This window comes from Papaver somniferum, unplaced genomic scaffold (assembly GCF_003573695.1).
Source record: "Papaver somniferum cultivar HN1 unplaced genomic scaffold, ASM357369v1 unplaced-scaffold_21, whole genome shotgun sequence".
Classification (NCBI taxonomy): Eukaryota; Viridiplantae; Streptophyta; class Magnoliopsida; order Ranunculales; family Papaveraceae; genus Papaver; species Papaver somniferum.
Window position 1 is genome coordinate 12,221,963 of NW_020631041.1, and position 72,089 is coordinate 12,294,051.

General features: G+C 38.4%; 4 protein-coding genes across 4 annotated transcripts in view; 2 read left to right on the plus strand and 2 right to left on the minus strand.

The window, feature by feature from the left end:
- Window positions 1–25,419: 25,419 nt before the first annotated feature.
- LOC113340347 lies at window positions 25,420–26,339 on the plus strand. The gene is made up of 3 exons (XM_026585554.1): window positions 25,420–25,680; window positions 25,805–25,929; window positions 26,042–26,339. Exons 1-3 carry the CDS (start codon window positions 25,522–25,524, stop codon window positions 26,172–26,174), a joined length of 417 nt encoding a protein of 138 aa, XP_026441339.1. The 5' UTR covers window positions 25,420–25,521; the 3' UTR covers window positions 26,175–26,339.
- Window positions 26,340–27,817: 1,478 nt separating this feature from the next.
- LOC113339609 (NDR1/HIN1-like protein 13) lies at window positions 27,818–28,333 on the plus strand. Its single transcript, XM_026584850.1, has one exon. It carries the CDS (start codon window positions 27,818–27,820, stop codon window positions 28,331–28,333), a length of 516 nt encoding a protein of 171 aa, XP_026440635.1.
- A 312-nt stretch (window positions 28,334–28,645) lies between these two features.
- LOC113339961 (1-phosphatidylinositol-3-phosphate 5-kinase FAB1B-like) lies at window positions 28,646–36,431 on the minus strand. Its single transcript, XM_026585176.1, has 11 exons — window positions 35,253–36,431; window positions 34,282–35,019; window positions 33,967–34,120; window positions 33,458–33,802; window positions 32,457–33,362; window positions 32,036–32,364; window positions 31,822–31,945; window positions 31,594–31,728; window positions 29,843–31,423; window positions 29,362–29,628; window positions 28,646–29,272 (listed from the first exon to the last, which is right to left on the minus strand). Exons 1-11 carry the CDS (start codon window positions 35,867–35,869, stop codon window positions 28,952–28,954), a joined length of 5,517 nt encoding a protein of 1,838 aa, XP_026440961.1. The 5' UTR covers window positions 35,870–36,431; the 3' UTR covers window positions 28,646–28,951.
- Window positions 36,432–69,181: 32,750 nt separating this feature from the next.
- Window positions 69,182–72,089, minus strand: part of LOC113339610 — a 3,546-nt gene continuing 638 nt past the window's right edge. Inside the window, exons 2-8 of the mRNA XM_026584851.1 lie at window positions 71,670–72,041; window positions 71,182–71,567; window positions 70,688–70,905; window positions 70,436–70,519; window positions 70,055–70,378; window positions 69,866–69,965; window positions 69,182–69,784 (exon numbers count right to left, since the gene is read on the minus strand). Of these exons, the coding sequence (XP_026440636.1) occupies window positions 69,182–69,784; window positions 69,866–69,965; window positions 70,055–70,378; window positions 70,436–70,519; window positions 70,688–70,905; window positions 71,182–71,567; window positions 71,670–72,041 (2,087 nt within the window). The remainder of the gene's footprint in view (window positions 69,785–69,865; window positions 69,966–70,054; window positions 70,379–70,435; window positions 70,520–70,687; window positions 70,906–71,181; window positions 71,568–71,669; window positions 72,042–72,089) is intronic.

Consider the following 72,089-nt stretch of genomic DNA (forward strand, 5'->3'; position numbering starts at 1 on the left):
TTTGTTGATGAGTATGAAATCATACGTAACTGATTTCAGAACATAAACCAACTTAGTTTGCAAACGGGTACGCAAACTTAAGTTTCGGACTTTGGTCATGTCCGGCAGTTCGCAAACGGCTACGCATATTGTCGTTACGGACCGAACTCAGGTGATACAGTTTGCAAACGGTTATACAAACTTGGTTCCCGGACTTTCACAGTTAAAACCGTTCGGATATGGGTATGCATACTTGGTTCCCGGACCTGAATCATATTACAACTGTTTGCATACTGGTATGCATATTGTGCTATATCCAGAAAATGGTTCAATTGTTCTAAACTCCCATTTAAATCATTAAAACATCCTTAGAAGACGACAATAGATGTCTCACACAAACTATTAGATTATAAGTAATTTTCAAGTGATCGAATGATCAATAGAAACATTCCGAGTCTGCATCAAATGACTTTCTCATACAAATCATGTAAGATGTTATAAGACGATTTTCACATGATCATCTTTTGACTCATAATTTAGTTTCCAACAAATAAATTGTTTCCAACTAAACTCTTCAAGAATAATGATGAACGTAGTTAAAGCAAAAAGCTTTCCAACTCATATTTCGAGAAAAATATAAGCGAGTTAAGCTCAGCTCGAAATATCAAATGTGTATAATGTAAAAGTCTATATAGCTATACGACTTAGTCTCAATAGGATATAGAATAGACTTATGAGTTATAGATGAGTTTAAGTCTCCACATACCCTTTGTTGATGAAGTTCCTCCAAGCTCCCCTTAGTAGATCTTCGAATTCAATCGATGAACGCCGTGAAGTCAAAAGCTCAACTACACATTCTATCCTAGTCCGAGACATAGCTATAAGTAGATTAGAAATCAAGACTTATAGTTTTGATCACCTAACCTTGACAAACAAGCTTGAGCTAGCAACGCTTGCGATTTCGACCGAGAAGTGCTCTAAGACCAATAAATATTGGTCTCAACGTCATTTTAATTTTGTGAAAATATGTCGAACCAAACCTGGTTTCAACATAAAATTTCCATTTCACTAACACAACATTTGTTTCAACGATGAAACCAAATACGTCAACTTCCAAGTCAAATTTAATAAAATAGAAAAAAAATTAGTTGAAAACCAAATTTGGTTTCAGTATAAACTTATTGTTTTCACCAAAAAACGTTAGACATGGTTTTTCACAACAAAAAATAAGCAAAAATTAGTTGAAACCAAATTTAATTTCAACATAAACTTAGAGCGTGTTTGTTTTTTACTGACTCGGCAACTGAATCTGACTCGACCCTTGAATCGGCTCGAGTCAGATGTCAGACCGTTTGTTTTTGATTTTGAGTCAGATCTGACTCGCGATCTGACTCATGCCTAACCTCTGACTTGGGCCTATTAGATCAAGTCAGGTAATAAAATGTTTCTGACTCATGGCACCAAGCCACTGACTCATATATTTTTAAGTCAGATGAGTCAGATCTGACTCAAAAAAACAAACATATTGAGTCAGATCCAGATAAGTCAGGTGATATAAGTCAGATCCATACGACTTGGATAAGTCAGGACAAAACAAAAAAAGGTGATTATTTCACCAACAAACATCGGTTTCAACGTTGTTTAATTTTTTCAAGATATGATGAAACTAAATTTGGTTTCAACATATGCTTGTCATTTCACCAACACAATATTTTTCTTGTGATTTAACTTTTTGCACCTATAACAATTGAAATTTGAAATGAGAAGGAAGTGGGTGTTGGTAGAGGATCATGGTAGTAGGTTTGGTGGTGGCATGAGAGCATGAGAAGGAGGTGGTGGTGGTAGTGGGGACGGAGATGTTTATCGCGCATCTGGACATGATCGTGGATTTGGTGGTGGTGTGGGAGAAAAGTGCTGGTGGTGTTAGTGAGGAGAAGGAAGAGGCAGTGGAGTTAAAGGGTTTGGCGATGTAAAATTAGGACTGTGTTTGGTGGTGGTGCGTGGGAAAAAAAAAACAGGTGCTGGCAGTGTTGATAGGGAAAAAGAAAGAGACAGAGATGGACATGGTTGCTAGTTTGGTAGTGATATATGATAGACGCATTTATGTGTCTATTTTTATCTCTATTGTGTATATTGTTAGTACCCATTTTTGTACTTATTTTGGTATTTTATCTCATTGTAGGTGTTTTTGGAGAAATAAGCTTTTCCGGCGAAATTGGCTCGAAAAGTTGTTGAAGGCACCTGGGAGGACTTTTGCTATTCGGACTCTCGCTTTGGATAAGGGGTAACCCATTTCTAGGCATGTGCTAAAGGGACACCTGAATCAGATAGGGGGAATTCCTTCTTCAGGTTTCAAATTAGAAAATTGGCGGGAAAAAATGAGTTAACGCCTGGGAAATTTGGACTCGATTTTTGGAGCTGTTTCAGGGATATTCAACACTGGAAATCGATTGGGCTGGACTTATCATGGCTAGACAAGTTTACTAGAAGCAATTGGATCGATCGCATTGGGCTGGAATGGCCAGAAAAGGGAAACAAATGTGAATAAGGAAACACGGTCCTGTTGGGTTTGTTTTTGGATATTCAGAGAGATTAAAGGCAAGAAATTCGTTCCAAAGATACATATTGTATCTAAGGAAGAGTTTGATATAGTTGGGAGAGCTCAGAAACGCGTGAAACGAATTATGGAAGGAATTATTGCCGTGACTTCCAAGGAAGGAAAGAAGAGATTTCGAAGCGATTTGGGAGAGATTTAATCGTCCTGTGGTGTATAAATAGGTTGCTGAGAAACCTAAGAAAAGTGACGAAGAGTTTGGAGTAGTTTAGAGCACTACAGAGATGAGAAGATCGAGTTTCAGGAAGTTAAGTGTTTCTGCTGCTGCTGAAGAACAAACGTTGCAAGGAAGAACATCGTCTCAAATTCGCAAAATCACTTCTCTGTAACAGCTGAACTGTCTTCTTTTTCTTTCACTGTAACAATTGAACAACGCCTTTGCAACAGTTATTTATGTTGCAATTTTTCTGTTTTATTGTTTCACCTCTTGTAAACACTTTTTGAGCTATAAACATATATTTTGAGGAAGTGATTAATATGAGGAGCTAAACCCTAACACTGGGATGACGGAGGAAGCCCTATTTCACGCATGTGGTAATTCTAATAATTCTTTTATGACTATTTGCATTGATATTTAATTGATTTATGATTTTTATTGAATGGGTGTGATTTCGTTTGATGGTGTATGCTTGGTCTATGTATTTTTTATACATCATGCTTTTGATTTACAGTCATTGCTTTTCAAAAATCTATTTTTGGCAAAGAACAAGAGTCATAATTTTTATTATTTGAACAATAATTGATTGGAATTATTATTTGAGTCGCATGAATGGAATTTGGTGGAATCCTGAGTCTCAGTGCCTCTCGATACTTTGACAACCTTTTGTAAATATATTTTCTATTTTTATTATAAGTCTAAAATCGAATCTCAACAAGTCCGAGTTTGAACGAGCTTTAGTACCACTTTCAAAACTACATCAATTTTTGGCGCTGCTGCCGGGGATTTGTATTAGGTTCTAGGTTTTAGATTTATTTTATTTCTTTTAGAAGTTTTGTTCTCTTTTACGCCTTTGGTATTTTTTTTGATTCTTTTCAGATTTCGAGCGAAGCTACAAGGAAAGAAGAAGTGCTATAAAAGGAAAGCATCGCCAAAGAAGGAAAGAAAAGAGGAATCCGAAAGGAGTGAAGAAGAAGATTTTGTATATATTTATTTTGATTTATTTTTAGAAACTGTAAATAGGGTATTATTTTTGTAATTTTTTTTCTTTTTTGGGACATTTTTATTTTTGGACTTTTTGGACATTCTTGGACATTATTTTTAAACCCTACGGAAGGGTTAAGATTAAATATAAACTGTTTGCAGGGAAGGACGACAGTTATGATACTGTCTCGTCCCCTCGGGTTCGTACACTGACATTGGAGTCGGTAGCCTGAGTCGACTTCAACGGTTCATCGCCCGTCTGGTACGGGAGGTAAGACTCTATCCACCCACGAATCCCCTGTCAGTGGGTTTTATTTTGTGTGACAACTCACACCCCTGCAATAGAATGTCGAACTGGTATCACAATAGCCAATACAACGAATATCCGACTGAGTTTCAAAATGGACGTTACAATTTTAACCATAGTGTGAATAGTGATTGGGAACATCAACCTTTTCAAGGTTACGGCTCATACCATGGTGAGCCAAATTACTATACACACACACACCGGTCAAACAAGCAATAAAATAAGGATTATTGTAGTACTAGTTCCTCGTCTTTGGACAATATAATGAAAATATTGAAAACTAGTCCGTATTATGATCCTTCTGAACCTGTTCTTCCTCTAGAAGAGTCTCTCAAACAATTAACTGAGAATACAAATAGGTTTGTGTTAGAAATGAATAAACAAAATGCACCCATGAGTGAACCTTATATACACGATACCATAAGGAAGTCATGTGAGTCGATTCAAAATCTTTTATTGGAGGCCCAGAACAAAACTGCTCAAGATAGTCTTAATTTCCAATATAGTGTTTCCAATAGTACCCTTGAAAATGAGGATAGTTATTTGCATAATAAAGATGCCGAGGTTAGAATTGGTAACACTACTTTTTTAGATGAGGTTCAACCATTTTCATGTTACAATGACGATGATGATGAGGATAGTGCTGATGAAGAATATGAAATATATGGGAATAGTGATCAGGAATTTGTTACCCCAATTGAGCCTTATAATGATTATATTATTTCTGGTTCAGATCCTAATAATTTTAACAATTATTCACCTATTCAAAAGGACGAGGATTTGACTAGAGATACCCCCGTTTTAGACGATGTAGTATGTCCTGTTTACGAATCCGATAAAGGTTTAGAGGAACCGGTTTATCTTGAGACTACTGTTTTCGAGTCGAACGATTTAGAAACTGTAACCGATGATGGTTTCGAGGAACGGTTTTATCTTGAGAATACTGTTTTAGAGTCGTACGATTTAGAAACAATAGTCTTAGATGAACTCGTAGAGATTAATGAGGATGAACCTGACTTAGAAGAATCAATTGCCCATTTTCAGGAATCTGATGACCTAGAAATTAGGGAGATTGTGACTAGTCTAACTAGAGACACTGAAAACTCTAAGTTTGGGGGGTGATTATCATTCTCCATATGTTTTAACTCTTATAAAGGTCCCTCACTTGGGACTTGACATTAATGCCTCAACCATCGTACAAGATTATCTTCATACTCGCTCCCCCGAACCTCATAATGTCCATAAGGAATTTCGGTCATTAGAAACCCATCCTATGGTTGATATGGTTTACCCAGGATATGATACCCAGATCGATTTTTTTTTCCCACCAAATAGTTTTCTTCCAAATGTGGGAACGTTTGTATTTAAAATGAGTCGAATATTAAGTTCTGAGACTAAGCCTAAGTACTTTAGGTTAATAGAATCGACACATTTTCCTAAGAATGACCACTACTCTCACTGTGGTCAATTATGTGAGTCAAAACTGATTGACTTTAAGGATCCTCAATTATTCAGGTTATTATTATGTGCTTTTAAATTTTTACTTGAGTTTATTCAGACTCTAATGCCTGAACCGGATCTTAACTTTGAGGAATTCCAACCCATGAAAATATTTTATTTGGACCCAGTTATAGAACCTGAACCTGAACCACAGCTAGATGTAGTTGTCTTAAACAGGGAACTAGACAAGGGTGCGCTTTATTTGTTAATTTTCTTGGCAGGTTGCAGATTCCTTTTATTTGTGATAGCTCTATTTGGTTTTGATGACCCACAGAAATTTCGGCTATTACTTTATGATTCTATGAGGTGACTAATCCTTTCTTAGTCTGGCTGAAGACTTTAAACTTAGCACTTCTTGGAAGGTAACCCAACATTCATGCGACACGGTAATATCTTTCCTTATCTCTTTTGCTTCAAATGGTAACAATTTCTCCTTGTTCATGCTTTTAATTTCATCTTTAGAACATTGAGGACAATGTTAGATTTAAGTTTGGGGGTATGGGTGAAAAATTTTAGTTGCAGTATGAATAAATAAACTCCAGAGCCTAGAAATTTATGCGTATTTAGGATGGCACTAACCAATCTAAGTGGATGGAAGTATTTTGGTTGTAGGAGTTGAGGAACCAATCTGAATAGATGGAAACATCTTAAGATTCTATTCATAAAAGCACAGAGCTCAGGTGTTAGAAATAACATGAAAGTTTCACCATATCTCGTTGAGTCCTTTTCACTTTTATTTTTATTTTATTTTGTTTTTAAACTATGTACTCTAAGTGATTAGGTGGGGCTCACGATTCAAGTTGTTACCAATGCTAGGATGAATTAGAGTGATTGAGATACCAAAAAAAAAAGAAAAAGTTGAAAAAGAGAAAGAGAAAAAAAAATGGTAGTTACCAAAAAGTTGAAAAAAAAAGAAAAAAAAAAGAGAAAATATTGAGACCATACCATTTGACCAAAAGGAATCAATTCAATAAAGTCGACCACTGGTACCCTTGTATATGCCAGTTGTGTTGACCTAGAGGTAGGTTATCGACCATTGGTTCCCTTGTATATGTCAGTGTGTTGATATTAGTCAGACTAGTATCTCAATCCATTAGAATAGGTTCATTTTGGCGGAGGCCTTCAGACAGATATGGGAAACGCCGTTCACTTAGTAAACATCAAAACCATCTATGTTTTTCTATATCCATCTTCTTGATCTATCCATGTGATTAGTTTTGACTCCGAATATGATGTCCATAGAGCAACTATCTGAGTAGGGCTCTGTCACTTATATATGAATTTTAGTATGCTTGAGTGCAAACTCGTGTACATCAATTGGAATTTCGCATCAGGGTACTTCCTCCTGTAGTCAATAAGTATGCCAACCAAGGATATTCTTTAGTGCCTTCCAAGGTTCTGCGTAGATAGCTAAGGTATGGAGTAAAGGTTTTGTGGGTATATCTCTTGTAAGCCCTCCCGACACTATAACTCGGCCACTAGGGACACCTAGGGGTTTAAAGGCTTATTGCATACGCTAAATTCAATCGACGATGCCTGCGACAATGAGTTAGGATTTTATTTTTTAGTTTTGATTTGCTCGGGACTAGCGAATAATAAGTTTGGGGGTATTTGATAGATGCGTTTATGTGTCTATTTTCATCTCTATTGTGTATATTGTTAGTACCCATTTTTGTACTTATTTTGGTATTTTATCTCTTTGTAGGTGTTTTTGGAGAAATAAGCTTTTCCGGAGAAATTGTCTCGAAAAGTTGTTAAAGGCACCTGGGAGGACTTTTGCTATTCGGACTCTCGCTTTGGATAAGGGGTAACCCATTTCTATGCATGTGCTAAAGGGACACCTGAATCGGATAGGGGGAATTCCTTCTTCACGTTTCAAATTAGAAAATTGGCGGGAAAAATGAGTTCACGCATGGCAAATTTGGACTCGATTTTTGGAGCTGTTTCAGGGAGATTCAACACTGGAAATCGATTGGGATGGACTTCTCATGGCTATACAAGTTTACTAGAAGCAATTGGATCGATCGAATTGGGATGGAATGGACGGAAAAGGGAAACAGAGGTGAATAAGGAAACACGGTCCTGTTGGGTTTGTTTTTGGATATTCAGAGAGATTAAAGGAAAGAAATTCGTTCCAAAGATACATATTATATCTAAGGAAGAGTTTGATATAATTGGGAGAGCTCAGAAACGCGTGAAACGAATTATGGAAGGAATTATTGCAGTGACTGCCAAAGAAGGAAAGAAGAGATTTCGAAGCGATTTGGGAGAGAGTTAATCGTCATGTGGTGTATAAATAGGTTGATGAGAGTCCTAAGAAAAGTGACGAAGAGTTTGGAGTAGTTTAGAGCACTAGAGAGCTGAGAAGATCGAGTTGCAGGAAGTTAAGTGTTTCTGCTGCTGCTGAAGAACAAACGTTGCAAGAAAGAACAACGTCTCAAATACGCAACATCACTTCTATGTAACAGCTGAACTGTCTTCTTTTTCTTTCACTGTAACAATTGAACAACGCCTTTGCAACAGTTATTTATGTTGCAATTTTTCTGTTTTATTGTTTCACCTCTTGTAAACACTTTTTGAGCTATAAACATATATTTTGAGCAAGTGATTAATATGAGGAGCTAAACCCTAACACTGGGATAACGGAGGAAGCCCTATTTCACGCATGTGGTAATTCTAATAATTCTTTTATGACTATTTGCATTGATATTTAATTGATTTATGATTTTTATTGAATGGGTGTGATTTCGTTTGATGGTGTATGCTTGGTCTATGTATTTTTTATACATCATGCTTTTGATTTACAGTCATTGCTTTTCAAAAATCTATTTTTGGCAAAGAACAAGAGTCCATATTTTTATTATTTGAACTATAATTGATTGGAATTATTATTTGAGTCGCATGAATGAAATTTGGTGGAATCCTGAGTCTCAGTGCCTCTCGATACTTTGACAACCTTTTGGAAATATATTTTCTATTTTTATTATAAGTCTAAATCGAATCTCAACAAGTCCGAGTTTGAACGAACTTTACTACCACTTTCAAAACTACATCAATTTTTGGCGCTGCTGCCGGGGATTTGTATTAGGTTCTAGGTTTTAGATTTATTTTATTTCTTTTAGAAGTTTTGTTCTCTTTTACGCCTTTGGTATTTTTTTTGATTCTTTTCATATTTCGAGCGAAGCTACAAGGAAAGAAGAAGTGCTATAAAAGGAAAGCATCGCCAAAGAAGGAAAGAAAAGAGGAATCCGAAAGGAGTGAAGAAGAAGATTTTGTATATATTTATATTGATTTATTTTTAGAAACTGTAAATAGGGTATTCTTTTTGTAATTTTTTTTTCTTTTTTGGGACATTTTTATTTTTGGACTTTTTGGACATTCTTGGACATTATTTTTAAACCCTATGGAAGGGTTAAGGTTAAATATGAACTGTTTGCAGGGAAGGACGACAGTTATGATACTGTCTCGTCCCCTCGGGTTCGTACACTGACATCGGAGTCGGTGGCCTGAGTCGACTTCAACGGTTCATCGCCCGTCTGGTACGGGAGGTAAGACTCTATCCACCCACGAATCCCCTGTCAGTGGGTTTCATTTTGTGTGACAACTCACACCCCTGCAATAGAATGTCGAACTGGTATCACAATAGCCAATACAACGAATATCCGACTGAGTTTCAAAATGGACGTTACAATTTTAACCATAGTGTGAATAGTGATTGGGAACATCAACCTTTTCAAGGTTACGGCTCATACCATGGTGAGCCAAATTACTATACACACACACACCGGTCAAACAAGCAATAAAATAAGGATTATTGTAGTACTAGTTCCTCGTCTTTGGACAATATAATGAAAATATTGAAAACTAGTCCGTATTATGATCCTTCTGAACCTGTTCTTCCTCTAGAAGAGTCTCTCAAACAATTAACTGAGAATAAAAATAGGTTTGTGTTAGAAATGAATAAACAAAATGCACCCATGAGTGAACCTTATATACACGATGCCATAAGGAAGTCATGTGAGTCGATTCAAAAGCTTTTATTGGAGGCCCAGAACAGAACTGCTCAAGATAGTCTTAATTTCCAATATAGTGTTTCCAATAGTACCCTTGAAAATGAGGATAGTTATTTGCATAATCAAGATGCCGAGGTTAGAATTGGTAACACTACTTTTTTAGATGAGGTTCAACCATTTTCATGTTACAATGACGATGATGATGAGGATAGTGCTGATGAAGAATCTGAAATATATGGGAATAGTGATCAGGAATTTGTTACCCCAATTGAGCCTTATAATGATTATATTATTTCTGGTTCAGATCCTAATAATTTTAACAATTATTCACCTATTCAAAAGGACGAGGATTTGACTAGAGATACCCCCGTTTTAGACGATGTAGTATGTCCTGTTTACGAATCCGATAAAGGTTTAGAGGAACCGGTTTATCTTGAGACTACTGTTTTCGAGTCGAACGATTTAGAAACTGTAACCGATGATGGTTTTGAGGAACGGTTTTCTCTTGAGAATACTGTTTTAGAGTCGTACGATTTAGAAACAATAGTCTTAGATGAACTCGTAGAGATTAATGAGGATGAACGTGACTTAGAAGAATCAATTTACCCATTTTCAGGAATCTGATGACCTAGAAATTAGGGAGATTGTGACTACTCTAACTAGAGACACTGAAAACTCTAAGTTTGGGGGGTGATTATCATTCTCCATATGTTTTAACTCTTATAAAGGTCCCTCACTTGGGACTTGACATTAATGCCTCAACCATCGTACAAGATTATCTTCATACTCGCTCCCCCGAACCTCATAATGTCCATAAGGAATTTCAGTCATTAGAAACCCATCCTCTGATTGATGTGGTTTACCCAGGATATGATACCCAGATCGATTTTGTTTTCCCACCAAATAGTTTTCTTCCAAATGTGGGAACGTTTGTATTTAAAATGAGTCGAATATTAAGTTCTGAGACTAAGCCTAAATACTTTAGGTTAATAGAATCGACACATTTTCCTAAGAATGACCACTACTCTCACTGTGGTCAATTATGTGAGTCAAAACTGATTGACTTTAAGGATCCTCAATTATTCAGGTTATTATTATGTGCTTTTAAATTTTTACTTGAGTTTCTTCAGACTCTAATGCCTGAACCGGATCTTTACTTTGAGGAATTCCAACCCATGAAAATATTTTATTTGGACCCAGTTATAGAACCTGAACCTAAACCACAGCTAGATGTAGTTGTCTTAAACAGGGAACTAGACAAGGGTGCGCTTTATTTGTTAATTTTCTTGGCAGGTTGCAGATTCCTTTTATTTGTGATAGCTCTATTTGGTTTTGATGACCCACAGAAATTTCGGCTATTACTTTATGATTCTATGAGGTGACTAATCCTTTCTTAGTCTGGCTGAAGACTTTAAACTTAGCACTTCTTGGAAGGTAACCCAACATTCATGCGACACGGTAATATCTTTCCTTATCTCTTTTGCTTCAAATGGTAACAATTTCTCCTTGTTCATGCTTTTAATTTCATCTTTAGAACATTGAGGACAATGTTAGATTTAAGTTTGGGGGTATGGGGGAAAATTTTTAGTTGCAGTATGAATAAATAAACTCCAGAGCCTAGAAATTTATGCGTATTTAGGATGGCACTAACCAATCTAAGTGGATGGAAGCATTTTGGTTGTAGGAGTTGAGGAACCAATCTGAATAGATGGAAACATCTTAAGATTCTATTCATAAAAGCACAGAGCTCAGGTGTTAGAAATAACATGATAGTTTCACCATATCTCGTTGAGTCCTTTTCACTTTTATTTTTATTTTATTTTGTTTTTAAACTATGTACTCTAAGTGATTAGGTGGGGCTCACAATTCAAGTTGTTACCAATGCTAGGGTGAATTAGAGTGATTGAGATACCAAAAAAAAAGAAAAAGTTGAAAAAGAGAAAGAGAAAAAAAAAATGGTAGTTACCAAAAAGTTGAAAAAAAAAAGAAAAAAAAAAGAGAAAATATTGAGACCATACCATTTGACCAAAAGGAATCAATTCAATAAAGTCGACCACTGGTACCCTTGTATATGCCAGTTGTGTTGACCTAGAGGTAGGTTATCGACCATTGGTTCCCTTGTATATGTCAGTGTGTTGATATTAGTCAGACTAGTATCTCAATCCATTAGAATAGGTTCATTTTGGCGGAGGCCTTCAGACAGATATGGGAAACGCCGTTCACTTAGTAAACATCAAAACCATCTATGTTTTTCTATATCCATCTTCTTGATCTATCCATGTGATTAGTTTTGACTCCGAATATGATGTCCATAGAGCAACTATCTGAGTAGGGCTCTGTCACTTATATATGAATTTTAGTATGCTTGAGTGCAAACTCGTGTACATCAATTGGAATTTCGCATCAGGGTACTTCCTCCTGTAGTCAATAAGTATGCCAACCAAGGATATTCTTTAGTGCCTTCCAAGGTTCTGCGTAGATAGCTAAGGTATGGAGTAAAGGTTTTGTGGGTATATCTCTTGTAAGCCCTCCCGACACTATAACTCGGCCACTAGGGACACCTAGGGGTTTAAAGGATTATTGCATACGCTAAATTCAATCGACGATGCCTGCGACAATGAGTTAGGATTTTATTTTTTAGTTTTGATTTTCTCGGGACTAGCGAATAATAAGTTTGGGGGTATTTGATAGACGCATTTATGTGTCTATTTTCATCTCTATTGTGTATATTGTTAGTACCCATTTTTGTACTTATTTTGGTATTTTATCTCTTTGTAGGTGTTTTTGGAGAAATAAGCTTTTCCGGCGAAATTGTCTCGAAAAGTTGTTAAAGGAACCTGGGAGGACTTTTGCTATTCGGACTCTCGCTTTGGATAAGAGGTAACCCATTTCTAGGCATGTGCTAAAGGGACACCTGAATCGGATAGGGGGAATTCCTTCTTCACGTTTCAAATTAGAAAATTGGCGGGAAAAAATGAGTTCACGCATGGCAAATTTGGACTCGATTTTTGGAGCTGTTTCAGGGAGATTCAACACTGGAAATCGATTGGGCGGGACTTCTCATGGCTATACAAGTTTACTATAAGCAATTGGATCGATCGAATTGGGATGGAATGGCCGGAAAAGGGAAACAGAGGTGAATAAGGAAACACGGTCCTGTTGGGTTTGTTTTTGGATATTCAGAGAGATTAAAGGAAAGAAATTCGTTCCAAAGATACATATTATATCTAAGGAAGAGTTTGATATAATTGGGAGAGCTCAGAAACGCGTGAAACGAATTATGGAAGGAATTATTGCAGTGACTGCCAAGGAAGGAAAGAAGAGATTTCGAAGCGATTTGGGAGAGAGTTAATCGTCATGTGGTGTATAAATAGGTTGTTGAGAGTCCTAAGAAAAGTGACGAAGAGTTTGGAGTAGTTTAGAGCACTACAAAGCTGAGAAGATCGAGTTGCAGGAAGTTGCGTGTTTCTGCTGCTGCTGAAGAACAAACGTTGCAAGGAAGAACATCGTCTCAAATTCGCAAAATCACTTCTCTGTAACAGCTGAACTGTCTTCTTTTTCTTTCACTGTAACAATTGAACAACGCCTTTGCAACAGTTATTTATGTTGCAATTTTTCTGTTTTATTGTTTCACCTCTTGTAAACACTTTTTGAGCTATAAACATATATTTTGAGCAAGTGATTAATATGAGGAGCTAAACCCTAACACTGGGATGACGGAGGAAGCCCTATTTCACGCATGTGGTAATTCTAATAATTCTTTTATGACTATTTGCATTGATATTTAATTGATTTATGATTTTTATTGAATGGGTGTGATTTCGTTTGATGGTGTATGCTTGGTCTATGTATTTTTTATACATCATGCTTTTGATTTACAGTCATTGCTTTTCAAAAATCTATTTTTGGCAAAGAACAAGAGTCATAATTTTTATTATTTGAACTATAATTGATTGGAATTATTATTTGAGTCGCATGAATGGAATTTGGTGGAATCCTGAGTCTCAGTGCCTCTCGATACTTTGACAACCTTTTGTAAATATATTTTCTATTTTTATTATAAGTCTAAAATCGAATCTCAACAAGTCCGAGTTTGAACGAGTTTTACTACCACTTTCAAAACTACATCAATTTTTGGCGCTGCTGCCGGGGATTTGTATTAGGTTCTAGGTTTTAGATTTATTTTATTTCTTTTAGAAGTTTTGTTCTCTTTTACGCCTTTGGTATTTTTTTTGATTCTTTTCAGATTTCGAGCGAAGCTATAAGGAAAGAAGAAGTGCTATAAAAGGAAAGCATCGCCAAAAAAGGAAAGAAAAGAGGAATCCGAAAGGAGTGAAGAAAAAGATTTTGTATATATTTATTTTGTTTTATTTTTAGAAACTGTAAATAGAAATGACCTAATACACTAGTAATTAGGCAACTATATCAACACTCTCTTTCCTGAAAACCTTCCTCCTCTAGAGAGATTTCAGTTTACCCTCCGTCAAAAAAATCGTCTAACTCCGACGAGCTCAGCTTTGCTCCACGGAGCAGATCTGAGCTCCTATTTGCATTCCCTTTACAGATCTATTATAGTTTATAGATTTCTTTTTCCTATGTTCTAGTTTTAGTAAAACTTTTACTTATCTAGGGTTTATTTTGATGTTTTCTTCCTTCCTGCCATTTATTGGCTTCTTTGTTGTCGATTATTGACTTCTTTTTGTGTATTCTACACTCCTTGACTGCACTTTTATGATGTTTCTTCTTCACCATATTTGGTTGGATTTATTTAAGTGGGTTTTTGATGGTTGACGATTTTAATCTCCGGCAAGCTTTGGATACTTGTGAAGAACAAGATTAAGAAAGGTTGTTTATGGTATCGTCATCAAAGGATTGGGAAAATTACTCCTTACTGTTTATGGGAGCTTATCTTTTTCAAGAAAAATTCTTAACAAAATGGTTGGAAACTTCTCCAAAAACCATTATCTTCCTCTCCTTCGATTACACAAAATTGGTGCTTTTACGGTTCTCCGATCTTTCTCTTCTCGGATTATTAGTTGGTACTATTTGTTGTAATTTGGTTTGTAATGAACATTACTATCCCACTTGTAATCAATCAAACTTTGCGAATGAATGAAAAATTGGGGGGTGTTTAGCAAAAAAAAAAAAAAAGAAGAAAAAAAGAAAAAAAAAGACAATGACCTAATTTAAACTTTTTTTTTCTTTCAAATTATAGTTTTCGCTAAATACAGAGTTTATATATATTTCAACTTATGGATGAATTTCTTGTCTAGTAAGTATGGTTACCTTGGTTTTGCAGTATTTTATATATAAATAATGGTAATCTCTAAACAAACACCGAAGCCCAGGACGGAGCCAGCTTATAACATAGGTGTGCAACTTAGTCCCCAAGCACAATTGTAATTGTTTTTGTCATAAAATGAGCTCTTAATCCCATTTTGCATCCCTATCTAACTTGCCAAGAATTTTGGTACCTCAAAAAATCCAGACTCCGCCCTGTCGAAGCCTTTCACTACAACTGGCTACAGGGTTGAAAATATATCTTCAGTTAACCTGGTGGGCATGCGGGGAACAATTTAAAAATGGATAAACTCCTAAAAAGCTATTGCTAGATAACTTCAGGTTTGCCCATTAAAAATTTCGTGTTGCTAAATGACTGCAATGGCTAAATAGGTACAACATCCGGGAAGAGGTTTTTCCCTTACATATTAAGTATCTACGACAGTCTAAAAATTGAAATTAACAGTAGATAATTTATAAAAAGTGAGACCAAGATATAAGTATGCAGAACTAATGTCTGTCCGTCGGGAGTTTTATGTCTATTTTTATGAAGTAGCAGTCCACTGCTATAGTGGTTGCTCTAAGCCAGGGGCGGAGCCAAGGGTTGACTAATCCTGGCTCTAGCCCCCCTAAAATCAAGAAAGTCAATAAAAAACTCTTGTATTAATCTTATATTTCTTATTTAGCCCTTCTGAAATTTTGAATTCTGTCCACATATATATACAGAAATATTTTTAGCACCCCTTAAATATTTTTCTTGGCTCCGCCACTGCTCTAAGCCAACAGATGACTAGTCCATGTATCCCGCTGATTGTGTGGAATCTGCTAGGTTTTCTAACCGTGGACCAACTCACATAACTATACATATGACATAGAGAGAGGATTAGACTTGATTTCACCTGGTTAGAAATGCATCAAAACAATCATTCTCTCTCATGCTATGTGAATCGGACTATTGTTCTTTGCTAACTCAGTAAATTTTCTCCTCTCTCACTTTGATTCAATCATCTTTTTTATAAAATTTTCATCATTTTATTATGGTTTAAACTTTTTTTTTTTTTATATTTGCATCATTTTAATATGATCTCCATTTAGTTTCTCAGGTTCTCTATATCATACTATTTGTTCTTTCATTTTTCTCACGATTTCTTATAATGGGTTGCTAAACTTCCTTGTATCTCCATAATGTGTCCACTGTTTGTTTATTCTCATATCGCTTTTTCCTGTGTTTATGTTATGATTGTTGCTTTTGCTGAGTATGTCTTTAAGCTTTTGCTAACAGGTCTGGATTGTGCTGGTTTCAATGGCATCAAAGGTATCAATGATGTCAAAGTATTTGTCAGAGATGAGTTAACACAACGATTTCTTCCAAGGAGTCAAAGAATCATTATATCCCGCTTTTACGACAATTCAAAAAAATTCAAATTGAAGAATTCCAATTTTATTTGGAAAGTATGCCTCCTAATCTTTCTAGCAAAGCTGTTAGCCAGCTGTAGAATTACCCATAACCAAAAATATCCCAAAATATTTTGTTTCAGTAATTCGGGCCATAATATAATCTTTCATTTACATCCTCTTTATTCTCAAAACCCTAATACCTCCATTCTTATTTATAAGAAAACAACAGTTAAAGATCGTATCTCACTATCAATAACCTTTTACAAGATGGAAGACGAATCTTCAAGCCATGTCGGTGATCTGATTAACAAGTTCAAACAAGCCACCTTGGAGCTAGGAAACACTAATGAAGTGATTGTTTGTATTCAAGACAAGAACACCTCTGAAGAAGAAAAATCGAATTGGGAGGCTAGCGATATTGGGGAAGATATCATAGAAGGAAGAATGAACTATGCTACTATTGAGAAGTGCCTACGTTTTACTTGGCCTTTCATGAGTGCAGAAGATTGTGGAGGTGAAACCCAACACCATGATTTTCAAGTTCAAAACCTAGGATTTCTTAAACAAGGTAATTAATGAAAGACCATGGAGTATCAACAGGCATCTCCTAGTCATTCATGATTATATCCCTGAACTGGTCTACACTGAGAAGCATTGGGGTTTTCAGATGTTTTGGATTCAACTGAAATATTTGCTTCATGAACACATGAATGGGGATTCTGTCACTAAGATAGGAGAAATTATGGGAGAGGTGACTAAGATTGAGCCAAATGATGTTATGCCAATTGGAAGCACACCTGTCAAAGTGTGTGCGAATGTCGATCTGACTGTGCCATTAAGAAGAGGAGTCAAGTGCATCACTAATGCTGGAATCACAAAATGACATCAGTTTTTCTATGAATGCTATGTAATTAAACATTGCAAAGTTCATGCAAAGATGCAGCAACTTATTTAAACAAAGCTCATGAAAAGCCTTACTTTTTTGGCAAAGCTAACTCAATCAGAAAGTGCATCACAGCTAATCCTGGAAACTTGGCTCCTATTTGCCAAAAGAATCCTAAGAAGTTCGTTAAATCCACAACTTTTGTTCCACCTAAAGATGGCATTGCTATCAATATGGAATTTCTTCTCAAGAAAAGTGATCAGGAACGTGAAGAAGACAGTAGACTAGGAAAAAGGATCAGGATTATGGACAACGCTACTGACAATCTTGATGATGTTGAAAGATCCTCTGACAAAAATACGCATGATACTAGCAATTTCAGCCAGACTACTCACAGGGTCATAACTAGAGATAATCAAACTGTTCTCGCATAAAAGGAGGTTCAGGTAGACGTCCCATCATTATCCTCTATTCTCTTATTTATCCTTGTACGTTTTTGTTACTCGATATTTGTTTACTTCAACTATTGTGTCAGGTTTCTACTTATTATTTTAGGGTTAAGAAGTTATTGCATTAGTTCAGTTATTAGTCATGCATTAAATCATTTATGGTCTAGCTGCTTTTTTCAAACCTGTCTAGCTACTTACAACTTTTATTTTCAACACCTGCATTACATTCTCTTGCTCTTATTTTGTGTTTCAAGACAATATATAATATCTTTAAGGCATAAACAAAAAAGTCGACTTTTAGTTCTCATTCATATTCTCATTTACTCACTGCACATAATGAAAGTCTTGTCCTGGAATGTACAAGGGTTTAATTCCTTAGCCACAAGGGATCATCTTAGAGATTTAATCAGGTCTCAAAACCCTGATATTATATTTCTTTGTGAAACTAAACTCCATGAGGTTAAAAATAAAACCCTGCTAGCTCCCTTTATGCCTCCTAATGTTAGGTATCTTCAACCAGTGAGACTATCTGGTGGTCTAGTCCTGCTATGGAAAAATGGATTTTCTTGTGATATTGTCAGCTGTGAAAATAACATGATACATGTTGTAATTCAAAGTGATCCTAGTCAACCTGAATGGATCCTTTCATGCATGTATGGTTACTGTAATTACTCCAAGAAGAAATATCAATGGGAATTCATAAAGGACATAGGTAGCAACATCAATCAGCCTTGGATTCTTCTGGGTGATCTGAACTTTTACCTAATGGATAATGCTTCTTCTTCTTCTACTTCTAGTGATGGTCTGGTGCATACTATAATTCAACATGCTGGATTAGAAGACCTTGGTTTTATAGGAAGGGAACACACTTGGTCTAACAATAATGTTGGTACCGGGAGAAAAAGATCAAGATTGGATATGGCCTTGGGCAATGCTGATTGAAATACTTCTTTTTCAAACTCAAAAATTATCCATCTGAATTAGTCTGGTAGTGATCACTGCCCTATACTTCTTGTGACAGATCATACCCAACCAAATCTCTAGAAGCCATTTAAATTATTTACATCTTGGTTACAAGACAGAAGGTGTGCGGTTGAAATAACAAAAGCATGGGAAAAAACATTATCTGGCTATCCAGGTTATAAGCTAGTTAAAAGACTGCAGTTTACTAGAATTGCTTTGTCCAAGTGGAATAAAGAACATTTTGGAAACATAAATCAAAATATAGATGAACTGCAACATCAACTTTCTTCCATACAGGCTCTACCTCACTCTCCATCAAATACTGCAAGAGCTATTGTTGTTACAAAGGAAATACAAATATGGCAAGGCATACAACATGAATTATACAAGCAGAAGTCTAGAGATAATTTCTTTAAAGATTTGGACTACAACACCAAGTATTTCCACACTCTTCATAAAATAAAAAGAGCAACGAATAATATAGATTCCTTGAAAGATTCTAGTAATAATTGGGTTCATAATAGAGATGACTTAGCTAATTTATTAACTAATCATTTCAAGAATATCAGTATTAGTTCTGCTCCCTCCATTGATGAAAATCACTATAATCACATCCCTTCCTTGGTTACTGATGAAGAAAACTCAAGGATTCTTGCTCCTCTAACTGATGAGGAAATATTCAAGGTTCTTAAGACTAAGGAAAATTGGTCAGCCCCTGGACCAGAAGGATTTCAAGCAGGCTTTTATAAATCTCAATGGTCTGTTATTGGTAATGATGTGTGTGATATGGTTAAACAATTCTTCTCTTCTAAGCATCTGCTCAAGCAACTGAACAAGACCTATATTTCATTAATTCCTAAAATAGTAAGCCTTGTTAACCAGCTGAATTTAGACCTATTAGTCTTTGTAATACTTCCTACAAGATAATTTCTAAGATACTGGTAAGCAGAATGAAGCCAATTATGGAAAAGATAATTTCACCATACCAAGCAGCCTATGTCTCTGGCAGATTAATAAATGACAACACTATCATGGCTCATGAGATTATTCGTTCCATGAAAAGGAAGGAAAGACAAAGTGGATGGCTAGCACTCAAGTTATACATGTCAAAGGCTTTTGACAGACTTGAATGGCCATTTCTTATGAAGATTCTACAAAGCTTTGGTTTCTCAGAAGATTGGTGCTGTCTCATTCAACAATGTATCAACACCACCACTTTATCTGTTTTACTAAATGGCTCACCTTGTGCAGATTTCAATCCTAGCAGAGGAATAAGACATGGTGATCCTCTTTCTCCATATCTCTTTATTCTGGCAATGGAATGGTTCTCAAGGACTATGGTTGAATCTCATCATTCAAACAACGTACAAGGTATATCAGTAGCTAGAGGTGCACCACCTATTAATCATTTGTTGTTTGCAGATGATTGCCTCATTTTTACTCATGCAAATTTAACCAGTGTGAATAATCTCTTGCAAGTTTTACAAGATTTTAGTTCACAATCTGGTTTAAGAAAATTAATTTTGACAAATCTTCTATCCTCTTCAGCAACAACATGGATCCTGAGGTATGTGATACACTAAGAAACATACTAGGTGTTCAACCTATGAGTAAAATGAGAAATATTTGGGCTCTCCTCTAATTATTGGCAGATCAAAAGTCAAAGCTTTTGAAGATATTCAAGTGGCATTTGAAAGAAGGTTGGGTAATTGGCAGGGCACTACAGTGCACCAAGATGGCAGATCTACTATGGTTAAAGCAGTTCTCAATTCCATTTTCATGTATCAAATAAGCACATTTAAAATGCCTAAGAAACTTCTCAAGAAACTGGATTCTATTCAAAGGAAATTCTGGTGGGAGTTCAAATCTAATAAAGGTTTTAATCTTATTGCTTGGCAGAATATGTGTTTATCTAAAGATTTAAGAGGACTGGCATTCAGAGATTTAGATATGATGAATCATGCACTCCTGGCTAAACTGACATGGAGAATATGTCATAACTCTGGAAATCTGCTGGGACAATTACCTCAAGCCAAATATCATAAAAATGAGTACTTTCTTCATTTACATGGTGAAAGAAACAATTCTTCTTGGGTATGGAAGGGCATTGAATTAGGTCTCTCTATAGTTCAGCAACACTATTTTATGGAGGTGAATAATGGCAGATCAACAAAAATATGGTCAGAGAAATGGATTATAGGATTGAGTGAAACTGTTGAACCTAAGCATACATCTCACTATCAGTTTTTGTTTGTAAGTGAATTAATCTTATCAGACACTGATGAATGGGATACAAGACTTCTCAATATTTTATTCTCACCAGAAAATGTAGAAAGAATATCTAGAATGCAGCTCTCAGTGTCAGATGAAGATATATTGAGATGGTCTCCTTCTAAAGATGGTGTATTCTTAGTTAAATCCACCTACAATAAACTCATGGAGAGAAGAGTTTTAAATCAATCTGCTTTATGTATAATCCATAAAGCTGTTTGGAAGGCACTTTGGAAGATGCAGTTACCACACAGGATGAAGCTCTTTATTTGGAAATGTCTCAAGAATGCAGTTCCAACAAGGAAAAAACTTGCTCAGTTTAACTACCTGGATGATCATCACTGCAGTATCTGCAATTCATAAGACGAGTCTTTATTTCACCTCCTCCTTGTCTGCAATCACTTTAAAGTTGTTTGGAGACAGCTAAACATAAATATTGATCAAGTCATATCCAACTGCCAAAGTGTTATACAATGGATTACTTTATGGTTTATGGATGTCACAAACTCAAGTGCTGAAAAAACTCAACACTGGAGATCTCTTCTCATGATTGGTTGCTGGATAATTTGGAAAGAGAGATGCGATTGCATCTTCCGGGATAAATCTCTAAACCCTGAAAATATAGTAGCTAGAATCACTTATCATATGTCTCAACTTAGCTTAACTCTTGTTTCTATAGACAACTTAGTATATAGTATAACAAACTGCCCAGGTAGTCAGACTCACAGTGTTAGAGATGATACTATCCTTAAACTCTTTGTAGATGCATCATTTGACTACGATACTAATGATTGTGGCACTGGTATGGTGTTGTGTAATTTTGCAGGGAAAATTTCAGGTGTCAAAGGATCTTATGCAACTAGATAAAAGATCCAGAAACAAGGGAATGTATGGTTGTAATGGAAGCTCTGACCTGGATTCGAGACAAGAACATCTCAAAGATTCACATTATAGCTGATGCAAAAACGGTTGTGAAATCTATCACAACAGAAGAAGTTTTTGTTAGCTGGGGAAATAGGAAAATTATTAGAACTATTAAATCTATCTTATCATCTTTTAATGTTTGGTCAGTCACTCATGTCAAAAGAGATAGTAATCGTTTGGCAGATAAAGTCTCAAAAAGAATAAGAAGTGACAAACAATCCTGAACCCTGAACCCTGAAGAGAGTTGCAACTCTGCTATTTGTACTGATACTTTTCAAAGTTTAATGCTACTCCCTCTACTTAAATAAATTTTTCAGTTATCTAAAAAAAAGACTTGATTTCACCTGGTTTTGCATGTGGCTTCATTGGGCTTCTTAACTTAAAGGTTTGCATGGTTTTAGTCCACTTCTCAGAGCAACTGCAGTGGTGCGAGTATAACCAAAGACCAAAAAGGAAAAAAAGACCAAATTTTGGGTTTAGTCTGGTGTGTGACGCTACGGTGGAAAAACTAAATTTGGTCAGACGTACATTATACGTTCGCCTGGTGTGGGGCGTGGACTATACCAACGCCTGGTGTGGGACGGGGACTATACGTTCGCCCGGTGCAGAAAGATTCAAAAAAAAGAAAAAAATGGGGCGGAGGTATTAAGCCCGCCCCATGCATTTGAAAGTTTTAAAGAGTGGGGCGGAGGTATAAACCACGCCCCACACAAAAGAAAAAAAAATAGACGTGCACTATACATTCGTCTGGGATGGGACGTGGACTATACGTCCGCCTGGTGATGGGGCGTGGACTATATAAACGCCCGACCATATTTGGATTTGGTCTTGGTCGCCGATCAAATTTGATCTGGATTTTAGTCTTTGATCAAATTTTGATCGATGGTCCTTCCCACTATCCCTATCCACTAGACCAAATATTTGGGTTTAGTCGTCCATTGTGGACGCTCTCACTGATCATAAAGACTTCTTCATCGTGGATGAGTAGTTGAAAAAGAGTATTCCACGTAAATGCACTATCATTGGAAGACCTCAAATTTCAATAGATAAGATTGTTTGACAAATTTCATTTTGTCTTATACGACTGCTAAACTAACCATCATAAATAGGGTGTCCATAATTTGATCCAAAGGTTGTTCACTACTTTGCAAAGAAAATGTTCTAAAATAATGTCATTAAAGAGTTGAACTTCTGGTTTGATTGATTTGACATCTATGGACACCTAATGCCAACAATAATTCTCATTAGTATATGTATGTGGCTTAGGAATTTATCAAACTAGTCATCACTCATCAGTAACTAACATTATTTCCATGAAACTTTGGGTCTTAATATTAGGATTGCTAAAGGGTGTATTAAAATCTGCATCAGACAAAACAATCCTAAAATGTTGGCTTAGTCCCTCCACGGTGGTGCGAGTATAACCAAAGACCAAAAATTAAAAAAAAAAAAGACTAAGTTTGGGTTTAGTCCGTCATGTGGCGCAGTGGGAAAAGAGTATATTTAGTCGCGCGCTGATAAAGCTTACGCCTGGAATCAGGCGTTGATAAAGATAACGCCTGACATGAGTGTTTGTAAAGATTCCGCCCGACATATTCAAAAAAAAAAAAGAAAAAAAAAAGGGGGGCGTTGATAAAGTTAACGCCCCAAGAAAATTTTTGAAAACTTTGTGAGGTTAGGCCATGATTATATCAACGCCCCAAGAGAGGCGTTAACATTACGTACGCTTGGGTGCCCGACGTTAACTTTAGGTATGCCCCATCCAGGCGTACATTTTACGTACGTCCCATCCAGGCGTACATTTAACCAACGTCCCATCCAGACGTACATTTAACCAACGCCCCTGCATCAGGCGTTAACTTTATGAACGTGCGGCTACAAACGGACGTTATACCAACGCCCGTCGGGTGGGCGGACATTATATAAACGCCCGACTATATTTGGGTTTGGTCTTGATCGCCGACCAAATTTGTTCTGGGTTTTACTCTTTGATCAAATTTTGATCGATGGTCCGTCCCACTACGCCAGCCCACTCGACTAAAAATTTGGATTTGGTCGTCCACTGCAGTTGATCTTAGTACACCTCCAAGTAAATTGGTAACCCCGTTGCAGTCTTGGAATTTATATTTTGTAACGAAAGAAACAAACAAACAAATTAGAAATAGAAAAAAGGGCCAATTACAAAATGATCATACTTTTTGTAATTCGGTCACAAAATGATCATATTTTTGTATTTTATTTACAAAATGGTATTTTTCCATCCGATTTAACACTTTTGAATAAAACAGTGTTATTTTTTCCGAAAATACCCTTTCTAGTTAACTAATTGGTTGAAGTGGTGGTGATGAAGCGGTGGTGGTGGTGCTGGAAGCTCAAGAATCTCTGCTAAACCCCGAAGGGATAGCGGTGAACCCTTTGGGTGAATGCGGTGTAACGATCCTGAATGCGGTTTTACGATCCTGAATGCTGTGTAACGATATGTAAGCGGCACCGCCACCACCTACAAATAGCACCACCGTCAAAAAATTATAATGAAAGTAAAAGTTAAAATTGTGTATGGAGGGATAAATATGAAGGACACATAGGTAAACATATTTAACTGTGAGTCACCACTTAACTCCCTTTTTAACGGAAGTATGACCATTTTGTTAATTGTTTGTAACAGTAGGATGTTTTGTAAATCGGGTCATAATACTAAGACTGTTTTGTACATTTTCCTAGAAAAAATCAGAGAAAGTATACAAATGAAATATTATTCCAGTGAAATTCTTTTACATAAAATTGGTTAAAAAGACCAAAATCAAAAATTCCTGGGTGAAATGGACAGTTAGATTTTGATACTGTTTAAATGGACAAAAATTTAAAAATAGGCAGGATGTAACCAGTTTCATCGTGCCCATTTTCAAATATTTTTTCTTATTTTTAATTTACACAGGATGTATCTAGTTTCATCCTTTCTATTTTTTAAATTTAAGCTAGTATGAATCCAGTTTCATCCTTGCTATTTTTTATTTTGGCCATTTCATCCAAACTATTTTTTACTCGTCCATTTGAACCGTGATTTAAAAATATTTGGACAAATGACCCATTTTCCAATTTTTTTATCAAGTTGCTTGAAAATGTTTATTCTACATACTATTCTTTTTGCTAAGGGATTATCATGTCTAAGCAAATGATAATTTATTAATAAAATAAAAATGATAATAATAAGGTTAAATCCGAAGGGTCATAGTCATTTACGGAACAATCCGATAAAATGTAGGTAAAGTAAGTAAACGATAATATAAATAATTGATTGTAAAAGCAAAAACTCCAGGAAAATTCATGTAAATACACTAAAATTAGTAAGCATTATTGTAGCCAAAATTTATTATTACCTAATCAACATCATTAGCACTGTCATTAGGCATAAACTAATCTTAAAAACGCGGTATTATCCGCCTAACTAGGCATAATTAAGAGATTTAGAAGCATAACAAATGTTAATCAAGTTATAAAATATGAGTAGTTCCACCAATTATCAATGGAAAACCAAGTCATGGCAACAACCAACCAAAAGAATTTAAAGGGGGGTTTAACCTCACCATCAAACAGTCATCAGATAAGCCTAAGTGACCCACCATCATATTATGTTATACCTTAATAATTGAAACATGAAGTAACATGATATGGTGACAACCTTATTATCAAATTTTCTAAAACTTATATTAACACTAATAAGTACTACTTTCTCTCCTCCTCCTCCTCCTCCTCCTCCTCCTCCTCCTCCTCCTTAATTCTTCTAAAATAATTCTTTCCAATGGCTCTGAGATGTTCATGTCCTCAAATTATAGCTCAAAGAAGTTCATTGATGCATAAAAAGTCACTTAACAAGGTGTTTATGGGGCACAAGAGTACTCAACTTTCAACAAACATCAAATCATCTAAACTTCAAATAACTTCATCCATTAGTAACAAGGTATGATTTATATGAAACCAAGAATTTGTTGATCAGTAAATTACGATGTACACGAGTTTCGGCCTCAGGTCTTAATGAGTTTCATTTCGACTTTGTATTGATGATCACTTGGTTTTGTTAACAGGTTTTTGAGGACCAAGCAAGAGGAATTGTTTGTTACAAAGATGAGAATGGGGAGATAATTTGCGAAGGATTCGACGAGGGTCCTCGCGTTAATGAACAAGATTTAAGAATAGCTAGCAACCAAAAGTAAATTCTCATAACTCAAAATTCTTAAATATATGTTAATTAACATGTTTGCTGTATCATTCAAAGTCTCCAAATGAAACTAACTAGATATTAAAATTTTGAATGAATTCAGAGAAATCGAGATCATCGAAATGCTTCGACGAAGTTGTTTACAAATTGCAGAAGAAGATGGATTAAAGCATGCTGCAAAGAGTTGTATTCCTGCAATTGAAGATGTTGACTGGATCGGCTTTAGAAGATATTAATTAGTATTAGCTAAAAAATGAAATTAATAAGTTAGGTTGTTAGTGTGTGATCTTGTTTTCATATTTCTTCAATCTGGAAATGTAAATAATCATCTTCATGTAATGGAAATAGGTTTATTATTGTAAGCCAGAACTTCTAATAAGATCATATGAATCACTTTTATCCCCGGTGGCCATCTCTTGGACGTGAGCCTTTGGCACTTTGAGTTAGCCAATGTTTTTTCTTTTTCAAAAGCACTTTGAAAAACATATTTCTGTTTGTTGGTTTTCTCATAGGCTACAGTGTCTACCTTTTTCCGGTAGCAGAAGTAGTTTTTACGGTCGAGAGCATCTCTATCGAAGGCATGAATCTTACTGCATCAACACGTTCAATGATCTCCCTCAATGGCAAGAACTTTACCACTTCATTGACTTCTTCGGATGATACGTGTGAACACGTAAATCACGAAGGCATCTATATGTTCACAAACAATGTTCGCACTCTAGATACAGACTCGTACTGATAATGTAATGGTATTGATTCCTTGGCTCAAAACCTTCGGGTTTATCATAGCCTCATCTAATAACCTTGCAAGGGGCGTTTACGCAGGGGAAGATAAAGAAAGCGAAGCATAAAAGTAAAACTCATGGAGCGTTAAGCAAATATAAAGTGCTGAAATGTAAATAAGACGGGGATTTACGTGGTTCAGCACTAAGGCCTACATCCACCGGGTTGTTGTTTCACTATGTACTTGGTGGTTACAAAGATAGTCGAGTGACTTTGGGGTTTACATAGGTCTGTGTATTGTAAAGGACTAACTTACACTCACAATCTTTCTCTCTCCTTTCCTTCCTCAATTTTTCGATCCCCTTACTCATGGTGGAGAGGGGGTATTTATAGGGTTAGAGTGTGGGACCCATTTCTGAGGGTCGTTAGAACCTTATCTTCTTGTGTTTTGTGTCCATCACGCGGGGGTCTTCGTTTATTACTTCATCACGCAGAGTCGTCCTCGTTCGTTCCACGGGTTGATCGACACGTATGCTGCTCAGAGTGTTTAATGCGGGTAGTTGAGGCGTCTGCTCGTGTCAGGCAAGTGTCTTCTGCCCCTGTCACGTCCATGTCAGTTCACCTTCTCTCTACCGTTGATCTTGGCTTCTTTTGGGGATGAGATAAAGTAACTCTTCGGGAGTTATCTGGTGCTCCGCAGTGCATCGTGTTACCGGTACATCTTTTAACTTCTGCCCTTAGATTTGTTCGGGCAAAGATCCAACGTCGACGGGATGGGCTTCTTGGCTATGGGCGTGTGTCATCATGCTTTGATGACTTTGTCCGCATGCTCTCCACGTGCCTTCCTATATACACGTGTTTGATGATGAGATATGTACACACAATTTGCCCCTTTTCTTCGGGCTTGAGTGTTTAGTGGGAGCATTGAAGAAAACAGTTGTTACATATTCTTCCTCTCTCCTAATAACTTATCCTAGATACTTGGGCATGTTTCTTATTCGTGCATTAACTGCTCGTTTAGTTGGCCAATGTTTTTTCTTTCAAAAGCATTTTGAAAAACATATTTCTGTTTGTTGGTTTTCTCATAGGCTACAGTGTCTACCTTTTTCCGGTAGCAGAAGTGGTTTTTACGGTCGAGAGCTTCTCTATCGAAGGCATGAATCTTACTGCATCAACACGTTCCATGATCTCCCTCAATGGCAAGAACTTTACCACTTCATTGACTTCTTCGGATGATACGGTCACGCTTTCACCGGAATTCGATATTACAATTAGTGCAAAAAACCCATGCTTTCTAGGCTACAACTACTATGAGAAAGACAGTAGTATTTCTATTTACTACTCTAATGTTGTCATGCTATGTTCATCTGGCAATATAATCCCAAGTTTTTACCAACCGAAATACAATCTGACGGTTTTTCAAACTGTGGTAAAGTGTTCCGCTGTAACGTTAACGTCTACAATTTATGAATCCTTATTGGATCAGCAGAGAAAAGGGAATGTTGTTCTAGGAGTGTATATGGATATACCTATGAAAGCTGACGACAATGGAAGTCATGAAAGACCAGTGTCAGTTGTTAAGGCTCACTGTGATATCGCAGTGGACAAATTAGTTGCGGATTCCAAAATCTTATCCAAGGAATGCAGCCTTACCAAGAAGTTCTGGGGGTAAATACTTTGAGTGGCGGTCTCATAGCATAAAGAAATGTAAAATTATTGATTTTTATGCAAGTAAAACAAAGAAATTAGTACACATTAATCTGCAATATATTGTTCAGCGGACTGCTTCAACTGCATAAAACCTTTGAGCTATCTTGAAGGTAAACTGCAGAAGACATTAACCGATTCCAAATTTCCAGTACACCCGATGTGCACTGGGGAAGCAAGCAGTGAGATTTAATACAACAGAGAATGCCCATAAAGCAATTTCTAGAAACACAGAGTGAATGATATACGAACAAACTTCAAATGTAAAATACGCAAATGAATAACCGTATATTTTTTTTTTCATTATTATTATAACCGATGAATGAACAAGGAGGTACAGGATAGTTCGGAGACAGGTTATCTAAGAAACTGTACCTGTAATGGGAATTTCCACGAACTAGAACAGCCTTGTTCTGCATCTTCTAACAAATGTTTCACATATATTTTTCACAGAAATCGAAAATGAGGCAGCCAAAAGAAAGAATTAATATGTAAGAAAGAAAAAACGAACTATATATAAAGAAGGGGATTCAAAACCTACATTGGGGAATAATATACAACCAAACTGTTTCCTTTGTATAACTTAGGGAGATGAAACCTTTGCGTTATCTTCACCAAGGTCGGATTGGGACGCACTTGGGATGATGTTTTGAGGAGACCACTGATCTGGGACCATAAGGAAATACTCCGACATGGCTTTTCTGAACCTTTTCTTATATTGTTTCGGGGAGATTACAGTTGGTGTTGAGTTTTTACCTCCACCCAAGATACCCGAAGTTTTTACCCATGTCTCTAGATGTTTGTCCCAAGTGTACTGCCTCATGAAATCAATGATTCCTACAACAAGCTCTTGCTTCTCCTCATCCACCCCAACCAGTAATGAGTAATCCATCACATCAATTGACTGCGACAAAATAAATGAGTATAAAGATGGATACGTCTATGTTTTATTTGAACCATGAACATCAGGAACAAGTTGGTTGTAAAACTTACAGCAAGGAAAGAAGTATCATTCCAGACAGCTCTCTCTAGCAACCGCTTAGCTTTGTTTCCCACAAAAATGGGAGAAGTTGGCATTGCTTCAATTAGGTTCTGATCTAAAAGGACTTTATTGCTCCCACTTGCATCTGCATTATACCGAGACCGAGTTGATCCTTTCAGATCATAGAGTCTTGTAAGATTTCGTTGAAATAAAAGATTTTCCATAACAAGAACATCCATCCTCGCATCCTTGCCACCATTTTGGTGCTTTGATGTAACCTGCCATGAGAATCCAACAAGAAAATTAAATTGCCAAGTAAGTGCATAAGATAGCTAGTTGAAAATAATTTGAAACGACTAATCTTGCTAAGGTCCAAGAGTTGGGTACGAAGAGCTTTAACTGCTTGACGGTGTTCAAATACTTGGTTGTCACTCAGAATTATGATTTTAGTTTCAGGTTAACTTGGGTTGTGAGTTCACATGGAAGACGTACCTGATAGATCCCCAAAATCTTTGCAAGGCATGTTGGGCTTCTTGTATCAATCGATTCAGTGAGATATTTGAAATACTCTGGAGCAAACTGGAGGAAAGATTCCAACTCTGTCTTTGTAACCTGTTTGATGATGAAGCGATCATCCAATGATTTTGCGAAGAAGACATTACTCTTACCACCTTGAGCCCCCCATTTCTTACACCGACTAAGAGACCTTATGAAGTCGAGCTCAGAAGGACAACACATCCTCCTAAGAGACTCAAATCTACTTGAATAATAACATGTCACTGTGTACTTCACCTTCCCTAGTGGGCTATCATCTGTGAAAGAAACAGTGGCATGCAAAGACTTCGAATATAGTAGAGGGTCTAAAACGAAGCTCCGTGAACCAGACATGGATAAGATGCTTTCATCCAAAGACCCAACACTTCTAAGAGATTCAGAAGCTGCCTCGTCAAGTTGAGGAGACATGTGAACATCCACTGAATCATAAGACATCAAAGAAGCAGATGAACCCCCACCATCTTTAAGTCTCTCACCTGATATCTGGGAATGATACTCCGGGGAAGCTAGTGCATATGATATAACACTCGTGGGTTCATCATCATAAACTGGCACAACAGTCCCATCAACACCTATGGGCAGAAAGAATCTGGCTCCACCTAAACGTGGCAACTCCCGAACCACTGGAATATATACAGGATTGTACTGCCCAAGATTATCGAGCTTTGGAGCGCTCATCAATGAATTCTTGTTAACAGGAAGGTAGAGGTCTGAAAGATATATAGGATCATACCGAGCTGAGTTATCGAGCTTTGGAGCTCTCCCCAGTGAATTCTTGTTGACAGAATGGTACAGCTCCAGAAAAGGAACCCTCACCCATGTTGGGCACTGTTCCAAATTATTATCTACCTTCAATTGAGTTGTCTGTAAGCCTTCTCGGTTCTCTTCTGCTTGATCTTCCAACTGTGCTGTTTTCATCACAACGTCTACCATACTTGAATCATCCGAGACAGCAGTATTATCTTCCTTTAAAGTTATATTTCCTGGTTGATTTTTACCTGTCCACGCAGCTTCAAGTGTTTCAGACAAATTTTCAGCACTAGGAAACTGTCCAGTCGAAGCAGACCTTTGAACTACTAACCCAGATTCCAAAGGATTATATTGATTACCAAGGCTGATACTCGAAGATAATGATGTAGATTGGCTCTCCATACTTAGATTTGGATCATGGTCCACATATTTTCCTTGAAGAGTCGTATTAAGATCATTATGTTGCTCTCCTCCCTGATTAGAATTTTCATTGGACTTCACATCTACCGGAGAATTTTTATCCTGCACGATAGTTAAGTTTGTCTCAGCAGGCTTCTCAGTACTGACGGATTTATCAAGCTGTTTCGGTGCAGAAGTACTCAGTTTTTCCTTAAAAGTCTTGTTATTTGTACTGGCTGCATAAACTAGGCGCTGGTCCCACAGATAGATATTGAAGATTAATTGCCTCCTTAAACCATTTATCTCAATAATATCAATGACAGGTTGCCCTTTCTTTTCCTCCCTGTTTAGTGCATTCTGGAGAGATTCCTACAAAAATGCACATAAAGTTTAAACCCAGACAAAACCAGAAATGATTCATTCCCTCCAAGAGATTTTTTTTTTTTTTGAAAGATATCAAAGTCGATGCCTTGGAGTATTGAAATGTTAAGCTTAGATATGAAACTGAATAAAAGAACTTAGAAACCTTAATGTCTCACCTCAAATTCTGCCTTCTCTATCTTTAGTAACCCCTCAAGTTCTGTAATAAGGCCTCTGGACCCAGTTCTTTGTTCTGCAATTTTGCGAAGAGCATTTGATACTTCAGCGAACAGATGTCCTGCCCTGTTGACCACCTGTTACACATGAACAACGACAGATCATCTAACATGTGAGCAAGGAGAACTCGACGAACAAACTCTTGAATCCTGAAACTGGTGATGCATTACCTCATTCGCTTCATGCTGTATCCAATCCTGCCTATTATAGTTAAAATCAACTCTTGAAGGTGGAAGGTAAACCGAATGCACATTTATTGATGCATAACGGAAGCAAGCAACCATCCTTCCGAACCTGCACATAATTGTAAGTATGTCACCTAATTATATAAAAGACTTGCAATTCACCAGAGGCATCTTGAGACATGTTTCAGCAAGAACATACCCATAGAACCGTAGACAGTCTCTATGTAGAGAATGACCACAGTTTGCCACTCTGCTAGCAGCAGCGTGGTTTGAAAAGCTAAGCTCTAAGAATTTCCCAAACGATAAACCCCAAGCAGCATCAGACATCACTACTCTTAGAGTAGGAGGAGGTAACCCGTTGACACGTGGACACTGTAGACACCTGTGCCACATCCAGATCTTGCCTTCTCCTTCACCCGGTAAGAGAATCTCAAGCTTCTTAACAGAAATCGTAAGAGTACCTTGTCGATGAGTATAAGAATGAATATGTGCTTCTGATGGCATCTCACAAAAGCGGCATCTGAAACTCTGGCAAAGAAATTTGGCTTACTCAGTCAGAGAAGCTGTCAAAGTTGGCCTAATATTGAAAGGAATGCATAAACATGAAAACAATTGGATACCTGGTCAAATAAATGGTCTCGTAAAAACCGTCCTAAGGGCTTATCAGAACTTCCATAGTATTTGATCCGAAAGAGATGGGCTCGTTCGCAAACAGTTCCTTTCCAAACACAACGAGTTGATAATGAAACCAATATACTCTGATGATCAGTTGTACATTGAGGAAAGTCTTCCTTGGACGATCCTTGCTCCTCACGACTGTTGTTACGGTCTTGCTCTAAGGTTGTCAAATCTGAAGAACTTAGTTCACGCACAACCATCGAATTGCTATTAATCTGCGGATTACTGCCTTCACCTTGACCTGTGGCCTCCAAGGCCCCAATATTATTTGCACTGGGATGATCACCAACAGCAACTAGGCTGCCGTCAGATGCAGAAGGTTTAGCATTGAAGGTTTCACCAAAACCCACTGAACTTTTCTCCCCATATCCATAATATGACGAGGGATCATCATAAGGACCAGATACGAACTTTCCTGGAGAGGTAAAAGAAGAGAAAGGCCCAGGAGAATTCATATAGTTTGATGGTGGTCCTGTGTATTGAGACCAGGGGCTCTTAGTTGAAGAAGGTGACAAGGTCAAATCCCATTTCTTAACGGAGGAGTTTTGGTTTGGCGAAGCTATGTCTACTGTGAGGTTATTGTAGGGCTGCTGTGGTTCAACCCCCTGAGCCTTGGCAGTTGAAGAGACAGTATAACCAGGTATTGTAGAAATGGACCTGCCAAAGTTGGATGGATTATCTGGTAGTGCAACTGTTAATGGTGATTTCAAGGGTAGCTCTGGGAGGGAGGCTCCCTCATCAGCTAGAAAAGATGTCTCCAAAGCCAAATGATATGCTGCAAATATTCCATATTGGACCACATGCTTCACCTTTTTCAATTCATCCCCGTTCGCACCCTTAAGCAAAATCTGTAATAAACATATACAGACAGGGACTCGATTTGTTAGATATTTGAAATCAAATTTGATGAACTTGAGATTGTGATATGGTTTGCTGGACTCACGGTGCAACCCAATGGTTTAGGGCATCCTTCAAAGAACATCAGCGTCTTCACCAACTTCTTTCCATTCTGCCCAGCACTGCCATGCTGTTCAAGAAACTTTTCCACACGGAATGTGTCACAAAACCCCAGTATTCGAGATGAAAGATTATCAATTGAGGGAACGATCTGCGCACCAGTGCAGCGTGCTATGCGCTCCAATAGTGGCCTCTTGATATTAAGAACGAGTGCTATGTCTTTGGCATGGAGGTACTCTTGAGCAAACCGTGAAACTGTTTTTTCTACCAGAAGTACAGTAGGGTGCTGAGCGTCTATCTTTGCAACCGCCATCTTCAAATGGTCCATTTCCTAAACAAAAGCGTAAGATCCATAAGACCAAGAAACTTAAAAAAAAAAAAAAAAAAAATCTTGGTACAAATGAGTGGTGGATCAACTACAGAAAGATGATTGGGTTACTCTAATAAGGATTATGATGGCAGACAATTAGCAGGTAGAAGCTAAATTGCAAATACCTGCTGCAGCAATGTGTCAATACTTGACAAGGAATTAGAAACCCGCTGATACTCAAGAGCTCCCCCAAGGATTAAGAACCTTGGTTTCTCTATTTTATTTGTCATTCGCTTGTGGGCCACGTTTTTCTTACAAACAACTCCTTTGACCACCATGCTAAAAATGAGTCAACAAACATTAGAGTAAGTAAACTCATAAACTTACAAAAGAAAATAATATCCGATTATTTCATGGCAACAAATAAGAAGTTGAAATATTATATATCAGATATAGAGTAGAAAACATCATCCGAATAATGCATGAATTATCAAATTTACCTTTCACTGCGGCGACCACAAGCCAGACACTTGACTTTCACATATCCACCAGGGTCCATCCCTCCTCCTTTGCTTGTGTCAGGCTTAAGAAGTGTAGCGGCTTCCCAAGACAACGATGTTATTATATCCAACCAACTTTCCCTGTCATCCTCCTCACCTACGGGAAGGTTCTCAACCTGTAACAGCTGAGCTACCAACGCCCTAAAATGACCATCAACAACGTTCTTCATGGCCTTCTTGTGTTCCTCACCCGACTTTTCCTTAGTACGGGACTCTCCGTCACCAAAGCTTGTTGAAGGACGTAGGTGTCTCCATTCCCCTGTGGCATCATCTTCGTCATCATCAAATAGGACAGCTTCTTTATCATCTTCTACATCTTCTGGGCCAGGAGGAATCCAGAGGAGACCATTATTCTCAAAATCTACAGGCTCAACCATCTTACCCTCCACGACAGATGAAGAAGAGGCTGTTTCACCCTTGCTTCCATCAATTTGATCATTTAGTATTTGCCCAGGCTTATCTACACCTTCTAACTTTTGAGAATCCAAGCTCTCATGTATCGGGGAGCTGGACAAGTCTCGTCTGTCGATATCTTCTTCAGAACTTTCTTTCACTGTAACATATGGGTGGCCTATGTCATCGTAAGTAACAGAACCATAGTAGCCATCAGCCTGTGAAAGGTCTCTTGTTTCAGAATCCGATTGATAAAAGCTATAATCATCATTGTCATCATCACTCCTGAAATCAAAGAAAAATCCAGTAACCAGTTGTTAAAGCAACTAACACCACATAAGAACATCGATTTCATAAGACATGCAACTCCACGAATACGAAGTGTCCTGCCCACGGTAATAGCAGAATCCATACATCTAATCCCTATGTTCTAGTTGAGGTATTCCATATTATTGCTATGGTTTTTATGATAAACAATACCAACGGAAAGTAATGATAATGGATCAATAATAGCATACCTGGGCTCGCAAAATCCGAAGATGTTATCAGACTGATCGTCTAAATCCACTGAGGGATCTGCGTTATTTCCATATACTGCTAAGTCTTGCTTATCTGTAACCGGCTCCATTTTCCCATTTCCACTAGGGCTGACACCACTACTATTTGATACATGCTGGAAAGCCTCAGTCGATATTGCCATCGAAGCAGCAGTGCTACTACACTTACCAGTGCCACTAGTACTACTGACCAAACTTGTTGATGAATGTGTAAGACTAATCCCCGGACTCGTAACTTCAACCCCATTACTTACAACCATTGTTTCATCTTCCCACTGTTTATAACAATAATTACAGACCCGAATCCTCTCCCAATCTTCTTGCCCAGTATTCGGCTCCTCAGATGGTGCTGGAATCGATTTCGAAGTGCATTTTGCACAAAAGACTCTTCCACAAAGTCTACAATGGTGCCGTCTATTAAAAGTCGAGAACTGTGCATCACATTCGTAGCATACTCTACAACTGTGATCGGGCATCCAAAAGTCCCTAGAGACATTAGCAGCCTTAGTTTTGCGAGGCATCCAGGACTTTACAACATCAAGTAGCTCATCAGTGATGCTCTTGGTTGGGCTATCCATGGACTACCAAACCTGTAGCCAGTCATCATGATGTGTACATTGACTAAACCACAAGATCTCAATAACTCAGAATCTGAATCCCAATTCTAAGATTCAAATCCACTCAAACTGACCAGAATCAACACAAACCCTAACAAAAATCCAATCTTTTTTTCCACAATTTGAACCCTAATTGATGAAAATTCCCCAAATATGATTCATAACCCAAAAAAATGAACCCTAATTGATCCAGGAAACATGAAAATCCCTAAATTTGATTCCTTTCTAATCAGTTTTAATCAATTAAACAGACCCAGAACCTCAGAATCCAGAAAAAGGATAGAAAAAGAAGAAAAAAAACCAACCTTAAACATCCATCTGAGAGTATATCCAATTTGCATCAAAATCCAACCCACTATTTACAAATCTGTGGAAAACAAGGAAAACCCAAATCACCCCAGGGTTTGAATTGTGGTTTTCCTTTCTAATCTTCTTCTTCTTCACTTAAATTTTTGATTTTTGTTGTTGTGTGTGATTCCAGCAGTTTGTCTGACTAGTGTCTATCTGGATTCTGACTCAGAAAACAGACGGTAATCAAAGCTTTCTCTCTCTCTATAACACCCTTGAGATTGTCTCCATCATCATCATCATCTTCTTCACACGCATCTCTAAAATGAATAAGTCAAATTTCTAAATCATTATTAATAATAACATAAAATATTATTATATTATTAATAAACATAAATATTTTTCTAAAAAAATGTTATATTTCAGTATTTATCCATAAATATTGGATAAATGAAACTAGTTGGAAGCCTAACAAGATAAGAAATTCTCCAATGATAATGTGGTCAGCTTCCATATGGCATAATGGGAAGACATCCTTTATCTTTTCTACAAGGGAGAAAAAATAATCTTTTCCAACCGTGGGACATTTTTTCCTACTCACTGCCTAGGTGTCTCATATTTGCGAATTTAATAAAATATTTTAGAAACCGAAACAATAACAATTGTCTGCCGCTGGGAACTCCATTAAACTTGTATTTTATAGGACTGAAATTGGTGAACATGGAAGAAACTTGTATTTTATTTGCAAAGTTTCTATAAAATCCATGAACGAACCAATGGGCCCTGAGACGTACAATTATTGACCATGTTTCATAAGTAGAATTTATTTTCATGTTCACTTTGAATCTAATCATGCCAACTCCTAAGTTTGCTCCCTGCTCCTGCAAATTCCAGTGGTACTAGATTTATGTTATTTTTCAAATTCTTCATAGCTATTATATTATCTGTAGGTTACAATGTAGCTTAAGCCTCAATGTTCACTTAAAACATTCCTTCCCTCAATACAGCTTCGATTGACACTAAGTGCATATACATATAATAGCAGCTCAAAAATAAGTAGAAGACTATTTATTACGATGTCTTTAATATGACCGTATTATTTTTATCATGGTAATTGGGAGTACATCTGCGCCGGAGTTTCTATGGAGGATGACCCTTTTTATAAATATACTTTTGGAGATTCATCTATAAGAGAAGAGTCATTTTGATATTAGAGAAGTATTACCCGATACAAAAGTGGTGTACTGCTCCAACGTATGATTGATTTACAACAGTAACGAGATGGTACGACGATGGCTCTGGATCAAAGGAAGGAATAAAGTTTTTTCTTTCTAAAAACGAAAGAGAAAGGTAAAAGCGATATTTATTTTTAGGTTAAAATTATTGAATTAAATTTATTTTTAATTTTAAAAAAGCTGACTAGGATGTCAACAAATCCTCTAGGTGAACCTCTGAAACAAGAGGTTGAGGAAGAGGATGTCTACCCAAAAATATGCCATGTCATATACAAATTAGTTGAAGAGGTTAGGGTTGGAGAAAGAATTTAGTGGAATTGGTCGTGGATCCTACGTGGATGAAGACTTTTTTCTTCACACACGATCCATTGGAGAAGCTCTAAGCTCCAATGACATACTACTACATTAATTGAACAGGTTGTTGTGCTAGCCTATCAGCGAGCCTCATGGGTAACCTAGCCAAAGGAGTCGAAGCGTATGGAGGGCTGAGATTGTGTCACAAGGTGGGCAAACTAACTCTACCTTCCATGTTAATTTCTGCAATATTACGTCATTGGGGACTCAAACCTGGGACCTCCTGGAACGCATGAAATTTTGGGGAACGAAGATGACCAGCTGAGCTAGGTGTCCGTTCTTAAAAAGTTGTTTAAGAAGTTTCCTCCCATTAATAGCTCGTTTGGATACCGAAATACTTTCGCTTTCCTAGAAGTTAGAAGCAAAATAGCTTTCTCGAAAGTAGAAATATTTTGCTTCACAGATGTTAAATTTATATTTTTTACTTCTAAAAGTTGTTCGAAAATTTTATAGCCTAGGCCAATTTCTCGCTTTTGATTTCTAAAAAGTTGTTGTTTTGGCTTCTAAAAGTTATTTTTTTTGGCAGTGTAGGTAACCAAAACCTATGTTTATGTTAAATACAACCCTCTTACTTAAAATTTAAATTTAAATATTATAGCCTAATTAGTGTAGGTAACCAAAACCCGCATTCACCATCTTCCATTATACCTCTTTTGTTTTCCCTCTGTTAATCTGATGATATGAACTTTAAAATGTTCTTTATCTTAACAGCCAATCAAAATAAATCCCTAACGATTTAGGTTGCATTCATTGCATCGTATTCTCTTAATTCGTTTCTCGATCAAGATCAGCGGGTGGATCAAAGTCGTTTTTTTTCAGGGACTCATTCAAAATATCTTTGCAGCATATATACAGCAAATTCAATTTCTACAATTAGGTAAATAAAAATATTTAAACTGATTAATTTGTTTTTTCCGAAAAATTTTGTTCTTTCTTGGGGATTACTTTGATCAACCCACCTTGTCCTAATTTCCAATTTGTATGTATATCCAAATGTTGATTATCGGATATTGTTCTTCAAAGCTAAATAATGTATGTAACTTTAATAATTAGGGATGATGATGAAGATAGGTCTTGATTACCCACATTAAAGCGGTTTAGTAATACTTAGTCTTGAAAAAAGAAATTATATTTAACTAAGCAAGGGTTGTATTTAGTCGTTCCTTTATGTTTAACTTTTACAATCAAAAAAATTATAAGTTAGATTGGGTATACAATTTCAGAATAAATTTTCTGTGAAGTAAAACATTTTTGATCCGGACTTTGGAGTTCGACTTTTGAGATTTCTAAGTTATTGATATATAATAATAATCCACATGACTATATGTTGGCTATCCTGTTGAAAGCCTTAATCAAAGGATTTGACCAAAATAATACAATGCAATTCTATGTTATAGACTTGGTATTCCTTTTTTTTTATCTAGAAGTATATGCCTTAGTTTTGATATAGTTATGGACATTTCGATGGACCATTCCTTACATTGTGCGATCAAGGTGAGTGTTAAATTCCGACATGACTTAGTACCGTGCACACTTGCAAATATGTGCTTTAGAGCAAGTGTGCCAGAGCGAGGAAAAAATTGCTACAGATTTTCTCTCAAAAAAAGGTAGTGACTTGCGGTCGGCTGATATCCTTGTCTACAACTGGGACAATTGTCAAGATATTTTTTTCGATGTCACTAGTGTCTCTCCTCTTACTGGTGGAGGAGTTCATACTTACACACAAGGGCATGCTGTTTTTAATGTCGTTACCCCGAAAAGTGCCAACTACCTTGATACTTGTAGATTTCATGGCTTGTTATTGCCTTCTCGACTTTTGGAGAACTTAGCGAGGACATGATAACAATTCCGAAAAGATTTGAAGAATTAGCTAGTTAGTCAGGACGCCAGTGTAAAAGTTAGTAGCTTTTTTTCCCACAAAATATGACTTATTTTCAAAAAGGGGTCGAAGCTCAGCTTGTGGTCAGACTCCCGAACTTATTAATAATAATAAGGAGAGAGAGTTCGACAATTTGGGGTCGACAATTCAGGCGGTTTTTTTTTGGGATTTTTAACAAACTGCCACACTTGCAAATCCCGATTCAAGAAAATGCCACCGTTTTTTTCAGAGTTAATTAAATGCCACAACCGTTAAATATTCCGTCAGGGCCTACCAAACCGGTCTATATGCGTTGATCAAGTCAAGAAAATATGTTATCATTCCCTATTTACCCTTCACAATCCTTAAAGACTTGTGAATCGCTAATTAGGAGAAAGCAGAACAAAGAATCTGAGAGAGGAGAAAAGCAGCAGCTGCTGCTATTATTGCCGAGAACTAGGTCGAGAAAAAAACAGAGAAATTGAGAGATGATATCGAGTAGAAAATGAAGATGGATATGAGAATTAGATCTGTTGAGGTTGTGAAGGTTCAAATTGAGGATTTGTTTTAAAATTGGAGGTGTTCTTGGTGATTGAGATGAACATTTGGAGTTGATGTTGTTGTCGATCTCTAGAAATGGAAGATGAAGAAGAATTGATAGGGTACAATGATGAAATTGAACTGATTTACAGTCGTGGATAATTGAGAATAAATTGAACATTGGGTTTGATTTGCCGATAGAGATCAAGATATTGATCTGATGGATGTTGTGATGATTGTGGGTTTGAATCAAATCGAGAATTGGTTAGAATTTTGTGATGAAGCAAGAACATTGATGAGATGGTATCAAAATCAGTTTTGTGAAACCTACATATAGGATTTGTCAAAATTCTTTCTTAAAGTTTTGGGAAATAATTTTAGGGTTCGTCAAAATTATGTTTAATTCACTAGAATTCAGGTTGTTTTAAGAATAGGGTTTAGCTTGATTTTCATTTTTTTTCCAGTTTCGTATGTTAATTAGGGTTTCTAATTGTTTTTTACTGTAAATTGTTTTGATTATGATGGTTGTCGTGATGAAGCAGTATTGGTGGCTGATACTGGTGGTGATGTCATGGCTTGTTGTGAATTTGCAGGTGTTTCGGTGAGTTTAGAAGCGCTAGAAATTTCAATGTTACACCAAGATGAGAATGGCACAATAGGTGTTCGATAAAAGTCCTAAATGGTTTTTTCTTCACCTCTTCAAGCTCAGTTTCTACCAGTTGAGCCTGTGTACAAGGTGGTTTGTGCTTGGTTAATGTCATAGGAGCTGCAGGGAGTTGTTGTAGGCTCTTGAGATGAAGCAAGAGAAAATGACTGCGATGGTTGGTGATGAATTGCCATGGAACTGAAGTGTTGCTACAAAGTTCCATGGGTATTTGGTGACTTAGATGAATGCTAGGACAGGTGACATGACAGTGTTGATGCTGGAGAGTTTTACTGGTGGATGTTGCAGGTAACCCAAGAACAAGGAGGAATCGGTGATGGATTACGGATGGGTATGATGCTGTTGAACTGGACATGGCAAGATTGCAAGAGAGATGAGTAACAGATGTGCTGGTAATGAAATTGAATTGGCACTGGAAATGGTATGAGGAGATGTATGTTTATGAGGTGAAATGGTGCAGCTGGTATTGTTGCCGCTGCAGTTTGGTGGTAGTTCTGATGTGTTCGCAGGCAGAGATTGCTGGAAATGAAGAAAGGAGGTTAAAAGGAGGTTAAGCTGTCCGTGGTCCTGGTGAAGCTGAGTATGCCAGATTACAGGGTGATGGCTGGAGTAAATGGAGTTGAGATGTTTAAGCAGAGATAGAGTTGTGACTAAAGTGAAGAAAGGGCAAGAGAAGCTGAGGGTGTATATGTCTTTTACTAAGCTGGATAAATGCCACCTATGCACTAACTGATGGCAACAGTTTTTTTGGATGGAAAAGGTCAAACGTGTGGCATTAAATAAACTCTGAAAAAAACGGTGGCATTTTCTGAAACTGCAAATTGGAAGTGTGGTACTTTATTAAAATCCCCTTTTTTTTTTGATGCTTTAGACTAGTGGTCTCTAGACTACATCCAAATTCCTTAAATTGGAGTGGATTTCAGCAATTACAGGGTTCAAATCCCTACCTCCGCAGTGGGAGGGAGCATGCCAACCATCAGACCACTTGGTGATTTGCGAATGCAGGCACTTGAAAGAGGGAATTGTTCAGTCTCTTTCTTTGGTGATTTCAACATGTTTAATCCATCATCTTCTTTATAACACCCTTGAGATTGTCCATATTATCATCATCTTCTTCACACGCATCTCTACAATGAATAAGCCAAGTTTCTGAACTATTATTAATAATAATGTTTGAGAATTATTTAATAATATATTTAGTATTTGTCTTAAGAAGTCAGTTTTGGTTTAAATTTAAAAAACTACAATTTAGGTTGGGAACAAAATTTTAAAATAACTTTTAAAAACACAAATAATATTACACTTTTTGTAACTATGTTTTTGTATGCCAGAGGTAGAAATCAACTCCAGAAGTCAAAAAGCAAAAACAACTTGTTTCACAAAAAATTTGTTATTCTGCTTCTAAAAGTCATTATGAAGTTATGTATCCAAACTACCTTCTGACTTTTTTACTTCTATAAATTGAAAAAAAATATCTCAAGCGGTATCCGAATAGACTATAAAGCAAATGAAATTAGCTTTGAATTTCAAAAAAAAAAAACGCCTTATTCTTCTGGTTATCAAACATGTTATATAAACATCATATAAATTTGTAAAAGTAAGCGCATGGACATAAAGTACAGACTTAAATTTACTGATATTGAAAGTGCATAATAACAATGTTGACTTATACCACGAGTTATAAAGGGGATATCAGTATTAACGGGGCTGATACCATTCGATATGGGACAAAAAGATCCTAAACAATCTTGACCATTGAATCGACTAAATGATATCCCCTAATAGTTTTAGTATCAGACCATATAAATCATGGACTTGTACCTTTACACTACTGACCTCAAATAAAAAAATTTACCTATGGATCATAATTTTTTCATTTTTTTTTCATTTTCTTTTTGGTAACAGAAAATGTTGCCAATAATATATATATACCAATAATGAAGTATGAGAAAATACACCCCATTTCCATTTGTAGCTATTTTGTTTTTATTTTCTTAATTTTTTGTGAAGGTCATGTCATGTGTGATGTGTCGTAGAAGTCGACAAAGAGTAGTTATTTTTCTCTGATAAGAAAAGACGGTGTGTTTAGCATCCTTTTGCAGATTCAAGTACCATCATTATTTTGCTTCCATGTGATTTGGGATTGGGACATTTTTCTCCACGTAATGACTTGTTTAATCAAAGCAGGAAACTAACTAACACGGCTGCACAAGGTCAATTATTTGAACTTATTTACGTCACAACAATAATTACTTCAAAATGAGGCATTTCAGATTTTTAGATGGATTCCTAGTTCTGCCATTGCTTGCCAGTTGACTTCTAATTGAACTTCACCAAGCTCAGGCAGGCTTATGATTTTCTCCCTTTCATACTTTAAACTTACCCTTTTATTTGATCTCGTTTGCCCTTCTAGCTTGCAGTGTCCTGACTCCACCACTGAATTTCCCTACTAATTTCTAATAGAACTCAACATATATACCATGGATATATAGGTGATAGATCCTTCCCCAAATTTGGGCATTTTGTTGGATTAAAATATAACCAACAAAAACATGCAACAGCGTTGGAGACATACCGCATCCTTTGCAGATATCTACATGGGTAATAAATGTTCATGATGGATAGTAGTGCACTAGTGCTAGTAAATCTAATGGCAATGGGATTGACTTTCTAGTTTCTACGGCTTCTCTAGATCTATTGTGCCAATTTTTAAGTTTTTCATCACTAAATCATCATTCTACTACTATTATTAATCGACGAAAGAATTGCTGAGACTTTCAGCTACTCTATGAAAATAGCTCAACATGGAAAACAACATCATACAACCGCAAATTTTCTTTCAAAGAGAAAAAAGTAGTAAGCTAGTAGTAGTTCATTTTTTATGGTGAAGATGGGAATACCAAGGAGAACATCTGATGGAGTTCTTGCTGGTTCTAATCTCTTTCTGGTGATGATAATCTCCATATTTATCTGTGCAGGTAAATTTTGGTCCCCTTATTAACTAGTTTGTTGAGTCCCTTTAAATTTTTGCTTCCTCCAAAAGAAGGAAAAAAGAAACTGCAAGGTTTTGTTGCAAGTTTTCTCTTTCGATCGTTCTCAGATTGTGTGTTTATTTGCAGAGATGGCATCAGCAACAATGTGGCAAGATGTGTGTACCCTTGGGGATACATATACAGAGAGGGACTTTGCACCTCCTTCGACTCTCGGGTCTTGCGATTACTGCATAGTGTGGTGCAGAAATCAGTGTTCGAGTTTTGGAACTTCGGCACTAAAGAATCCTTGCAGCTATACTTCACCAACTGCCCCGGTGAATTGCCAGTGTTGCTGCAGCAAACGACCATCCACATCACCTCAACTTCCTCCAAATCCTCCATCTGTTGGCCAATTTACTGGCGGAGATATTACGGATATATGTACGTTTGCACCTGAACAAACTTACCTTCCGATTAACCATGCACGAGGCACAGAATGTGTTCTCAGTCCTCGATGTGAGAACAAATGTCAGGAAAGAGGTCTCTTAAGTGCCGGGTAGCAGTGTGTAGGAAGCTTAGTATCTAGTGAAGAAACGTACACTTGGATCGAGCAGTGTTGCTGCCGAACCCCACCACCACCACCTCCATCCCTACCACCACCATCACCTCCATCCCCACCTCCACCATATCCATCACTACCACCACCTGTATCCCCACCTCCACCGTCTCCATCACCAACACCACCTCCATCCCCACCAACACCAACACCTCCATCCCCACCCTCACCAGGCACTTGTTGTGGATGTTGTAACTCGAACATCAATGTACAAATCTCGGTAAAATCAGGTTGAAAGATCAAAGTATCAATACCGCCATCATCGTCTGCTCCTGCTAGCCTCTAATTATCCATCACAATAGTAGTCGCACATGTTAGTCTCTTTTCTAGCTATACCAATAAGATGAAAAAAATACATCAACTTGAATCTAAATATTTATTTTTGTTGATTAAGTAATCTTTATCATTTTTTTTAATCTTTTTTGGCTAAATATCCATTCTATTTGTTTTTTGGTGGAATTTTGTCCAACTTAATGGAGGAACAACATAAATGTAGACTTGCAACAAGGAGGCTTAGAGCAACCGCTATTGTGGAATTTTAATTTGATGGCTCCTATGTTTCTAAGATGTAGCCAACACCAACCATATATAGTGGCTAAGTTGGCCCATATCTAAATTGGCGCCTATGTTTCTAGAATGATTTTTTAGGGATCATGGTTTTTTTGAGGGGACCAAGGTTTTATTAGGCCACCTTCCTTATAGTTATAAGGGGTGTCCTAAAGCGTTGAAATGACTAACCTACCCTTAACCTAATTTAATTTAAAATCACCTAATAACCACCTATATATATAACCACCACCTCCTCACACCACCACCGCCCACCACCGCCGATTATCACCACCACCAACCACCGATTACCAACACCACCTCCGACCACCAACCACCACCAACCACCACCACCTCTATATATATAGCTTAATTTAAAACATTAACAAAGATATTCACACAAACCCATTACTTGTCATTCGTTTTTGGTTGAATAAATGAAAAGTAATCATCAAAATGAGTTGAAAGTGGAAGTTGCAGAAAGGTTTAATGGAGCTTTTTTTCAGAGAAAAGTTCGGTTACGTCGCAAAAAACAAGTCTCAGCCGAACTTTTAGTTCGGTTACGTCGCAAAACGTTCGGTTTCGTCGCAAAAAGTTCGGTTATCACGAATTAATTTTTTCTTAACCGAACTCAGAGTTCGGTTGATTCGCAAAAATACTTTTAACCGAACTCCTTGTATTAGAACAACACAAGTCCATAAGTTCGGTTCCTTCGCAAAATAATATCACCGAACTTTAGTTTACGAAAATAATGAGAAGTCCAAAAGTTCGGTTCGTTCGCAAAAATGTTAAGTTTTCTTTGTAACCGAACTCTACCTTTGAAACTTCGTAACCGAAATCTACCTAATTCGCCAAGAAATAAATTTCGTAGTAACCGAACATTTGCCTAATTGCATATATGCATATATAAGCCCAGTTCGGTTGATTCGCAAAATATGTTGAAGTTTGCGAACCAACCGAACTTCTAACACTAGGTTACTTTTAACCTGCAGTTCGGTTGGGAACTTGGTTGCGTTGAAGTTTGCGGACTAACCGAACATACCTCTCTAAATCTTATTACTAAAGTTCGTTACCTGCGTGTTTGAAGAAAGAAACCGAACTCTGAGTTCGTTTATATGTTCTTGACATTTATTAACCGAACTCCGTGTTCGGTTACCTGTTCTTCACACTTGGTAACCGAACTACCTGAACCTAGAAGGATTTTTTTTATAAAAATATACAGTTTTATGAATATTTGGACCAATTAAACCACCATTATCTAAGTTTGAAGCATACTTGGGTACCCAAATACTCTTCCTTCGGTTGTGGTTGGTAAAATCCATCATTTTCATCTTGAGATTGAGTTCGTGGAAGAATACATTCACCATCTAAGAAATAACTCATATCTAGATCATTGTGACGATTAACAAATACTCTAGGAGAGGATGGAGATGAAGAATCAGATGAGCTATCATCACTTGAATACTCAAGCTTAGTGAATTGGAAAAAAAATTATTTTCCATGTTTTTCATCTTCATCTTCTCTAACTTTACTCTCTCAATAATTCTACTTCTTTAGCTTAATCATTTCACTAATGATTTCACTAACCGTTGTCAAAATTAATCAGGAGGGTAGTTTAGGTATTAATATAAATATCTAGATAAGGGATGACCTAGATTTACTTCTAAATGTCCTACTAAAAATAAAACCATGTTCCCAAAAAAAATCATGGTCCCCAAAAAAAATCGTTCGGTATCTGACCACTATGGACGGGATATTCTCTCCGCTATATATGTTAGACATTATAGTCTAGACCAAAGTATTATGAGTCGAAATTTCTCTAGAATATGGAGCACCCATTAGCCAAGGCTTGGCTTGCTAAAACTAAGTATTCATTCTCTGTTTTTTTAGTCATTAGCCTATAATTTTTTCCTTTTCCTAGTTATACATAGAGGAAGAGTTATATCGGATCAAAATGAATTTGAGGAAACTGAGTTTCCATATGTTATTAAATCCAGACGTCGTGGTAGAGCTGTTGGCTGGGAAGGGACTAAAAAAAAAGAGGTGATATTCCCAACACTTATTGTTCCGGTTAAAAAATTCCAAAAGCGACACTTTCGGCTTTTGACAATAGTTTATACCGATTTTACCCCCGCAATGAGTCCAATTCCTGCTATGGACTTTTTGGCAATGGTTTTGTGGACTTTGCGCAACGGCTTTTTTAACCCGAGTCCAGTTAACTTGCTATGACAAGTTGACGGAATCCAGTTACCGTGCTATGAATAGTCGACTGAGTCAAGTTGACTGTTCAGAACAGGGGTGCAATCTTATTGGATACTCGATTATAGTGTTGTTGACCTGTCAACATGAGTCCAATGGACATGTTGATATTTGGAATGTACTATTAGTGCACTCTAAAAATTATTCTTACTGCATTGATTCATCGTGCAATCATGAACGCCATCATTCGGGAAAATAGATAGTATTTTTTCGGTCATATTTTGTCTTTTGGTCATACTTTCATGTTTGGAATTTACGAGGAATCTGAGGGGACGCGAACTTTTTTTAAGTTCCTGTTTTGGAATTTACGAGGATTCGTAGCGAAGCCAAGGCATACTATAGTACGTGAAAATGTGGGGGTACCAAAATACACCATCAACTTTTTCTTACGCAATCTGTATGGATTAAACTCAAATACAATTCCGAGAGTTACAACTTAATGAATCTCAATCAAGAATTATATGAAGAGTTCATATCTCTTTCTCTCACAATCAATATATAAACGGAGACAAGTCCGTGAACCTGATTATATCGTAAGAGTTCTTGGGCGACTCCAAAGGTTAATATCCAAGATCAATCAAGTTGTATCCATCAATAATGATGGACACATCTACTTTGATTGATTTACGTACAACATATCATATTTCAATTATAAAGATAAACAATCCAATGCGAAAAAAGAAATAACACAGACACCAGAAATTTTGTTAACGAGAAAACCACAAATGCTGAAAAACCCCGGGACCTTATCCAGATTTGAATATCAAATTGTATTAAACCGCAACAGACTCTAGCCTACTATCAAAACTTCAGACTGGAATGTAGTTGAGAATGAATCCACTGCCATAGTAATTCAGTTACAGTCGCGCTCCTTACGCCTCTTGAATCTCGCAAGACTCTGCGTAATTGATTCCCTTACATGACGTCCTTTACATCCTAACAGTTTCTTCAACTCAATTAAATACTTTAAACCAATCTTCCTCCCACAGATAAGTCTATATGTGATTTTCGTTTTGATCAAAAATCAAGGTGAGATAGGAAAGCGTTTGCAATAGACAAAGTCTAGCGAACCTCAAAATCTGGTATTTACGACTCCGAAAGAGCATCCTAGATTGTTATTCATCTCACAAGTAAAACCTATTACGATTACAACAAAGAATCGTTATAGAGGAATATGCTTGTGGAATCCAAAAATTTGAGACGAAGAAACTTTGTGATTTATATCTATCTTGCCTGATCGGAGTGACACTCAACAATCAGTAGCAAGATCTGGATACACGAACTATCAAGATAAAGATAGTCAGACCTAGCTTCACGAATCCCTAAGCGAAGTCTCTTTAGTCCCTAAACCTAAAAAGGTTTAAAGGAGAGGACGACTCTAGTTTATAACTAGGACACACAATAATAGTGGCAGGGGTTCAAAGATCCCAGTTGCTTAAGGTTCTCCTTATATAGACTTTCAAGATCAAGGTTGCTTTAGATTTAATCTAAAGTAGTTTTGGAATCAAGCAATCAATTTCGCCGTTAGATGAAAACTTGACTTGAGATTAACATAACATAATATACACTACTCTGGTTAGGATGAACCGTAACCGAATCGTGTACAATTACTTGTTCATGAAAGGTTAGCCGAAGCTCGCCAGACGAACTATAAGCTTAATCATTTTCGTATAGCACTTTAAGACTTTAATCTTGAGTTACAATCATAGGTTATAATATGATCAAATATGTCTAGATGTGTTTTTAGAGAGTTGTTCAAATGCCTTATCTCATAGAAATAATTTTGATGCATCTGAAAATATTCGACAGGGTATGTACGTGTACTAACTTCCAGTTCGTGAGTTATTTTGTCATGGTACGTACGTGTACCACGTTTGTATACCCTTAAGACAAAACAAATTCAGGAGTCCGCAAAACTTCTTCGGTATGCATACTAGGTATGTGTACCATCCTAAGTTCACAAGTCAACAAACGTTTTTAGGTTGCATACTCGGTATGTGTACCAAAAGTCGTAGCCGAACTATAGCTACGCCGGCACGTTGATTTATTTTATGAATAGTGGTAAAAGTGGTTCGATTGTCAGACTTGCGAAGGATAAAATATAGACTTAAATTCTAAAACTAAAATAGAAAATTCACTAATAATTATAGCAAACACGGACAAAGTTGATATCTAAGATTCCACTATTTTCCAAGTTCAAAGTGATTTAATCCAATCTTTATATTTATACAATTTTCTCGTTCAATTTGATTCTAGAATATTGCAACAAGTATATTTTCAAAAGAAATAATTGTAAATATCAAGTATGAACCATCAAAAGTCTATAAACTAAGCATACTTCATCAAAATAGATCATAATCACTCAAGTAAAAATCATATTCAATTATAGCTCAAGGAAAATAATCATAATAATAATTGCAATAAATAGATGAAATAGAATATCCCACTTCTTGTTGGAAAAATAGCTTCCTCTATCGCCTCAGCAATGGGGTTTAGCTCCTCATGTTATTCACGTGCTCAAAATAGGTGTTCATAGCTCAATAGGGTGAAAAAGAAGAGAGAACTAATAAAGCAGCGGGTTTGTCACTGATATAATTGTTACAACTCACTGTTACCGAGAATAGTGTTACATAAAAAAGCGTAATAGAAGTAATTGTTGGAAAGTGGTTACATTTTTGAAAGAAAAGGTGACGGTTCTGTCATCTTCTTCCTCGACTGTGCTTTCTGCAACTCGCCTGCACTTCTCGACTCCGGTTCTGTGGCTTCTTCCTTCACCCCAAACTCTCCCCAAAGTGTACTTACCCCTCTCTGACTTGCAACCAACCTATATATAGCCAACAGCCCTCAAGTAAACCCTAAACAACTCGAGTTTATCTTCATTCTTCTTTCACGGCAAGTCACGGATTTTTCCGATTTCTTCTCTTCTGTACGCGTCAACTGGGTCAATCCCACCTGTATAATATTCCAGCAGGACCCTGTTAACTCAATCCTGGGCGTTAAATTCTTTCCTAAATCTTCATGGACTCTAAAATCCCGATAATATTTCTCCATGACTCTGTTTTGGTCTAACACGATGGAAACTCCTTCTTTCTCGAATCTGGCTACCATACATTCCTTGTTTAGACGAAACAGGGTTATACTAATCCATAACGCGAGAAAAATCTGACCAAATCTCTTCCAACTACCGAACCTGGATACCCGTGAAAATCCACACCTCTGTTTCCTTTTTCCGGCTTATCTAGTCAAATTCGATCGATCAAAACGAACATTCCAAGCCTGTTATGCTCTAGGAAGTCCAGCCCCATGAAAATCAGAGCTTGAATCTCTCTAAAACTCGCTTGAATCTCAAACCCTAAATCAGTTCACTTCTGCCAAATATTCCCGCCAAAATGAATTTGAATTTTGGGGAAGAAGATGGTTGCTCCCTATCCAGAGTAGGGGGTGCCGATAGTAGGTGACTTGGGTGCTGTGGACAAATGTGGGTGCTGAGGATAAATTTGGGCTATACATAGCCTGGGTGCTCCTAAGCCAATTCTGGGGTTCGTTTAGCAACTGTCCTCCGGGGGTGCCCCGAGTGCAACTTTTCGACCGATTTTTCCAAAAATGTTTATTTACCAAAAATACCTACACACACATAAAACACCATAATAAGTACAAAAAAATGAGCACTATCAATTATAGAATCGAGACAAATTAGACACAGAAATGTGTCTATCAAATACCCCCAAACTTATTATTTGCTAGTCCTCGAGCAAAGATAAGATTGAAAAATAAAATCCTAGCTCACTGACGCAGGCATCGTCGATTGCATTTAGCGTATGCAATAAGCCTTTAAACCCCTAGGTGGCCCTAGTGGCCGAGTTATAGTCTCGGGAGGGCTTACCAGAGGTATACCCACAAAACCTTTATACTTCAGATCCTAGCTATCTACGCAGAACCTTGGAAAGCACTAAAGAATCTCCTTAGTTGGCATACTTATTGACTACAAGAGGAAGTACCCTGATGCGAAATTTCAATTGTTGTACACGAGTTTGCACTCAAGCATACTAAAATTCATATATAAGTGACAGAGCTCTACTCAGATAGTCGCACTATGGACATCAATATGCGGAGTCAAAACTAATCACATGGATAGATCAAGAAGATGGATATAGAGAAAAACATAGATGGTTTTGATGTTTACTAAGTGAACGGCGTTTCCCATATCTGTCTGAAGGCCTCCGCCAAAATGAACCTATCCTAATGGATTGAGGTACTAGTCTGACTAATATCAACACAGTGGCATATACAAGGGAACCAGTGGTCGATAACCTAACTCTAGGTTAACATAATTGGCATATACAAGGGTACCAGTGGTCGACTTTATTGAATTTATTCCTTTTGGTCAAATGGTCTGGTCTCAATTTCTTTCCTTTTTTTTCAACTTTTTTTTTCATGGTATCTCAATCACTCTAGTTCACCCTAGCATTGGTAACAACTTGAATCGTGAGACCCACCTAATCACTTAGAGAAACATAGTTTAAAAACAAAACAACATCAAAAAGAAGTGAAAAGGACTCAACGAGATATGGTGAAACTATCATGTTATTTCTAACAACTGAGATCTGTTCTTTTATGAATAGACTCTTTAGATGTTGCCATCTAATCAGATTGGTTCCTCAACTCCTACAACCAAAATGCTTCCATCCACTTAGGTTGGTTAGTGCCATCCTTAATAGACATAATTTCTAGGATCTGGAGTTTATTAATGCAACTAAAAAGTTTATCCCATACCCCGAAACTTAAATCTAACATTGTCCTCAATGTTCTAAAGATGAAATTAAAAGCATGAACAAGGAGAAATTGTTACCATTGAAACAAAAAAGTTAAGGAAAGATATTACCGTGTTGCATGAGATTGGGTTACCTCCCAAGAAGTGCTAAGTTTAAAGTCTTCAGCCAGACATCAAGTATCATAAATTGGCTAGTTACCTTCCAAATCATGTATCAGTAGTCAAAATAACTGTGGATCATCAAAACCAAATAAAACTGCCACTGATATGAAACAACTGCACAGGATCAGAAAAAATAACATAAGGAGCACAACCTCATTGAAAGTTTCTTGCAAGACAACTGGATTTATTTGGGGGCCCATTTGGGCTTCATATGAGTGTCTTGAAAAATAGATTCATCCGAAAAACGGGACTTTAATAGCTGGATTTCCTCCTGGACAGTATCAGGAGGATCGGGTTGAGGAGTTTGAATAGACCCAAGTGATACCTCATATGCAGTAGGCTCGAGTCCCAAGTTAGGGACTTCTACTGGGAATAATTGACGATCACTACCCCCAAACTTAGAATTTTGGGTGTCTCTAAATAGACTAGTCACAATATTCCTAATTTCTAGACCATCAGGTTCCTGAAAAAGGTCAATTGCTTTCTATGAATTATAATGGGGTGGTTCATCCTCTAAATTCTTTTGAGGTATACTAGCTGTAGGACTTATATGTTTCATATCCAGTATGGTCAACCCTAGAGTTTCCTTATTGTCTTGAAGCACGATTTCTGGCCTGCTGTCCTAATCGGATGCTATAATCACAGGCAAAGTCTTAGATGGCCCTAAGAATGCAGATTTAGGGTCCAACTTAGGAGGCTCTTTTAAACAAGGGATTAAGGTAGACTCAAAAGCTAGTAATGGTTCGAACCTAGCTTTCCATTTATCAGTATCTAAAATAGGAATAGAATCCAACATAGCATTCACTTGTTCAATGTTGCTATCTTCGTCGAAATCCATGTTAAAGTGGGCTATACAACTCTCTAATGGATCTTCCGATATGAGGTTTGGTAATGACACATGAATTAAGGTTCCTGTCATGTTCACCTCTTCAATGCACGTGTCATATAGCTCAGAATGTATATTATTAACATTAAAATATTCAACTCAATAGTCATATTACCAAAAGATAGATTCATAATACCATTTCGACAATTTATGATCGCATTAGACGTAGCTAAAAATGAGCGACCTAAAATCACAGGTATTTGATTCTCTGGGTCAGGGACAGGTTGGGTATCTAAGACCACAAAATCCACAGGATAAATAAACTTGTCGACCTCAATAAGAACATCTTCTATCACACCACGAGTAATCTTGACAACCTATCAACTAACTGCAATGTTATCTTGGTAGGTTTCAATTCACCGAGCCCTAGCTTTAACTACACATGGTATGGGAGTAAGTTCACACTGGCTCCTAAGTCAAGTAAAGCTTTGTGTACCCTGTGTTTTCCTATCGTACAAGCAATGGTAGGCGCACCTGGGTCTTTATATTTAGGAGTTGTGGGGTTCTGAATGATCGAACTTACATGACTAGCTAAAAATGCTTTTTTAGGGACACTAAGCTTTCGCTTTCGCGTACACATATCCTTAAGAAACTTGGCATAATCTGCCTAATTGCTTCTAGTAACGGAAGGTTTATGGTAACTTTCCTAAAAACCTCCATTATGTGATTAAAGTTGGATTCACTCTTTGTTGGTACTAATAGCTGTGGAAATGGGGCTCTAGGCATAAAATAGGGCCTCTCAGGAGCCGAATTGACATCATCAGAAACTTTATCAGTCTCCTCAGCTATGGTTGGTCCTGAGGGGTGAACTACAATATGCTCACTATCGGGCATGGTTACCTGATTGTCTACTACTCTACCACTCCTAAGGGTTCTAACAACATTCAATTGATGTGATGATTTTGTACCTACTTCAGGACCTCCTCTAGGGTTGGGTTGTGTTTGACTTGGAAACCTACATTTTTCTCTCGAAGACTCATTTATCAAACTAACCTGGTTTTTAACTCGGCAATAGCTTGACTGTTTTCTTTCCCTATCCTGTTACTAGCTTCTATGTTTTGTGAAAGCAATTGACGCATATTTTCAGTATTTTGAATAAACGAGGTGAGAGTTTCCTCTAGACTTAAAATTTTCTTATCAGACTGATTCTGAAACTGAGCTGATCCTGAAGTATTCTTGGTATAGCCAAAACCTGGGGGAACATTAGAATTACTAAACTGACCTTGATTCTGGTCCTTAGACCATGAGAGGTTCAGATGGTTTCTCCAACCAGGATTATAGGTTTCTGAATATGGGTCAAACTTTTGACGGTTATCAAATCTAGTGTTATTATTATAAAGAGCATTGGCTTGCTCTTCAATAGTCTGGCCTGCCCAAAAAGGCTCCACTCTACTACTAGTGTGACCCAATTCTAAAGCTTCTAACCTTTTAGATATTGCTACAATTTTAGCATCTGATTTATAGCCTCCTTCTACCCTATTAACGTTTCCTCTACCTAGAAGAATTTTTTTCTTGGGTTCCTTACTATATTCCCATTGTTGGGTCTTTTCGGTGATTTCATGCAAATAATCCATCGCCGCATCAACAGTTTGGTTTTCAAACCCACCTGTACACATGGATTCTACTGTGGTTGTAGTGGGATAATCTAAACCTTCATAGAGGATCTGAACTATCCTAACCTTTTCTAAACCATGATGAGGACATTGGGTTAATAGATCATTGAACCTTTCCAAATACCTATACAAAGGTTCTCCCTCCTGTTGAGAAAATGTGCAGATTTGCGTCCTAATAGACGATGTTTTGTGCCTAGGGAAAAACTTGTTCAAAAAGGCAGATGTAAGTTGTCCATAAGTTTCGATTGAACCGGAAGCCAAACTATATAGCCACGATTTGGCTTTATCTTTTAGGGAAAAATGGAATAACCTAAGTTTCGAAGCATCATCATCAAGGTCTCTAATCTTTAGGGTACTACAAATTTCCTCAAAGTCCCTAACATGGAAGTATGGGTTTTCATTTTCTTTCCCTAAAAAGATTGGGAGCATCTGTAGGGTCCCAGGCCTAAGTTCATAATTTTCTTCAGTTTCAGCTAACCTGATACAAGAGGGACGAGTAGTCCTAATAGGGTTTAACAAAGCTTTCAAAGTTGCCATTTCTGGCACTATTGGAATATCAGGGATTTTCTCCTCAAACGGACGTTCAAAAACGGAATCTTCAAGAATCGGGCTTTCTAAATTGAGGTAATCGAGACGCTTAGAACTACTAGGTTTCTCTTTAACAAATCTACCTAGGGCGTCTCTTTTACGTTCAGGCATGCAAAAGAATAAGGAAGGAGATTCTATTCAATCACAAAGCAAGGCTTACTCAACCAAATCAAACCTATTGATTTCTAGCAAACAAAAAGCATGATGGCTCCACTTAGATTGTTTCTAGACCAGCTTCTATTATTTCGAAAAGGAACTCGTTACAATCTGAGCAAACCCCTCTGGAATCAATCCGAGTCAAAGTAAGTTGAATAGAGGCGAGGGAAGCTCGGTGTAGCTTTGATACCTAAAGTCCTCACCAGTATTATAAGGCGGCGCAATCACGCATTCAACTCACAGAAACTATCATGAACTTCGAAGTATGCTCAAAAGAGTAACCAATACTTTTCGAACGACTTTCCTATTAAGCTCGTTACCTATAGGTCTCGTTCTAGTCAGAATTTTAGTCTTACGTTCGCGTTTGGTTTCGTTTTCCTAAGGCGGGAAAGAAGAGAACGGTGATGAAATCTGAACCCTTATCTTGTATGGCAGTCCTTGCCCTTTACTAGGAAATTAAAGCAGCCGTTTTCAAGTCCTCAACATATATGAAAACGAAGGAATACAGTAAACCCGCTGACAGGGGATTCGCGGGTGTTTCAAAAAACTTACCTCCCGTACCAGACGGGCGAACAACCGCTGAAGTCGACTCGGGCCACGACTCCTATGTCATGTACGAACCCGAGGGGCCGAGGTGATATCGTAATCGCCGTCCTTCTCTTCACACAGTTTATATTTGAACCACCCTTCCATAGGGTTTAAAATAATGTCCCAAAGTTTAAAGTCCAAAGTGTCCAAAAAGAAAAGAAAAATTACAAAAATTTAAAATAAACCCTAATACAGTTTTTTCTAAAAAAGGAAAAAATAAACAAAATCCTAAAAATTAAACAAAAATCAAATTGTCTTATTTTCAGTTCTTTTCGCTTTGTCTCTTGTTTCAATCCCTAAGGTCTTTAGTCTCCAACTTCTTTTTGATTCAAAACCTGTAATAAATAGACAAATACCCAAAAACGTAAAATAGAACAAGAAGAATAAAACTAAAAACAAAAACAAAACCTAGAATAAATCTAAAACCCTAACCTAAACACAAATCCGCGTCGGCGGGGCCAAAAGTTGATGTATTTTATGAATAGTGGTAAAAGTGGTTCGATTCTCAGACTTGCGAAGGATAAAATATATACTTAAATTCTAAAACTAAAATAGAAAACTCACTAATAATTATAGCAAACACGGACAAAGTTGATATCAATATTAAAAGACAACTGACGCTAAGATTCCAATATTTTCCAAGTTCAAAGTGATTTAATCCAATCTTTATATTTATGCAATTTTCTCGTTTAATTTGATTCTAGAATATTGCAACAAGTAGATTTTCAAAAGAAATAATTGTAAATATCAAGTATGAAGCATCAAAAGTCTATAAACTAAGCATACTTCATCAAAATAGATGAAAATCACTCGAGTAAAAATTATATTCAATTATAGCTCAAGGCAAATAATCATAATAATAATTGCAATAAATAGATGAAATAGAATATACCACTTCTTTTTGGAAAAATAGCTTCCTCTATCGCCTCAGCAATGGGGTTTAGCTCCTCGTGTTATTCACGTGCTCAAAATAGGTGTTCATAGCTCAAAAGGGTGAAAAACAAGAGAGAACTAATAAAGCAGCGGGTTTGTCACTGATATAATTGTTACAACTCACTGTTACAGAGAATATTGTTACAGAGAAAAGCGTAATAGAAGTAATTGGTGGAAAGTAGTTACAGTTTTGAAAGAAAAGGTGACGGTTTTGTCTTCTTCTTCCTCGACTGTGCTTTCTGCAACTCGCCTGCATTTCTCGACTCCGCTCGAATCTGGCCGCCATACATTCCTTGTTTAGACGAAACAGGGTTATACTAATCCATAACGCGAGAAAAATACGACCAAATCTCTTCCAACTACCGAATCAGGATACCCGTGAAACTACACACCTCTGTTTCCTTTTTCCGTCTTATCTAGTCAAATTCGATCGATCAAAACGAACATTCCAAGCCTGTTACGCTCTAGGAAGTTCATCCCCATGAAAATCAGCGCTTGAATCTCTCTAAAACTCGCTTGAATCTCAAACCCTAAATCTGTTCACTTCTGCCAAATATTCCCGCCAAAATGAATTTGAATTTTGGGGAAGAAGCTGGTTGGCCCCTATCCAGAGTAGGGGGTGCCGATAGTAGGTGACTTGGGTGTTGTGGACAAATGTGGGTGCTGAGGATAAATTTGGGCTATACATAGCCTGGGTGCTCCTAAGCCAATTCTGGGGTCCGTTTAGCAACTGTCCTCCGGGGGTTTCCCGAGTGCAACTTTTCGAGCCGATTTTTTCAGAAATGTTTATTGGCCAAAAATACCTACACAAATAAAACACCATAATAAGTACAAAAAATGAGCACTATCAATTATAGAATCGAGACAAATTAGACACAAAAATGTGTCTATCACACGTGTACTTGGTACATGTACTAAGGCTCCGGACCTATAACAGTTGCGCCAGTATGTAAGCTGGTAAGTGTACTGTCCTGTATCCAGATTTACAGTATTTCTATATCTCTCTAATAATCAATTTGAAACATTCCCGAATAACATTAATGACACATATCATTGTTCCAGGCTATTTTCAAATGATAAACTTGAATCACGATTTAAGTCATAAATAATAAATCGTTCTTAACCAAATTCATCAAGTATGAACAAATGTTCTTAATCTTAGTCAACATATTTTGAGAATAATAAGCAAGATGAACTTGACTCGAAATTTCTGTTGTGCATGTAAACTCCAATTTAGTCACGCGACATTGTCTCATAGATATAAAGGTGAAAACTTGAGTATTTCCTTTAGTTCAGTATTTATAAAGGTGAAAACTTGAACTTAACCTTAACAGAGTTGGCGCGCCAGAATCCTTTTTATATTCACTTACCTTTTTTTGTTGATGAATTTCTCCAAAATCTTCGGTTGATCTTCGCCTTCAAATGGTAGAACATGGTGATGTCTGGTGCTCAACCACACACTTCTATCCTAATCCGAAACTTGACTAAATGTAGACTAGAAATCAAGATATATTTTTGATCAACTAAATTTTACAACAAGATTGAGATAACAACACTTGTGAGTTCGACCGAGAAATGTTCTAACAGTACGTGCCTGTACAACCTCGTAGGAGCAGATCCAGAGGGATGGAGTTACATGCCTCAGTTGACTTTAAAACTTTACCAAGGTCAAGCTAATGATATTCTCCCTTTCCCAACTTTAAACTAACACTTTTGATTTCAAAAAAAACAAATAAAAAATAACACCTTTAACCCTTGTTTGCCCCTTCTTGCTTGGAATCCTGACTCCCCGCTGAGTGATCATCACACCTTGGAATGTGGAAAGAGACGTGTGGTTTCATTCCCAAGGCCTTGCTAGAGAGAACAAAATATGCATTCTTCTATAAAAAGCTCAACATGCATGGAAACACAATAACATACAACTGCAAATTTTCTTTGGAAGAGAAAAAAGTACGTAGTAAGCTAGTAGTAGTTCATCTTTTATGGTGAAGATGGGAATAACTAGGAGAACATCTCATGGAGTTCTTGCTGGTTTCATCTCTTTCTGGTGATAATTTCCATATATGTCAGTACAGGTAATTTTTGCTCCCTTATTAACTTGTTTGTTGTAGGAGTGAAATATTGCACATTCATTATGTATGCGAAGTAAAGGTCATCTAATGTAAACGAAGACAGTCGCACATATTAAAAATAGGATGACATATTTAATGATGTCATCATAGTCACAAGTAAAGTGTGATGATATGTGCGAAGTGTAAAGTGTGCGAAGTTGAACGAATGTACATGAGCGATTGTAACGCACAGTGATTCCGAAAATAGGGGATCTATTAGCCGTCATCCACTATGTATTACCCTATATAAAGGGAAAGAAATTGTGTAATGGGGGATCTCTAGAGTGAGTGTTAGAAAAGAAATTAGGGGAGAGAAAGTTTATTTGGAGAGGAAGTAAAGTCTTTGTATTATCTTTTATTCAATCTTTAGATCTTAATGAATAAACAAATGATTTTCACCATGATTTCTTAGAGTGTTACCTAATTAATCTTGAATGGATGTGGTTGTAGGATTTCCTGCAACTATATTTTGGTGCTAGAAAAAAGGTGATTATCAGAAGAACGAGGGGTTGATTTTGATAGAGTACACAAACATTGGATTTGGATCCATGATAATAATGGAGATAAAACAGCGGCAGCAGTAACAGATAAATCATAGAAGTAGAAGCAGAAAGATATAGTCTCTAAGAAATAGAAAAGAAAAACAAAATCAAAAGAGATGAAGAAGTTATTTCTCAAGGATAAATCAATAAATAGAAAAAAAAAGATGACCGGTTAGAGACACGTTGTATCAGTAAAAAGTAGAAGAATCGACACGTGCAGATAGAAAGGCTGGAATTACGGAAGAATGTCGGCAAAGCAAAGTATGAAGAAATAAACATGTGCGATAATTTAGATCGAAAGTTTCTGATATCGCTCAATCTATAAAAATAACGATATGAGAAGAGGCAAAATGTAGGAGTGAAATATCGCACATTCATTATGTATGCGAAGTAAAGGTCATCTAATGTAAACAAAGACAGTCGCACATATTAAAAATAGGATGACATATTTAATGATGTCAGCATAGTCACGAGTAAAGTGTGATGATCTGTGCGAAGTGTAAAGTGTGCGAAGTTGAACGAATGTACATGAGCGACTGTAACGCACAATGATTCCGAAAATAAGAGATCTATTAGTTGTCATCCACTATGTATTACCCTATTGCTGATGGTGGTTTTTAGCGTAGGGTTAAAATCGTAAAACTGTACATCCTACATGACGTCACTATGACCATTAACACATTTATTGAATCAATCAGCATGCCTACGTAAGAATTACCGGGGTACTTTTTTTTTACATGGGTCATGTTCCACGACAAAACCCTTAATATTGACTAACATCATCCATGCCAAATCCTAATTCTCATGATACCGCGCCAAGGCATGCCAACCATGTCAGCCGCACCACTGTGCCAATGGCAAACCATGCCAGCCACATCTTTCCGCCATGGCATGCCAACCATGTCATCCGCACCACTGTGCCAATGGCAAACCATGCCAGCCACATCTTCGCGCCAAGGCATGCCAACCATGCCAGTCACACCACTGTGCCAATGACAAACCATGCCAGCCACATCTCCGCGCCAAGGCATGCCAACCATGCCATCCGCACCACTGTGCCAATGGAAAACCATGCCAGCTACACCTTCGCGCCAAGGCATGCCAACCCTGGAAGCCACACCACTGTGCCAATGGCAAACCATGCCAGCCATATCTGCACGCCAAGGCATGCCAACCATGCCAGCCGCACCACTGTGCCAATGGCAAACCACGTTGGCCGCACCATGCGCCAATGGCATGCCAAACCCTTGGCCCTATCCATGCTGGCCGCACCATGCGCCAATGGCATGCCAAACCCTTGGCCCTACCATGCCAAGCCGTCCAAACCCTTGTCCCCACTATGCCAAGCCATCGGCACCATTCTTCCTTGGCCCCACTATGCCAAGCCGTCCGCACCATTCTGCCTTGGCCCCACTATGCCAAGCCGTTCGCACCATTCTGCCTTGGCCCCACCATGCCAAGCCGTCCAATCCCTTGGACCCACTATGCCAAGCCGTGCGCGCCATTTGTCTTGGCCCTACCATGCCGGCCTTCCCTATGCGTCTACCAAAACGAAAGTGCGACCATCAATGATCACCCTTCAATCCTAGATGCAAATCCTATCCGTCCAAGGTCACCAGACAACGCATGGTAACCTTTGGCCCAAAACCCTAGTTTTGGCCACACCAAACCGCGCCAAGGCATGCCCTGCCACATGTGCCAGTGGCATGCCAACCTCCTTGCCGCGCCATACCATGCCGGCCTTCCGTATGTAGCTACCAAAACGAAGGCGTGCGATGATCAAAGGCCACCCTTCAATCCTAGATGCAAATCTTAGCCGTCCAAGGTCGCCAGACAACGCATGGCAAACTTTGGCCCAAAACCCTAGTTTTGGCCATGCCAAGGCATGTCATGCCACATGTGCCAATGGCATGCCAACCACCTTGCCGCGCCATACCATGCCAGCCTTCCCCATGCGACTACCAAAACGAAGGCGTGCGACGATCAACGACCACCCTTCAATCCTAAATGCAAATCCTAGACGTCCAAGGTTGCCAAACAACGCACGATAACCTTTAGCCCCAAACCCTAGTTTTGGACACTCCAAACCGTGCCAAGGCATGCCATGCCACATGTGCCAATGTCATGCCAACCACCTTGCCGCGCTACGCCATACCGACCTTCCCTATGCGGATGCCAAAACGAAGGCCTGCAACGATCAACGACCACCTTTTCATCTAAGATGCAGATCTTAGCCGTCCAATGTTACCAGCTAACGCATGGCAACTTTTGGCCCTAGTTTGGTCGCGCTTAAATAAAGCTAAAACCCTAACTTTTGGCCGCGCCTAAACCAGGATATATTAAATCCATACCGAGCATGCTTTCATGCCACTGGCTACCAAACGAAGGGTTGCAATAATCAAGGGATACCTTTCCTCTTAGGATGCAAAATCTCGACCGTCGAAGGTCACCGAGCCGCCAAGTCTCCCAAACTCGACTTTCCAGACGAAAACAACATGCTACATGTTTTCCATGAAAACACTCGAGACATCAACGAATGTCACAAACTGGGGGATGCTCATTGGGTATTAGTTTGGCGGTTTACAGCGTGCGACATACACTACGTCCGTTATAAGAAAGTATCATAAGGATGAGGCGGTTAGTAAATACAGGAAGTAATGGTGAAACACTTTCTTTTATAGAACATCAATTCCAGGCGTTACCGGTTACCACCTCCTGCCATTTACTCACCCGTTTTCCATTTCTTAATGAGACCAGAGTACGTTTCACTTCGACTTGTGTAAATAGGCATTACCTATTTCCATCGAACAACAAGTTCAGGTCAGGAGCATACAACACTCAGAAAACATTTGCTAGCTTTCCATCTGTTAGCTTCCCACTTTCTGATACAAGTCGTAGAAAACAAATACTCTTCCAGAATCAACTATTCTGGTGTCAACACTTTCTTCGCTTCCCTCCCCAAAACCAACCCTTCTCCTTCACTTTATGACCGAAGCAAGTCTGGAACGACCATTTTTTTTCTTTAGGCCGGATTTGTACAGATTGATCTCTCGAATCTAAATTACTCCCTTGCAGTACATTGTTTAGGGTTTAAATTCGTTTCTCTCCCACACACCCGAAATTACCAAAATCAGCAGAAACCGTTTTCACCCTCAAACAATTAGCGACCATAGTGGGAGATCAATCTCTCGGTTGCAATATCGATATCCAAATTTCCGATATCACTTTTCACTTCTAACTCCAACATGGGGGAACTCAGATCCGGATCAGCTGTCGAGAACACCAACGCAAAATCTGTCCCTGGTGTTAAAACTACTTCCAACAGCATCACTACGCCACCTACTAACCCCAGTATTACCGAAACCACTCCTTCAGGTGTAACACCGCCGATCATTAAGGCCAGAGCCGCTGCCGCCTCTAATGTCCCTGCGCAACTTGCTAATCCCGGCAGTAATGAAAGCGCTCCTTCAGGCGTTATGCCACCAGTCACCAGGGCCAGAGATGCCGCTACCGCTCCTAACGCTTCATCAAGCATGGCACCTCCAACTTCCACTAAGATTCCAACTACCCCACCAACGGGACGAGAAACCGGAGGAACCAGAGGAAGCCGACCCTATATCACCATCGCTGATTTGATGGAACGACATGAGGTTCTTGCTAGAGCCCATACGGATATGGTTTCGACACAGAAAGAAGTACTCGTCTTCCTCAAAGCCCTGATAGAGGTGTTGCCGCGTGAGTCACGCCCTCCAAAGCCGATTAGAAACGCCTCCAAGAAGTTGGTATATCTCACATTTATCAATGGTATATCAGAGAAGTTGGTATAATTCACCAACTTCTCGTCCAGAGCCAATGGGATGCCAAACCCTTGTCCCTAGCCATGCTGTCCGCACCATGCGCCAATGGCATGCCAAACCCTTGTCCCTACCATGCCAAGTCGTCCAAACCCTTAGCCCCACTATGCCAAGCCATCCACACCATTCTGCCTTGGCCCCACTATGCCAAGCCGTCCGCACCATTCTGCCTTGGCCCCACGATGCCAAGCCGTTCGCACCATTCTGCCTTGGCCCCACCATGCCAAGCCGTCCAAACCCTTGGCCCCACTATGCCAAGTCGTCCACGCCATTTGCCTTGACCCTACCATGTCGGCCTTCCCTATGAGGCTACCAAAACGAAGACGTGCGACGATCAACGCAACCCTTCAATCCTAGATGCAAATCCTAACCCTCCAAGGTCGCCAGACAACGCATGGTAACCTTTAGCCCAACACCCTAGTTTTGGCCACACCAAACCTCGCCAAGGCATGCCATGCCACATGTGCCAATGGCTTGCCAACCACCTTGTCGCGCCATACCATGTCGACCTTCCCTATGCGGCTACCAAAACGAAGGCGTGCGACGATCAACGACCACCCTTCAATCCTAGATGCAAATCCTAGCCGTCCAAGGTCGCCCGACAACGCATGGTAACCTTTGGCCCAAATCCCTAGTTTTGGCCACGCCAAACCATGCCAAGGCATGACACGCCAAACTGTGCCAAGGCATGCCATGCCACATGTGCCAATGGCATGCCAACCACCTTGCCGCGCCATACCACGCCAGCCTTCCCTATGAGGCTACCAAAACGAAAGCGTGCGACGATCAACGTCCACCCTTCAATCATAGATGCAAATCCTAGCCGTCCAAGGTTTCCAAACAACGCACGGTAACCTTTGGACCCAAACCCTAGTTTTGGCCACGCCAAACCGTGCCAAGGCATACCATGCCACATGTGCCAATGGCATGCCAACCACCTTGCCACGCCACGCCATACCTTCCTTCCCTATGCGGATGCCAAAACGAAGTCCTGCAACGATCAACGACCACCTTTTCATCTAAGATGCAAATGTTAGCCGTCCAAGGTTACCAGCTAACGCATGGCAAACCCTTGGCTCTACCATGCCAAGTCGTCCAAACCCTTAGCCCCACTATGCCAAGCCATCATCACCATTCTGCCTTGTCCCCACTATGCCAAGCCGTCCGCACCATTATGCCTTGGACCCACTATGCCAAGCCGTTCGCACCATTCTGCCTTGGCCCCACCATGCCAAGCCGTCCAAACCCTTGGACCCACTATGCAAAGCCGTGCGCGCCATTTTCCTTGGCCCTACCATGCCGGCCTTCCCTATGCGGCTACCAAAACGAAGGCGTGCGACGATCAACGACCACCCTTCAATCCTAGATGCAAATCCTAGTCGTCCAAGGTTGCCAAACAACGCATGTTAACCTTTGTCCCAAAACCCTAGTTTTGGCCACACCTAACCGTGCCAAGGCATGCCATGCCACATGTGCCAGTGGCATGCCAACCGCCTTGCCGCGCAATACCATGCCGGCCTTCCGTATGCAACTACCAAAATGAAGGCATGCGACGATCAACGACCACCCTTCAATCCTAGATGAAAATCTTAGCCGTCCAAGGTCGCTAGACAACGCATGGTAACCTTTTTCCCAATACCCTAGTTTTTGCCACGCCAAACCGTGCCAAGGCATGCCATGCCACATGTGCCAATGGCATGCCAACCACCTTGTCGCGCTATACCATGCCAGCCTTCCCCATGCGGCTACCAAAACGAAGGCGTGCGATGATCAGCGACCACCCTTCAATCCTAGATGCAAATCCTAGCCGTCCAAGGTTGCCAAACAACGCACGATAACCTTTGGCCCCAAACCCTAGTTTTGGACACTCCAAACCGTGCAAAGGCATGCCATGCCACATGTGCCAATGGCATGCCAACCACCTTGCCGCGCCACGCCATACCGGCCTTCCCTATGCGGATGCCAAAATGAAGGCCTTCAACGATCAACTACCACCTTTTCATCTAAGATGAAGATCTTAGCCGTCTAAGGTTACCAGCTAACGCATGAAAACTTTTGGCCCTAGTTTGGTCGCGCCTAAACAAAGCCAAAATCCTAACTTTTGGTCGCGCCTAAACCAAGCCATATTAAAGCCATACCGAGCATGCTTTCATGCCACTGGCTACCAAACGAAGGGTTGCAATAATCAACGGCTACCTTTCCTCTTAGGATGCAAAATCTCGACCGTCGAAGGTCACCGAGCCAGCAAGTCTCCCAAACTCGACTTGCCAGACGACAACAACATGCTACATGTTTTCCATGAAAACACTCGAGACATCAACGCATGTCACAAACTAGGGAATGCTCATTGGGTATTAGTTTGGCGTTTTACAGCGTGCGGCGTACACTACGCCCGTTATAAGAAAGTATCATAAGGATGAGGCGGTTAGTAAATACAGGGAGTAATGGTGAAACGCTTTCTTTTATGGAACATCAATTCCAGGCGTTACCGGTTACCACCTCCTCCCATTTACTCACCCATTTTCCATTTCTTAATGAGACCAGAGTACGTTTCACTTCGACTTGTGTAAATAGGCATTACCTATTTCCACCGAACAACAAGTTCAGGTCAGGAGCATACAACACTCAGAAAACATTTGCTAGTTTTCCATCTGTTAGCTTCCCAATTTCTGATACAAGTCGTAGAAAACAACTACTCTTCCAGAATCAACTATTCTAGTCTCAGCACTTTCTTCGCTTCCCTCCCCAAAACCAACCCTTCTCCTTCACTTTATGACCGAAGCAAGTCTGGAACGACCATTTTTTTTCTTTAGGCCGGATTTGTACAGATTGATCTCTCGAATCTAAATTACTCCCTTGCAGTACATTGTTTAGGGTTTAAATTCGTTTCTCACCCACACACCCGAAATTACCAAAATCAGCAGAAACCGTTTTCACCCTCAAACAATTAGCGACCATAGTGGGAGATCAATCTCTCGGTTGCAATATCGATATCCAAATTTCCGATATCACCTTTCACTTCTAACTCCAACATGGTGGAACTCAGATCCGGATCAACTGTCGAGAACACCAATGCAAAATCTGTCCCTGGTGTTAACACTACTTCCAACAGCATCACTACGCCACCTACTAACCCCAGTATTACCGAAACCACTCCTTCAGGTGTAACACCGCCGATCATTAAGGCCAGAGCCGCTGCCGCCTCTAATGTCCCTGCGCAACTTGCTAATCCCGGCAGTAATGAAAGCGCTCCTTCAGGCGTTACGCCACCAGTCACCAGGGCCAGAGCTGCCGCTACCGCTCCTAACGCTTCATCAAGCATGACACCTCCAACTGCCACTAAGACTCCAACTACCCCACCAACGGGACGAGAAACCATAGGAACCATAGGAACCAGAGGAAGCCGACCCTATATCACCATCGCTGATTTGATGGAACGACATGAGGTTCTTGCTATAGCCCAGACAGATATGGTTCCGACACAGAAAGAAGTACTCATCTTCCTCAAATACCTGACAGAGTTGCTTCCGCGTGAGTCACTCCCTCCAAAGCCGATTAGAAACTCCTCCAACACCCCCGACGCTAGCACCTCGGCCACTAGTACAAACCTTCACATAGGCCACGTTTTTTAGTGTACAGTCCAGCCACGTTTCAGGTTATTTGTGTGGCTATTGGTCATCAGTATAACTATAGCCACATTTTGTTTTACCATGTAGCCATAGTGCACCATTTAGTCATGGGTTTATTCCTAAACCCATCAACTGTATCCATAGGGTATCGTTTGGTCATGGTTTTCAGTTTAATCCAATCACATGTAGCCATAGATGCGTATATGGCCACATTAAATAATTTTGTATGTGTCAAAAGTGTCGGATGACAATAGACACACCTTTTAGACTGTGACGGAAAGAGGATTTATTTAGCCACATTGGTTTGTTTATGTGTCCATAATATCTGGTTTATTAGACACGCATATACTAAGGAATTGACACATTATATCAAACATGACAAAAGATTGACATATGGTTACTCCATATTTTTTTTTGGGAGGATTATGATATGGCTACACGAAAAAAAAATTGTGAACATAGCGTCGGATCCATTAGACACATGAGATTGAATTTTAACTTTTAAAGTACTAGCCATGGTTGTTACTGAGTCTTTTCTAGGCCAAATGCTCCTAGTATGCTTAATTTTCAAGCAACATATGCTAGGGTAATGTTTATGCATGTTCACTGCAATAAAGAAACCTCAAGCTCTGGTGTATAGAAGGATACATTACAAGTGATTGTGGCTTCCAAGGTAATTGCAATACAGCGGGTGCAGCCGGGTGTTTTGTGAAAATAAAACATGTATAGTGGAGTTCTGTTGTGTTACTTTCTCCCAAAATTCCCGATATATAACCATGCCAAAATCCAAAATAGGAAACCATATCTTAAACTTTTCATACAAATCTAGAAGGGACTGCAAACGACAGGAGCCATCTGTGAGACCAACCAAACCTGTTTAACTTATCAATTCACAAAAGCTTTATATTTTTAGCCAATATATTTAATGAAAAAATTTAGATCTACAACCAATATTTTTTATTTACCTCTTTCCAAAAGAAAAAAACAAAAATATTACATCAAATTGATTTTGGAGCCAGCCACTCCAAAACTACGATTGCAGTAGGAATGCATTTCTTTTGCTCTTTATATAACAAGACAAAACAATCCCATAATCAAATTCTTGATGTTTTAGATGCAGAGTTCGTGTCCTACAATTCGAGTGTCAAACTTATAGAGGCATCTGATGGCATAAAAATGACTTCGTCAAAGCTCAGGGACAATGTAGAGTGTTGAATAGCCACAACGAACCTGCAACAGGAAAATAGGGTTCTGAGTTCAAAAAAAACAAGGAAGAAAGAACGAGGCACAACAATTAATACAAGGTGTCAGCCCAACTCAACATAAATTGTGGTCAAGACTTCTTACAAAGAGGACTTTCACAAGATATGGGAAAAACCCTGTCAAGTATGGTATTCAAAACGGTTGAGGGTTAAATTGGAACAAGGAAAATGAGATTAAAATTCACTATTCTTCACAGGCTACACAATACAAACTCCTCACACAAGCAAGTGAACCGCTCCATGCAATTCACTTAGGAAAAAGCATCAGTCCGCCCCCAAATGCTTTCACCATAAAATTGAGAACCATAAGACCTTTAGCACCATCATTTTAAATGTTTTTTTTTGTGGTTAATGAACTGGAGTTTCCATCATATATCTACAGGGTTACGAATCTAATTTGGGTACTTGGAATTCAATTTCACCATATGCTTTGAGTAATGTTATGAAGTGTATAAAAGATTTCTGAAATACAAGTACAACATGTAGTTATAGTGCATGTGCCCATAAATATATTCAAGCAATAGGACAAAAACATACCAACTCTCATTCTCTTGGATATCTATTTAAAAGTGACCAGAGTAGCAAGTTGTAAAGTACAGTAGTAGAAATTTCAATTGAAGTTCCATATGAGACACGGATAAAATGATGTTATTCATTTTATAAAGAATAAAGCACGCAAACATACAGAAAGCATGCTAAGGAACAGGATTAAACATAAGTTCCATCTTTATCGTTCTTTCAATATCATGTCACTAACCGAATAACCACAGATTAAAGGAAATAAAGCGATGTACCTGCGGGAGTGTGTCATTTTGGCTTGCGTATAAGTAAACCTCGGCAGTCAGTTCAGAAGTAATCATTTCGGGATTCTTTACCCAAGTCTTGTGGATCTACAGACGGCAAGATATTATCATTCGCAGAAAAGATTACTGTACTGAATTCCTCATCGTTGCCATCGTCATCTCTATAATTTTTGGGAGGTGTCACAAAAACAATAGACTTTTTCTTATCTAACTGGTCTTTGACATAAAATACCTGCTTAGCTTGTGAGGCTAAAATAAAAGGATCATTTTTGTATCCCAACATAGTAAGGTCAACAATCTTGTAGCCAAGAGCATCTCTTTTGACCCCACGTTTATTATCAACCCAATTGCACTTGAACAGATGAACTTTTCTTTCACAGTAATCTAACTCCCATATCTCTTGCAAGACACCATAATAAGAGGCTTTACCATATGTAACATCATCATCTCTAGATATGTGCATGTCATTTGCTGCAACGCTAACCCCACTATTCTGGTGAATTCTACCATCACGGGATCTTGTGCGGAATAGATATCCATTGATGCGATATACAGTGTATTTCGTTACCTCGTAGAGCGGGCCGTGTGATATCCATCTTAAGTTCTCTGAGATACTTTCTCTGTCGTCTGCCAACTCTTTTTCAACCTGAAATTCATTATTAGGATGAACCTTGAGTTTAAAGGAATATAACACATCAAACAAGACACTTTTTCTATGACCTATTACCTCATTTTTTAACCAAGCGCCAAAAGTGTTAGAGTGCTCTTTCTCTAGCCATGCTCGCTTTTTAGTAGAATAGTTAGTTTCCAAATATAGCTTGTGTCGGCTGGTATGTACAATAACCAAATGTTATTATACTTTGTACAAAAAAAAAACAGGAAAAAAAACAGGAAAAAAAAACAAATTAATACTTACTCTATGTAAGGCTCAATTTCAGGCGTGTTCTGCATTACATAGAAATGTGCTTGTCTCAACTGTTCAGGGGTAGCTATACACGGCTCTTCAGCTGATAACGGTTCTCCCTCCTGAGATGTATTATGCCTATCTAGTGGAATACCAATTGTCCTGATGCTTTTATGGTACTCACAATATATCTCAATCGTCTCTTCTGCAACATTCTCTTCGGCAATGCATCCACAAGGTTGATTCTTGTTTCGCACATGCCCCTTTATAACCTTCATACACCTTTCGAAAGGATACATCCATCGAAAGCAAACCGGACCGCATAACTTCACTTCCCTGGTAAGATGTACAGTTAAATGAATCATGATGTCAAAGAAGGATGGAAGAAAATACTTCTCTAGTAAGCATAACGTCACACAGAGATCCTCTTGCAATTTATCTAGCTCTTCCACCATGATTTCTTTGGCAGATATTGATCTGAAAAAGAAACAAAACCTGATAATAGCATATCTCACAGGTGTAGGCATAATTAATCGAATAGCGACGGGCAAAAATTGTTGCATAAGCATATGGTAATCATGTGATTTGAGTCCGATCAGATTACGCTCTTTTAGGTTCACAAGGGTGGAAAAATCCGAACAATACCCTTCTGGAACTCTTAACTCGGATAGTGTCTCCAAGAATATGTCTTTTTCTTCCGTAGTTAATGTATAACATGCTGCGGGAAGTATCGTTCCTTTGTCATCTGTCTTAGGGTGTAACTCCGATTTTAACCCCAAACGCACCAAATCCTTTCTGGCGTTTAATCCATCTTTTGTATTCCCGTTGTGCAGCAACGTTCCAACAAGACTTTGTCCCACATTCTTTTCGACATGCATGAAATCAATACAATGTTGGACATCATTATAGCGCCAATATCTAAGTAGTCGCTGCCATATGTTGTACTTGCTCCAGTAAGTGGTTTCCCTGCCTTCCTCTTCCTCACCTGACCTATCGACTTCTTTTGATATTTTTCTGATGCGCTCAATTTTCGTTTTTCCGATGCGCTTCATCTTTCCACCTTTTCCAGGTGTAGCCTGCACGTCTTCCCCTTGAGTATTCGTCCCCTTCTTTCCCCATGAATTCTTTATACATTTTACCTCCTCATATATTTCTTCCCCGGTCATTGGTTCTGGAGCAGTCTCCCGCTCTTGTTTTCCGCCAAATGCCCCCTTCTGCCTTCTGAACGGATGCTCATAGGGTAAAAATCTTCTATAACCAACATAAACATTCTTGTTTGAGTCATGAAGCCTAATACTGTGCGTTTTTTTACGACACACCACACAACCATGATATCCAGCGTAGCGACAACCACATAGTGTACCAAGAGCAGGATAATCGTTTATCGTCCACAAAACAACTGCACGTAGAGTAAACATTTCTTGGGAATATGCATCCCATGTTCTCTTTCCCTTCTCAAATAAGAATTGAAAATCTTTAACAAGAGGTTCTAAAAAGACATCGATGTTGTTTCCAGGCGCACCATCTATAAGTAACGACAACATGATGAACTTTCTCTTCATACACAGCCCCGGTGGAAGGTTGTAAATCACAACCAAAACTGGCCATACACTGTGATGTTTGGTGCCTGTGTTTACATCAACTCCATCAGCCGAAACAGCTAACCGCAGATTTCTTGGATCACCTTTAATTTCTGGGAAATTGTTATCTATCTCTCTCCAAGCATGTGAGTCTGCCGGATGACGTAAAACACCGTCTTTGTTTCTAGTGGTATCGTGCCATATCAAATCTTTTGCTGTGTGCTTCGATTGAAACAGCCGCTGAAATCTTGGGATGATGTCGAAGTACCACAATACCTTTGCTGGAACATTCTCGTAAACTTTACCATCCCTGTCAACTTTCCATCTGGGTTCTTTACAAGTAGGACACACTTTTTCATCCTTGTACTCATTCCAATAAAGAATGCAGTTGTTGATACATGCATGTATCTTTGTGTACCCTGAACCCATTGATTTCAATATATTTTTTTGCCTGATATGTACTCCTC

What these genes read in the sequence shown, in the direction of transcription:
- LOC113339961 (XM_026585176.1), bottom strand. Translation starts at nt 35,869, where the DNA reads ATGGATAGCCCAACCAAGAGCATCACTGATGAGCTACTTGATGTTGTA. An exon ending in TTGACACATTGCTGCAGCAG is followed by an intron (nt 33,803 to 33,966) that starts GTATTTGCAATT and finishes GCTTTTGTTTAG; the next exon opens with GAAATGGACCATTTGAAGAT. An exon ending in ATGATACTTCTTTCCTTGCT is followed by an intron (nt 29,273 to 29,361) that starts GTAAGTTTTACA and finishes ATTTTGTCGCAG; the next exon opens with TCAATTGATGTGATGGATTA.
- LOC113340347 (XM_026585554.1), top strand. Translation starts at nt 25,522, where the DNA reads ATGGCTCTGAGATGTTCATGTCCTCAAATTATAGCTCAAAGAAGTTCA. An exon ending in CTTCATCCATTAGTAACAAG is followed by an intron (nt 25,681 to 25,804) that starts GTATGATTTATA and finishes TTTTGTTAACAG; the next exon opens with GTTTTTGAGGACCAAGCAAG. An exon ending in AGAATAGCTAGCAACCAAAA is followed by an intron (nt 25,930 to 26,041) that starts GTAAATTCTCAT and finishes GAATGAATTCAG; the next exon opens with AGAAATCGAGATCATCGAAA.
- LOC113339609 (XM_026584850.1), top strand. Translation starts at nt 27,818, where the DNA reads ATGAATCTTACTGCATCAACACGTTCCATGATCTCCCTCAATGGCAAG.